The sequence below is a fragment of the Rana temporaria genome, chromosome 1 (assembly GCF_905171775.1).
Source record: "Rana temporaria chromosome 1, aRanTem1.1, whole genome shotgun sequence".
In the NCBI taxonomy this organism is placed as follows: domain Eukaryota; kingdom Metazoa; phylum Chordata; class Amphibia; order Anura; family Ranidae; genus Rana; species Rana temporaria.
The window spans coordinates 659,752,671-659,816,678 of NC_053489.1; the positions used below are offsets into that span (position 1 = coordinate 659,752,671).

The 64,008-nt window shown below is 45.7% G+C and overlaps 1 protein-coding gene and 1 long non-coding RNA gene across 2 annotated transcripts; one reads left to right on the forward strand and one right to left on the reverse strand.

The window, feature by feature from the left end:
* Positions 1-713: 713 nt before the first annotated feature.
* Positions 714-6,265, reverse strand: LOC120924557. The gene is made up of 2 exons (XR_005746381.1): positions 5,964-6,265; positions 714-2,071 (listed from the first exon to the last, which is right to left on the reverse strand). It is a non-coding gene; the product is annotated as an uncharacterized LOC120924557 (long non-coding RNA).
* Positions 6,266-22,400: 16,135 nt separating this feature from the next.
* NAGK (N-acetylglucosamine kinase) lies at positions 22,401-50,747 on the forward strand. The gene is made up of 10 exons (XM_040335528.1): positions 22,401-22,502; positions 24,279-24,363; positions 29,229-29,327; positions 32,731-32,872; positions 36,051-36,161; positions 38,992-39,104; positions 41,918-42,005; positions 45,185-45,282; positions 49,962-50,040; positions 50,434-50,747. The coding sequence occupies exons 1-10, from the start codon at positions 22,474-22,476 to the stop codon at positions 50,622-50,624; spliced, it is 1,035 nt and encodes a 344-aa protein (XP_040191462.1). The 5' UTR covers positions 22,401-22,473; the 3' UTR covers positions 50,625-50,747.
* The last annotated feature ends 13,261 nt before the right edge of the window (positions 50,748-64,008 follow it).

Consider the following 64,008-nt stretch of genomic DNA (forward strand, 5'->3'; position numbering starts at 1 on the left):
CGCTCCTTGTGTACGAGAATCCACTCAAGCGCTTGGGCAAACACATCGAAAAGCCAAGGACTACTTTTGGACCCGAAGGTGAGTCTGGTGGCAAAATAATACAACTCTCTCCACTTGATCCCGTGCCACTGCCAAAGTGACGGCGTGATCGGGAGGAGTTTGAAGGCGTCCGCTATGTCTGCCTTGGACAGCCAGGCGCCCGGCCCTACCTCGATGACTCGCTGTAAGAATGTAAAATTAATAACTAATATTCTTATAGCTTCAAGGGCGTATCTGAATGAAGATCATTCGTAGTCAGGTTGATTTGAAAATAACGTGTGAGTTTATTGTCTCACAGGTGGCATCAGAAACACAATGAAAAATAGTATAAAGTTCAGTTTAGCGTAAATGAAAATATCTGGAATTGGATCGATAGTATTGTAGCAAGCTTATGAAAGCATGTGAGCTGCCTTCAAGCCATTTTGTCTCAGAGATTTTCCAAAGTGAAGCAGGAAATGACGTTCTTAGACTTCTGGCTTCAGCTGTTCTCCTTGTCAATATGTCAGTATGTCAGTGTTGTCTTTCAAAGAGGGTGTGAATGAGTGTGTCTTAGTTTAAGTGTGTATCAGTGTGTCATGTAAGTGTGTGGTGCAAAAATGTCCAGCCTTCTTTAAAGCAAAGCTTAAATATATGTTACAAGTGAATGTCATGACCTCATACGGCCCAGGCTTAGACCCTTGTATGGCAAATATTAATATCTGCTAGGTTCAGCAATATGAAGATCTTAGCACAGAGTCGTATGGAGTTTGATTGACAGGCACACATGTGACACTCTATACTTAGAGTAGTGTGCTTGATGATGCAATGTCATAGAACATATATTATCAGCTATAAAGCTATAACTTCATTAAGTAACTATATACCAATACATACTAGTATAAATACGATTTTACTAAACTAGCTTAACAATAGATATGAACTAGTATATTATTGATATCACTACGTAAATACAGATCTATTCTGAATCTATTTTTGTCAACCTACACCAGGATTCCTTATATGTCATTCTCAAATTGGCTATCCGTAATGCTCAGTTTTGGATAGAAGAATTATGTCATATCAATTGATCAAGGTCATTCATTCATACCTAATTATTATGATTAATCATAAATCAAAATATGTTTTGCAAGCTTGCCATGAATTGCCGAATTATGAATTTGGAATAATATTCTAACAATCCCCCCTGAATTATGATTAATCATACTAAATCATTTAATACACACATACATACATTCATATCTCATTTTCTCCACCTTGTATCAAACGATTGGACACGATATTCCTCAGAACTGAAGCAACTAGAAATTTTCCTTTTCCTAAATGCTTTACTCTTTACTTTTAACTCTTCTTAGATCTATCTAATCAAAATCTTACCAGAAATAATGGTATAGATTTTAAAAATGTATAACATAATGATGACTAATATCAATAATTATTAATATTAATAATAATAATAATAATGAAAATTATTATTATTAAAATAAGTAAATAATGCAATAATATATTTCCATATATGTGCTCAAATAATATTTTAGCTCTTTGGAAATATACTTTATACTCTAAAACTTTCATAACTTTCCATTGTTCTATTAATGATATGTTTCTTAAGTTATGAACACAAAATGTTCTATTAACTAGAATGAGTGTGCTAACATTCAATATGTGAATAAATAAAAATAAATAAAAATAATAATCCTAACTTCATGTGAACATTAATATCATAATAATTGGATAATCAAAAAATGTATATGTATATGTGAACAAATGTTTCAGTCCTAAATTGTTTATCTATAGTAGATAGATAAAGTTCCTTCCGATTAATGTTTCTTCATGAAATGTCTTTAAAATTTCTTCAAGTTCCATTAGGTTAGAAAAACCTTGATGAATAAGATAAAATAGTTCATAAATATGAAATATAAATCTTTTGTCAAATATTCTTCCAAAAAGGATCTCTTCTTTAACTTTGAATTTCTCTTTGCTCTTTATAGGAGCTTGTTATCCTCCATATTTGTTTGATTTTTAGATGCCATATCTGTAAAAGAGAGGCAGTATCATTACTCAGGAATAAAATATTTATATTAATTCTTATACATTTTCCTATTTTTCTCAACAAATATTAAAACATTATGAGACAATAACTTTGTGAATTTGTTAAAACTATATGTGAAATACTATCTCATATTTTCCTTCAAAGAGATTTTCTGTGTGACTATGTAATTCTATGTACTTCTGTGTATTGTCCTTATTCTGTCTAAAAATAACCTAAATTATAAAATATATGTACTGTGAGGTTTAGGTATGTCAGGACGCAATATTTCATTTTTCGGTCATGATACAAATTCTATTTCTAACGAACAAAGTTAGATTTCATATCACCCCAGAGATGACAATGGACTATGCCTTTGTTCTCACCTCTAAACGATAAGAAATATGCGTAACTGTATTCTGTGTTGGAGTTCTTACTTTAGTGTCAGAGTGTTCTGCAAGTACTTCAATGCATTTCTCAGCTCTTACGCTGGAAATCTGAGATAAAGACTTCTCAGCTACAGCTGTATAAACATGTGCTGGTGTAAATTTCAGTAGATGTCTTTCGTTCCCATCTATCTGAATGTGTATGGGTAATAAAGCTCTGAACCATAAAGGATATATTTTCTTAATTTCACTAAAATTACCTTCCTCAAAAATACCTTTTAATGAACAGTCAGGTGTCCGTACAATGGTTTTGTTTGATTTTACTATGCTCTCTGTAACTTTAATTGCATAGTAAACACTTAGAAGTTGCTTCACACCTGGCTCAAAAGTTTTTTCCAAAAATGATAAAACTCTGGAGAAATAGGCAATTATTTTCTCCTTACCTTCCTGTAACTGAAACAATGTTACTGAGATGGCATTCTCAGATACATGAGTTTTCAAAACAAACGATGTTTCAGGACAAACCTCTATTGTACTTAATGCTGGAGCATTCTGCAAATCTTTTTTCAACACTTCAAAAGCATTTTTCTCATTTGGACCCCACTGGTCAACTATATTACCTTTATTCCTTAAAAGATTATATAGTGGATTAACTTTTTCTGCGAAACAATGTACAAACTCTTTGCAATAATTTATTTTATGCAAAAATTTATGCAATGCCTTGTAAGTTGTTGGAGTTGGGATAACAGTAATATCCCTAACTGTTTCTTGCAACAATTGTCTCTTTCCTTGACTAATTTGCATGTGAAGGAATTTCACTTGACTTTTCATCAGCTGAACTTTTGTTGTGTTTAATTTTAAACCTTCAGCTTGTAACATCATAAACAATTCAGACAAAAGAGCCATATGTTCATCGATATTCTGAGTACTCAGCAAAATCGTATCCACGTGCTGACAAATGCAATCTGGCCTAGAAAATTTAGAAAGTATTGTTGCTATAGTTTCATGAACTATACCATCACCAATACCTAGATCAGGTATTAATCGAGTGAACGTATAAGTCTCTTTTCTGAATGTGAACGCAAGTTTGTATTGACAACTTTTAGTTAAAGGAATGGAAAAATGGCTACCAGCGATTTCTAGTACAGAAAACACTTTGTTCTCAACATTCAAATGTAATTTTATGTTAGATTTATCAGGAAGAACTGGGCTATTTGTGATTTGTTTATCCAATGTTCTTACGTCAACTGATAAAGAATATGAATTATCAATATTTTTGATAGGCCAAATACAGTTATTTACCACTGATTTAGCTTTCTTTACAATTCCAAGTTGTACAAATTCTTGAATAATATCAGAAAGTGGACCAATTGATTCTGGTGGTAACTCACTCTGATCAAGAGGTTCTGGATCCTTTCCTTCAATATTTAATTCGGCACTTTTCAAAGTTCCAAAGTCATTTTTGAACTTTGACCACAAACTTGGAAAAGATTGTACCACTTCCTTTAAAGCACAATTTTCATCAATATCAGGCCACTTTTGTTCTGTAGACATATTGGTAACGGAACCAACATTACTGTATACAGAGGGATCAATCAGCACTGATTTGGGCCTAGATGGATCTTTCCAAATACTTCTATTAGCCAAATCAATCACCCACTTTTGTTTATTGATTACATCAATGCCAAGTATATTCTCTGCTTCGTGACAGACCCAAATGTTAATATTAGTTTTCACTAATCCAGGTACTTCAAATGTTACATTGGATACCTGTCTAGCAGTGGAATTACCTGTATTATTAAAACCCACTATATTACACATAGGAGAATTTGGTTTCACAGGTATGTTTTCTTTGATAAGGGTAATCTCAGATCCACTGTCTAAGAGACAATTAATATGTTTACCATTTATCAAACATTGTAAATATGGTCTCCCATTCTCGTCCAAAATAATTGGTGCTACATATTGTAATGGCAGAGAAATTGAATCCGGGTGTGATTCTATTTTTGGCAATGGCAATAAACCTTCTTTTTCAGTGACAGCTCCTTTTGCCATATTGTCTGAACTACTGTGAACAGTCAAATTACTGATCTGTTTGACTTCAGTGTCATAAGGCAATTCAGTCAAAATGTTATCTTGACATGAAAAATCAGGCTGTACAAAAACTGATTTTTCATACTCCATATCTTTAGTTCTTATTTGCAAGTCACTCTTAAACTTCAAGCAATGTTTTTTCATATGGCCAAATCCATGACAGTAAAAACACATCATGGGGTCGTCTCCTTGACTCACTTGACTGCACCTGTCCTTGTCATTCCTGCTAAGACCTGTCGTTTCTGACACGTCTGTAGCCTGACTATTTTTGTCACATTGAATAATAGAAACCTCGTGTGCGAGACTGCTTTGATTCAATTGTCTCCTAATTTTGTCAATGAAACTTACTATAGCATTTAAATTTTGACGTTCCTGTGCTATAGCCACTGAAGTTGGGTCAAGGTATTTAAATTTTTTTATGAAAGCCATTTTTAATCCTGGGTCAGTTTCATCATCTACTCCAAATATCATTTCATAAACCTTGCAAAATCTTGTTTTAAACCAAAATGGATCTTCTTCTGCAGTAGTCTGTAATAGGTCTAGCATTTCTATGGTCGGTTTTTGTTCACCGGTCATACATAGCAATAATAGTCGCAATCTATCTGTGGCGTCATTTTGACCTTCATCATCACTAACAAGTGAATGGATTCGTTTAGCAAAATTAACAGGAATCCACAACTGAAAAATGTAATTGCGTTGATCGTTTGAAAGATTAAAACGATCTGCAAACATTTCAAATAAATCCCAATTAGAAAATACAGTAGCCTCAACGTCATAAATAGGAAAGTCTTTTAGAACCTTCATCAGCTGATCATGAATTTGCAATTTAAGTTTTGCAGTCCTACATAATAAGTTTTTATGCTTCATTTCCATTTCATCAGTAGCATCAACATTCTCTATTTCCGAACTTTCCGGAAAATAAGATTGTAGCTTTGACTTGGTTTCAACCTTTTTGTCATCTGTATTTATTACAGCAATCTGTCTACTGTCATTTTGCAACTCTGGCAAAATATTTTTTTTAGATTTCTCTATTTGTTCCTCAAGATTATCTATGTAATTACACAAAATCTCACAGTTAGAACAACTGAGAGCATCCTGGGACACATTTTTATGTATTCCTGTGTTCTGTACATTATTTGTCTCTGTCTGGTTTAGTGTACACACATTTTTGGCAGGTAAAATATCAATAATCATCTTATTAAATATTCTTACCAATTTCAATACATTACTTATTTTCTTACGTAATTTATTCACAGTAAACCTGGATTTGTCTATCTGGACATTGGAATTTAAGCATTCTTGGTACATATACAACCACAAGTGACTGTCATTTGGATAAAAACACACATCTTTAAATTCTAGCTTACTATCTCTAGCTATTTCATCTATAAAATTCATAATTTTTTTTTTTTACTCACCGTTATTAGAAGGATTTCTCGTCATCAACCGGCTGTTACTGGACTGTTGTCCACATCTGACGCGACACAAACGCCTCTTGCTTGATAGGTTCTGAACCGTCTTTTTTCTCGAGACTTGAATATTCGCAAAGACTGCGCCAATCTCTCCCCCCCTCATCAAGGGTCGAGATTTCCGTAAAAATAGAGATAAGACAGTACTTTCTTTGGCTCGCCACTGTAAGAATGTAAAATTAATAACTAATATTCTTATAGCTTCAAGGGCGTATCTGAATGAAGATCATTCGTAGTCAGGTTGATTTGAAAATAACGTGTGAGTTTATTGTCTCACAGGTGGCATCAGAAACACAATGAAAAATAGTATAAAGTTCAGTTTAGCGTAAATGAAAATATCTGGAATTGGATCGATAGTATTGTAGCAAGCTTATGAAAGCATGTGAGCTGCCTTCAAGCCATTTTGTCTCAGAGATTTTCCAAAGTGAAGCAGGAAATGACGTTCTTAGACTTCTGGCTTCAGCTGTTCTCCTTGTCAATATGTCAGTATGTCAGTGTTGTCTTTCAAAGAGGGTGTGAATGAGTGTGTCTTAGTTTAAGTGTGTATCAGTGTGTCATGTAAGTGTGTGGTGCAAAAATGTCCAGCCTTCTTTAAAGCAAAGCTTAAATATATGTTACAAGTGAACGTCATGACCTCATACGGCCCAGGCTTAGACCCTTGTATGGCAAATATTAATATCTGCTAGGTTCAGCAATATGAAGATCTTAGCACAGAGTCGTATGGAGTTTGATTGACAGGCACACATGTGACACTCTATACTTAGAGTAGTGTGCTTGATGATGCAATGTCATAGAACATATATTATCAGCTATAAAGCTATAACTTCATTAAGTAACTATATACCAATACATACTAGTATAAATACGATTTTACTAAACTAGCTTAACAATAGATATGAACTAGTATATTATTGATATCACTACGTAAATACAGATCTATTCTGAATCTATTTTTGTCAACCTACACCAGGATTCCTTATATGTCATTCTCAAATTGGCTATCCGTAATGCTCAGTTTTGGATAGAAGAATTATGTCATATCAATTGATCAAGGTCATTCATTCATACCTAATTATTATGATTAATCATAAATCAAAATATGTTTTGCAAGCTTGCCATGAATTGCCGAATTATGAATTTGGAATAATATTCTAACACTCGCTGGATGGCCTGATCTATCGACGCATACCTAAGGTAAAACTCCTCTGATGGAATTAAAGAATTGAGGCTGGGAACAGCGGAGCAATGAGGGGCGGACAAGTCATAAATTAATCTTTGTTTATTTGAGAATTTCCCCTTGACCAGACCCAACGGGTTGACCCTCCAAGCCTGGAAAGGAGACACAGCGAAAGGGCCGATGACAAAACCCTTGTCCAGTTCGGACTGCAGTAAGGTGTCCACCGCCCTCAAGTCCTCGCAACATGACCTGAGATTGGGACATTCGAAGGTCTGCAGTGGCAATGTAATGAACCCGGTGTGAAAGCCCTGAGTAAAACCCTTCACCAAAAAGGGGCCTAGCTCTGCGGATGGGTGGGAGGACAGCCAGTCCTGCAGCAACCCAACGTTGATGTGGCTTAGTCAGCTATTTTTAGTCAACCTCAGAGAACAGGTAGACTTCGGATGGGCCCTGAAGCATCCTGAACAGATGTGTAGCAACCGGCACTGACCGTAGTTACAGACCCCGTGGTTAAAGTTGTTGCAAATAGGGGATTTCCCCAAATATTGAATAGGCCGGCCCAATTTGTCAACAGTGGGTGCCTGTGCCGGTGCTGGGAGAGACCCGGGGAAAGCTCTGGAAGTACCCGGAAGGGCCGAAGCTTCCGAGTTGGAGCACCAATAGGCCGTGTGGGAAGACGACTGGCAGGTGGCGCAAACTGGTAACCTCAACCCCGCAAAATGGCGGCAGAACAGTTCCGTATCTACACGGCTCCAAACTGCCACCACCTGGTGCTGGGCCCACAAAGCGGCCGCTTTGGCGGAAAATGAACGGTGGTAGTCATAGAACGCCGAGCCTCCGAATTTGTGACCCAACTCCACAACAGCGTAAAGATAGTGGTCCAACTCTTCTCTTCTGAGGGGGTTCGCAGAGCAGACTACATCCCTAAACAAGCTGAACGCCAGCACGAACTCGGGGATGGAAAGCTTCCGGTTCAGTCTATGATCCCTGGCTTTGATGATCACAGAAACGTCCCCACAGGCGTAGGACTTGTTGTCAGCCAAGTCATGGGTGGCTATCAACAAGGACGCCAGGTTGACGTCCTTCCCATCAAGGATGTCCTTCCTGATGCCTGTCGGGATGAAATGCGCTGGGGTGACAGAAGGGACACCGGGACTGGTACCTGATAGCGGAGGCCCAGGAATCATGGGAGCCTCAGGGACTACCAAGACCTCCGGAACAGCCGGGACCACTGGGGCAGGAACTGGGCTGGCCTCCAGCACTTCCACCCTGGCCCTCAGGTCCTGAAACGAGCCCGCTAGGGAGTTGAGGGTGGAATGGATTTGCGTCAGGGATGCGGCCATGGCCCGCAGAGTGACCTGTTCCGCGCTGTCTGTACTGGCCGGGGAGGGGAACAAAAGTCTGAACAGCTCAGCTTTGCGTGCCGAAGCCGGGTGGGAAATGCCCCTGCGCCGTAACTCTGCAATCAATCTTGGCACGGTCCAAGCTCTCAAGGTAGGCGTGGCGCCCCGATCTGACCCCCTCGCCGACCCCCTAGCTGAAGCAGGGGAACCCGAGACGAACTCCTCGATATCCGCCGCTTGCGACATGCCCTGAAAATTGATGGAAAACAAAACACTGTGATAGAGCCTTTCACAGTTCAATAAAGGAAAAACACCGCCTAATCCCCCCCCCCCCCACTCTTGAACCCACCTAACCTGGATCGGAACAAACCTAAACCCCCCCCCCACTGGGAAGGCCGAGCCATCTGCCGATGCAGACAAATTAAAAACTAACCACTCAGGCCCCCCCCCCCCCCCCCTAGGACCTTGAAACGAGACAGGTCCCAACGCTTTAGGAGCTGCTGAGTAACTATATGGGTGATGAAAAAGGATCCGAACGGGTGAGTAGACTTGCCACTGCTCAAGTCAATTAAAAACGAAACAACTCAACCCGTTACAACCTAAACGATTTAGGCGACCCTCAGTGGCAGGCAAACCCTTGATGACCGGGGACAGATCAGGTTAGGTTCCCGGAACCCGGCTTACCTTTACCGGAAGTCCTACACCTAACAGGAACCTTGCGTCTGGTACCTGTAACAAAAGACGTAAAGGACTGAAGTGCGTCAGTCCCCCCTGGACGAACCAGGTACAACGAGTGTACAACGAAGTGCCACGTGAAGCATGAAAAACGGAGAAGGTGACCCATACCAGCCGGTTGAGGAGAACTTGCCACCGACCAAGTCAATTAAGAACGAAAACATCTCAAACCGTACCAGCCCACCGTTGTGGAAAATGACCCCCCAGTGGAACCACGACCCCCCCCCCCTTTGCAGAAAAAGGTCCGTGCGACTCCACCCCCCCCCCCCAAACCTGCGGAAACCCACCCCACCTTCTGCTGGTGACACCTGCGACTGCTGAGTGACGTGGAACCCGCACCCTGCGTGTGAACAATTGCAAAAAACGAAACGATATGCCTGACACTCACTGCAACAGTTTGACACGAACCCTGTACTTTACGTGAAACGAGACTGCACGAAACAGTCCTTGACTATGGTATAAATACATAAACCCTTATCTGCTAAGACCCACATTTTACTCAACTTTTACCTTAATAAATAACTGAGACCACTACTGTAATCTTTGGAGTAAAAACTGTCCGTAGCAGCCTCCATTTATTTTTTAAATAACCTTTTTTAAATATTAAAGCACATTAAATAACATTTCCACACATAAACATAAGTAAACCTGAAACACAATATTAACACTACTGGTGCTGGACTTTGCAGGCACATTAAACCATTTTAACCATGCTAACCTTTTATGAGCACTGCGATACCTAAATCTGGTCTTAGGCCTCAAGCCGACAAGCTGACTCAGAGACGACCTTACCTGACCGCAGTGCCCCCATTAACCCCTTCCCAGCTACACCTTGGTAGACTGGACTACCAGCCCCTTCAGAACCCATACCACCTCTGGGTAATGGCATCCACTTTAGGGTACTTTCTTCTCCTGCAAAGTCCAAAACACCCGCCGCCGCCACGACATCATAACCTCGCACCTGTGTGGAGAGACAGAAAAAGAAAAACAGGAAAGCACCCCAGACCACAAACACCATATCACCTCCCCGTTTCTACCCCCCATAAACCAAACGCCCCCTCAAAACCAACCAGCAAAAAAGGGAGGGTGGGTGGGAAACTTCGCCCCTCGTGCTGTTAGCCCGGGAAGCGTGGGAGGGGTGATTTATAACCTCCCCTCCCACCGCTCTCCTTCACTGCAACCCCTCCCACTGACCATGGCAGGGCTTTCCTTTAACCCCGTCATGGCCGGCCCTGCGCCTATGCTGTAGGTTTTTTGCTCCAGGCCTCTCTTGACTATGGTATAAATACATAAACCCTTATCTGCTAAGACCCACATTTTACTCAACTTTTACCTTAATAAATAACTGAGACCACTACTGTAATCTTTGGAGTAAAAACTGGCCGTAGCAGCCTCCATTTATTTTTTAAATAACCTTTTTTAAATATTAAAGCACATTAAATAACATTTCCACACATAAACATAAGTAAACCTGAAACACAATATTAACACTACTGGTGCTGGACTTTGCAGGCACATTAAACCATTTTAACCATGCTAACCTTTTATGAGCACTGCGATACCTAAATCTGGTCTTAGGCCTCAAGCCGACAAGCTGACTCAGAGACGACCTTACCTGACCGCAGTGCCCCCATTAACCCCTTCCCAGCTACACCTTGGTAGACTGGACTACCAGCCCCTTCAGAACCCATACCACCTCTGGGTAATGGCATCCACTTTAGGGTACTTTCTTCTCCTGCAAAGTCCAAAACACCCGCCACCAGCACCCAAAGGTAACTCCTTACCTTTGGGCGCCCCTCCACACCCTCAATGCTCGCTGGATCCCGTCTTGCAGGCCCAACACCCACATGTCAATCCCCACGTCGGTCAAATGTACTCCATCTTTCAGCTGATACCTCCACATATCCACCTCCAGCTCAGGGTGTCTAACCACCAATCCACCATTCCTGATCACAAACTTAGCCACGTCCCGATTGATCTTTCTCCTGGCCCTGTTCACTCCTTCCCACGATCTGGCCATCCGCCATGATGACCTGCCCACAATGTCGGACCATATCACTACCGTATCCGGGTAGGACATGCGAATTCGCAGAAAATCGAATTTGATGTCGCGTGCGACATCCAACATAGTACGAATCCCAAGGTCGTTGCCCCCCGCATGTATCAACAAAACATCCGGCGGGCGATCCAACCGTGCAAACTTGTGCACTTCCGGCACCACCCTGCTCCACAACATCCCCGGGAACCCCAACCACCGCACCATCGCTTCCTGTCTTGGGATCCCCAGCTGGCGACCGTCCGGTCGCCTATCTGCTCTTGCCGCCCCCCTATGAACGAAGGAGTGGCCCATTATCCAGACCAGCCCTTGTCCCGCACCTGAAAGACAGCAAGTAAGAAAACCATCACAAATAAGCCCCATCGGGAGACGACCCCCATCCCCGACCCCAACATGTTCCCTTAACCAAAAAACCCCCGTTCCACTCCCACCAACATTGGAAGTGGCCCCTTAACTTTCTTGGGACGTATGTTAACCTGCACCCCCACTCACCCCTAATTCTACCATGAGCTGGGGCCTAACATATAGTCGAAACCTCCTAGACTCCCATCTGCCAATCCTCTTCACCAATTCCTCATCCAAGCCACAACGGGCCGCTTCCGTCGCAGCCCCAATCCGAAAAGAATGCGCCGAGAACTCCTGAGCCACAAGGCCCAAAGCCCCCAGGCACCGTCTAAACACTGTCACGAATTGATACCGCGACAACGCCATACCATCCTCATGCAGCAAAAAAGACCCGCCCAACTCCGGCCGTACGTCCAAAAATTCCTGCACCACCCTAACAGGGCATAATTCCGACCCCTCAATAGGGAAAACTCGCACCACTTTGCCCTTCCCTTTCTGGTCCGTCTTGGACCGACGTAGTAACATTTTCACCCCTTCTCGCGTCCATGCCACATCACCGGCCAACATGCCACCCTGTACCGTCTTCGAGGGGCTAACCAATTCCCCTATTCGAAAAGCTCCAAAAAACGCCAACGCGAACGCCACCCTAAACAATAACACCTCAAACTGGGACGAACAAACTGTCCCCAACTCTCCCATAATACCCTTCAATATTTCAAACGACACCGGGCGCCGGGAATCCGCCCGACGCCCCTGTTTCCTGTAACCTTTAAGGGCCTGCCGGACACAAAAGTCCTTAGTAAAGTCCGGACACCCTTGCCACTTAAACAGGAAAGCCAAGCCGGCCAATTTTTTGTCCAACATGGACTGAGACACCCCGGCCTCCATGTTCCTGGCCAAGAAATAAATCACCAATCCCTTGACCTCGGGACCGGCCGGGTCCACCTCGGCCTCCCTAACCAGAGCCTGCCATTCTGCCCAAACCTTCTCATAAGCCCTCCAAGTGGTCACACTTACCGACTTTTTGATCCAACTGGAGACGATTCCAACGGAATCCTCCAAAGCCACTCCGGACAGGGTACCCCTTGCTCCTCTGCCTCCGGCACCAGCTCCCGAAACCGGTCCCACTGAAAGCGAGACAGAGCGTCAGCCACTACATTCTCCACCCCCGGTAGATGCACCGCATACACAAATATGTTCATCTGCAAACAGCGCAGCACCAGGTGCCGTAATAGCCGAATAACTGGAGGAGAGGACGCCGTAACTCTGTTGATCACCTGGACCACCCCCAGATTGTCCCCATGGAACCGCACCTTCCGGTCCCGGAAGGCCGCACCCCACAACTCTACTGCCAGCACCACCGGAAACAATTCCAACAGCACCAAGTTCTTTGTGAACCCCGCCTCCAACCAGGCCTGAGGCCAAGGGCCCGCACTCCATTGCCCCTGAAAGTATGCCCCAAAACCTGCGCCTCCGGCTGCATCCGTGAACAACTCCATGTCAAAGTTACTAACCGGACCGGACATCCACAATGCCCTGCCGTTGAAGGATTCCAAAAAGGAGTGCCACACCAACAAATCCTCCCTATGTTCTTTCCCCAGGCGCACATAGTGCCTGGGTGACCTGACCCCCGCTGTGGCCGCCGAAAGGCGCCTGCAAAAAACCCTCCCCATGGGGAGAATGCAGCACGCAAAGTTTAGCTTCCCCAGGAGCGACTGCAGCGCTCGGAGTTGCACTTTCCGCAAACCCACCATCTCCTGTATCTCAGCCTTGAGGCCTTCCAGCTTGTCCAGTGGCAACCTACATTCCATCACCTCCGAATCAATTACAATGCCCAAGAATTGGATGACCGATCTCGGTCCCTCCGTTTTCTCGGGCGCCAGCGGCACACCAAAACGCTCCGCAATGTGTTCCAGCGTGGCCAACAACACTGCGCAAATCCGTGACCCCGCCGGTCCAACGCAGAGAAAGTCGTCCAGATAGTGGATCACGGAGCTCACTCCGGACACATCCCGAACCACCCACTCCAGGAAAGAACTAAACCGTTCAAACAGCGCGCAGGAAATGGAGCAGCCCATCGGTAGGCACTTGTCTACGTAGAACTCCCCACCCCAATGGCAACCCAAAAGCCGAAAACTATCCGGGTGGACCGGCAGGAGCCGAAACGCCGCCTCAATGTCCGACTTGGCCATCAAGGCCCCCCGGCCATACCGCCTAACCCAGCCCACCGCAGCGTCAAAGGAGGTGTAGCTCACCGTACACTCCTCCATGCTGATAGCGTCGTTAACCGACCCCCCCCTTGGAAACGACAAATGATGAATGAGCCGGAATTTGTTCGGCTCCTTCTTAGGCACCACCCCCAAAGGTGAAACCACCAAATCGTCCAAGGGAGGCGAAACAAATGGGCCCCCCATCCTGCCCAACGCCACTTCCTTCAGCAGTTTCTCCGAAACCACCTCCGGATGTTGTAACGCGGAACGCAAATTCTTTGCCACCGGGGGGACCACCGCCAACTTGCACGGAATGCTGAAACCCACGGAGAATCCCCTTTCCAACAACAGGGCGGCCGCCCTGTCAGGATATCTACCGAGAAACGGTCGCATCCTTTCCACCATCACCGGAGTCCTCCCTCTTACTTGAAGCATCTCCGGAACGGCCCTTGCCTTGTTTAAAACACCGGGAAGAGGGGTGATTGCCACCACAGCCGGAGCACTCGTGCTTGAACCGGCAAGACCCTCCGAACTTGCAGTTTCCTTCGTTGAACTGCCAGCAGACCCCCTTTTTCTTTCCGGCCGACTGTCCTGGGGAAGAGGTTCCACCGGCCCCCCCCTGAAAAAACGGCGTGGACGTCCGTGGGGCCGACATAAGCCGCATCCAAAGGCCGATGTCTTTAGTGTCCCACCTAATATCCGGCCTGATAGCCCGGCGTTGCCGGAACTGCTCATCATACCGGAGCCACCCAGTGCCCCCGTAGCACCGGTAGGCCTCGCTAATCGCCTCCTGGTAACTAAAAAGCGCCGAACAGTGTTCGGGGTTTTTCTCGCCGATCACGCTCGCCATGATCGAGTATGCCTGCGACCAGTTCGCAAAAGTTCTAGGTATAAGCCTATACCTCCTCTTCTCCTCGTCCTCTTTCTTGGACTCCTCCGGCTTAACCCTATCAAGGTTAAACTTTTCCAGCGGTAACAACGCAAATATCTCTACATATTCACTCTTCCAAATCTTTTCCCGCACCTCCGGCTTCAAATGTGAACCCAGCGGTGCCTCATAACATGTATACACCTCCCCTTTAGCTGCGTCCGCCAACCGGACCAAATCCCTCTTCTTTGCGGAATCGACCCCCGCATCTCCTTTCTCCGCAGGCGGCACCCCATTACCCGCTGCCACCGCCCCTACCTCTTGCCCCTTGTCCACAGGCACCACTGGCCCCGACACGGCGACCGCCACTGCAGGTGACGTGACCCCGGACCCCCCCCGCCGGACCCCATGCTGCCGCGGGGCTAACGGCGGGGCTGCTCCCCCCCTTCAGCTGGCTCACCAATGCTTCTAGACCCACCAAAAACCGGTGCAAACCCCCATCCTCTCCCGACTGTTCCCCCAGGGCACCCGAACCCCCACTACTCGCCCCTGCGGGCACCCCTAAACGACTACGGGGACCCCCCCGTCCCCCCACTGACACCCCCACATTTTGTACAGTAGAAGACAAAGCCAAAAACGACTCACCGGGCTGTCTGGAAGCAATCCCACCAGCCGTCCGGCTTGGCTCCCGCGCTGCGACCTCCGTCCTGGGCACAACTTCCTCCTCCGACAGCTCCCCTTCCGATCGATCTCCAGGGTGACCCTCCTCACCCGATGAAAGCCCACCAGGCGACTCGGGCCTGGGAGCCGTGGGCCCAGAGCTGGACTCGCTCTCGCTGCGCACCCTGGACCCGTGAACCGACTTCCTCGTTGCTTTCCTTGGTGCCTCGTACACTCTGCCGTCTTCCCCTCCCCCACGCTCCCTCACCACGGGGCTGGATTGGAGGTGGCTAGCCGCGGATGCTGGGGAGCTAGCCACCGCAGGGACCGATGTGCGTTGCTGAGGCTCTCGGCCCTCCGGTGCAAAACCGGGGTTGGAGCCCGCATCCCTCCGATAGTCTCGCCGAGCGGACCTGGCCGCCGCAGAAGAGCCCCCTGGCCGCCCCCTCCCTGCCCCACGCTGCCGCTCAATGGCCTTCTCCTGGCGCCCCCCCCGCCGCTGTACGTTTCGCTGGGGGGCCCGAGGGGGCCCGGGTGGGGCTGCCCTCCCTCCTATGGGACCGGGTGGACGGACCTGGTGAATAACGCACAGGGGGCCAGGACACCCGTGATCGCGGGGTGTCCCCCCCCGGCCCGGTGAACTAGTCACATTGCCCCGCTCCGCAGGCCGAGGCCCATGCGTTCCTATGGTGACCCCCTCCCCCCCCCGGACAGGTGAAACAGACCTGGCATCCCCCTGAGGCAGGAGCGACCCCAGCATGGACTGGAGCCACCCCTCTCCGCGGCGATCCGCCTCCTCCCTGAGCTGGGCGAGCATCGCCTCAACCCCAGACATGGTACCAGGCGGCTGGGTAAGAAAAAAATCAAGTCCCCGGCTGCGGCCTATCGGCGCTCGTTTTTTTTTTTTTTTTTTTTTTTTTAGGCAGCGCTTGTACCTGTAGCCCGGAAATATAGCCCCCCGGTCGCGGCCTGCCTCTCAGCAGCGGTATAGTTAGTAGGCAGAAAAAACGGGCCCCCGCCGGCGCCCCTGGGAAAATCCGGTCGCCAGCAAATTTAGTACCCGGTCGCGGCCTGCCCCTCCCTGGAAGTTCTGGCAGAGCAAAGATCCCCCAGCAGCTCTATGTACCGCCGATCCCGAAAATAAAGCCCCCGGTCGCGGCCTACCTCTCCCCGGATGGTTCTGGCAGAGCAGCAGAGTCCCCGCAGAAACTTCGCCCCTCGTGCTGTTAGCCCGGGAAGCGTGGGAGGGGTGATTTATAACCTCCCCTCCCACCGCTCTCCTTCACTGCAACCCCTCCCACTGACCATGGCAGGGCTTTCCTTTAACCCCGTCATGGCCGGCCCTGCGCCTATGCTGTAGGTTTTTTGCTCCGGGCCTCTCTGGAACAGAGAAAAAGAAAAAACAAAAAACAAACGAAAGCCATGAAGGAAAACGATAGACATGTATCAACATGACAATATTGCTGAGAGAGATAACAAACGACAATGGAGATTGTGCCACGACTGGCGTAACAAAAGCGTACGAACGCATGCGCTCGGCTGGCTTACCTGGAAAGGTACTTCGTTCACCTGGAGTGGTTCACCCCAGGGAGACCAGGACCTCAGAGTGACACCCTATAGGGTTCTGTCCCAGCAAAACACTTTCACCAGCTGCCGCTTGGAGGGATGCGGAGGATCAAGAGATATCTCCTAACTGGGACACATGTATGACATAAATTTAACCACATGGAGTACTTTAACAGAAACATCCTACGCAGGGAATGAAAGGCATGAATTTATGGATGAAAAAGGTCTCCGCCGTAAAGTAAAAAACACTGCAGAAACCCCTGGTTGCCCTGAGCACAGCAGCGCCCCCCCCCCCCAGGTCTCCTCACCAACCATGCAGAGAGCCACAGAAACCCCCCCCCCCTCCCACCCAAGGTCCCCTCACCTTCATGCAGCCAGGGCCAGAGAGCCACAGAACCCCCCCCCCTCCCTCCCACCCCAAGGTCTCCTCACCTGCCATACCGCTGGAGAGCCACAGAACCCCCCCCCCCTTTCCGATTGATGTGACAACTGCTGCCAGAAAAGCACCTCCCCTCGATACCTGACTGTAGCGGCCGAGCGAGGAGAAGGAATCAGCCCTGCGAACCTGCCGTTGGAGTCGATGGGGCCGTGGGGCCGTGGGCGCCGAAATGCCGAGGAGCTGTGAAGCCGAGGAGCCGTGAAGCCGAGGAGCCGTGAAGCCGAACGAGCCGCCTCTCCGCCGCGTGGAGCCGATGCGTCGCTTGCTGATGACGTCACGCCGACGTCACGTCGAAAACGAGAAGGTCTGGCCGTGGGGAAGGAGAAAGGAGGGCAGGTTTATGAACCCCCCGACTCCTCCTACAAATTCAGGCCCGCCTACGGCCGGCCTTCCCATTTGTTCTGTTTCCACTTAAGGACTTTGCCTTAAGTGGAGACAGAACAAATAGAGAGCTCGTTGGGACGGGGCGCTTTAAAAAAATATTTTTTTTGTTTTCTTATTTTATTAATTTTTACACACAAAAAAAAAAAAACGGTCACTTTTATTCCTATTACAAGGAATGTAAACATCCCTTGTAATAGAAAAAAAGCATGACAGGTCCTCTTGAATATGAGATCTGGGGTCAAAAAGACCTCACATCTCATATTTAGACTAGACTAAAGTCTAGACATAGACTAAAATGCAAAAAAAAAAAATGTTGTCATTTAAAAATTGACAACAAGAAAATATTGCTTTAAGAAACATGGACGGAAGTGACATTTTGACGTCGCTTCCGCCCTGCTATGCTATGGGGACTGATGGGGGCCATCTTGCCCTCACTCGTATCCCAGCCAAGCAAAGGACAGGACCCGATCGCCTCCACCGCTGCCGATGGCTCCGGTAAGAGGAGACCACCGTTATCGTTTACAGGACCGCTCAAAGAAAAGATGGATATCTCGGTTGTGCCAGCAGCTGCTGCCGTTACTGAGATACTCACCTTTAAAATATCGACGTATATGTACATGAACGAGTCCTTAAAGCGGGAGTTCACCTGAAAAACAATTTTTAACATTAGATTGAGGCTCATTTTGTGAAGGGGAATCGGGTGTTTTTTTTTTTTTTTAAATCGAAGCAGTACTTACCGTTTTAGAGATAGATCTTCTCCGCCGCTTCCGGGTATGGGTCTTCAGGACTGGGCGTTCCTATTTGATTGACAGGCTTCCGACAGGCTTCCGACGGTCGCATACATCGCGTCACGAGTAGCCGAAAGAAGCCGAACGTTGGTGCGGCTCTATACGGCGCCTGCGCACCGACGTTCGGCTACTTTTGGAAAATCGTGACGCGATGTATGCGATTGACGGAAGCCTGTCAATCAAATAGGAATGCCCAGTCCCGCAGCCCATACCCGGAAGCGGCGGAGAAGATCGCTCTCTACAACGGTAACTACGGCTTTGATTTAAAAAAAAACACCCGATTCCCCTAGACAAAATAAGCATCAATCTAATGTTAAAAATTTAGTTTTTGGGTGAACCTCCACTTTAAGTGGTTAAAAAATTCAACAATTTTGGGTTGTCCCCAGAAAAGTAATAGAGGGAAATCTTCCAATGGGGCCACTAGTTCTGGTGACCTGGGGGGAGGGAGGGCAAGGAACTCTCTTAACCTCCCTGGCGGTATGATTCTTTCAGAAAAAACATGCTAAAAGCGGTACCATTATTTGCAAGGAAATTTGGCGTTTTATATTGTAGGTCTGTAATTTTTAGAAATAACTCACTTAAATCTGACCAAACAAGATTCTAATAGGCATCCCGTGTATTACATTTTTTTAAAAACAAAATTATAAATTATAATATAATAAATAATTATAAATAATTATAACAAATAATAATATAATTATAATAAAAATTATTCAATAATGTAATCAAATCAAAATCACTGAAATTTGCTCAGTTGCAGAATTGTCGCTGTCATTACTTTTATTTTTTTATGACGAATTTCCCCACAAATCGCTATCGCACAATTCTGCAAGTGATTATAATTTATTATCGCTGTTTTTTAGCTGATCTAAAACTATTTTTGACATAAAGGGACACTTTTGGTTGCTATGGACAATCTACAGTTTGCAGGGAGAAAAAAAGGTTTTTATTATATAAAATGACATGCAGGACACTGGGCAGACCACTAGGGACAGGGGGGGTGTGTTTTTTTTACATACAGTACTGTAATCTATAAGATTACAGTATACTGTGTGTATAGTGTTTGTTTACGTTTTTGAATTTGGCGCCGTTCTCCGTCCCCGTGCGTCGTAACGTCGCAGGGAACGGAGATCGGCGTCACACGGAGGCACTATGTGAATCGAGCGAGGTCCCGCTCGCTCACACAGCGCGGTGGCATCGCTGGATCCGGGGACAAGGTAAGTAAAAAGTGCCTGTGGATCTAGCGAGGCAAGCCCGTGACTGACACGGGGTTACCGATAGTAGCAAGAAAATCTAACCCCGTGTCAGTCTCGGGAAGACCGCCAGGGAGGTTAAAGCGGAGTTCCACCCAAAAGTGGAGGCTCCGCTTATCTGTCTGCCCCCCCCCCCATCTGGTGCCACATTTGGCACCTTTCGGGATGAGGGGAGTGGGTACCTGTTTTTGTCAGACCCCGCTGCAAAGTACGCCAGAAGTTCAGCCCTCCCACCTCCTTCCCAGCCGCCAGTCCATTTTAGAAAGCGCAGCGCTCTTTGGTTTCACTTACAGGCTTTGGCGGCAGCAGCAACCGAGAGCTGGTGAAAACATCAACTGGGGTGCCGACTGGATTCCTGGACAGGACAGGTTTAGTGTCCTAAATTTTTTCCATGGGGGAGGGGGGGTCTGGAACTCCACTTTAATTTTCTGGGATTTCCTCTCACTTCCTGTTTGGCTATGGGACAGGAAGTAAAGGTAAATCTCAGCAATGGGACGCAGATAGTGAAAACAAAATCTGACAGCGGTCCCTTTCTCCATCCAAAATTGTTTTTAAAAACTTTTGCCTTAAATAAACTTAAATTGTTACAAATTAAATTAAATGAACTTAAAGCGGGATTCCACCCGCAATTTTTTTTATTTAACCCACTTAAGGACCACCCACTGTATATATACGTCCTCTTTTTAAACATGGATATCTCAGTAACGGCAGCAGCTGCTGCCACAACTGAGATATCCATGTTTTCAGTGGGCAGTCCGGTAAACGATAACGGCGGTCTCCGCGGCGGATTCGCCGCGAGATCGCCGTTATCGGTGGCGGGAGAGGGGCCCCCCCCCCCTCCCGCCGCTTTTCCGCGCCCTCCGCCGCTTACCGGAGCCGTCGGTAGCGGCGGAGGAGATCCGATGCTGCCGCCTTGTGTGTGAGGACTTGAGTGAGGGCAAGATGGCCCCCACCCGTCCTCATAGCTCTGCTGGGCGGAAGTGACGTCAAAACGTCAGTCCCGCCCAGCCTCTTAAAGAGACAATTTTTTTTCTGTCATTTTTTTAAATGACAAATTTTCCTTTTTTTTTTTTTTTTTTTGCATTTAAGCCTAAATATGAGATCTGAGGTCTTTTTGACCCCAGATCTCATATTTAAGAGGACCTGTCATGCTTTTTTCTATTACAAGGGATGTTTACATTCCTTGTAATAGGAATAAAAGTGATCATTTTTTTTTTTTTTTATATTTTAGTGTAAAAAATAATAAAATCAATAAAATTAAATGAGAAAACAAAAAAAAAATTTTTTTAAAGCGCCCCGTCCTGACGAGCTCGCGCGCAGAAGCGAACGCATACGCAAGTAGCGCCCGCATATGAAAACGGTGTTCAAATCATACAAGTGAGGTATCGCCGCGATCGTTAGAGCGAGAGCAATAATTATAGCCCTAGAGCTACTCTGTAGCTCAAAAAATGCAACTTATAGAATTTTTTAAACGTCGCCTATCTAGATTTTTAAGGGTAAAAGTTTGACGCCATGCCACGAGCGGGCGCAATTTTAAAGCGTGACATGTTGGGTATCATTTTACTCGGCGTAACATTATCTTTCACAATATATAAAAAAATTGGGCCAAATTTATTGTTGTCTTATTTTTTAATTCAAAAAAGTGAATTTTTTCCAAAAAAAGTGCGCTTGTAAGACTGCTGCGCAAATACGGTGTGACAAAAAGTATTGCAATGACCGCCATTTTATTCTCTAGGGTGTTAGAAAAAAAAAATATATAATGTTTGGGGGTTTTAAGTAATTTTCTAGCAGAAAAAAATGTTTTAGTCTTGCAAACACCAAATCTGAAAAACACCTGTGGTCTTTAAGTGGTTAAAAGTCAGCAGCTACTAACAGTGTAGCTGCTGACTTTTAATAAGGACACTTACCTGTCCTACTTGCCCGCGCTGATGGCCCCCCCGATGCCAATCCCACGATCGATGCAGGTCCCGCGCCGCCATTCACCTTACGGCTTTACTGCCCATTTCCTACTGCACATGCACGAGTCTCGCGCTGACTTGTGAATGGGCGGCTGCTCTCTGAGAACACACACAGTTCCCAGAAAGCAGCGCGCCCCATTCACTAGGAGAAGATGAAGAAGAAGACGGACCGCGGCTACAGAAGAGGCAGATTACAAACTTCCACATAGCAACAGGTATTTTGGGTGAGTGAAAAAAAAAAATTCACATTTTTTTTTATGATTTTTGGGCAAATGTAAATTCAAATAAAATGTTTACAATTTCAATTTGTGATCATTGTTTGATGGTTTCCGATCCTCCTCTACTCATAGCTCACATGTTATTAGCTTAAGAACAATTGGGAGTGTCAGTGCGGAGTTCTATACGTGGACATACGTCTATGCGAAGCGCATGAAATCTGCATACATGTATTTGGGGCGAATGGATATTTGCGCGTCATCGTATCGTATATTATAAGTAGAATATTTATGGGCTGAATTTGTACAAAAACTGTATAGAAGTGTCATGATTTGTAGAGCAGTGAGAGGTGACAGGTCCACTTTAAGTGAGTGTTTTACATCACAGCCATTACTTCCTGCTTCTCCGCAGAGTCAGCTGACACGAGAGTCACATGACCAGGCAGGGCTGGGAGAAGCACCATGCCGGCAGTGTATGGAGGAGTGGAGGGGTGAGATCTTCTTCTATTTCCTGATCTATATATGACTTTTCTATTGATTATTATTACTTTGTATGAGAAACATTGGAGGAGGGAATCTGCTTCCTTCTCCTATCTGGGAATATCAATGAATCTAAAATCGGATCATTTCCTTGTGCTCCGCATTCCTCCCGTGTAATAATAGAACACGAGCGCCTTCCTTCTCCTCTCTCCTTCTATAAGTCACATCCTTCAACAGCTTTCCTTATTACTAATAATGTTAAAGCAGAGCTCCACTCGGGCTTTCACATTGGGATTGCAGATGAGGCTTCTTTCAGGCTTTTTTATTTTTTAACGCTAAAGCGACTGAAAAACGCCCCAGTGTGAAAGGGGTCTTAAAGCCAGCAGCTACAAATACTGCAACTGCTGACTTTCAATAATTGGACACTTACCTATCCCAGGGTCCAGCGATGTCAGGGGGACAAAGCCCCGCACCTCTTCCCCCCTCCTCTCCACGACACCGGAATTGTCACTGTAGGCGCCCGGCTGTGCATGCGCGAGCCACACTGCGCACCATGACTGGCCAAGCAATCATCTGGGACCTGTGACGTGTCCCAGATGATTGCCGAGAGGGAGGGGGTGGAGAGGTGAACTTCCTTCCGGCGCCCCCCCCCCCCCAAAAGAAATGACATGCCAAATGTGGCATGTAAGGGGGTTGTCTTCCCCTAAAGCGGAAGTTCAATTTTTGGGTGAAAATCTGCTTTAATTAATACTACTTTATTATTATTATTATTATTATTATTATTATCTTTTTCATGTCTAAGCCTTTTTCTGACATGTATTGCATCAACAATGCACTGAAACACACTGGAATGCATCAAAAACGCACTGAACCCTAGTAAAGTGAAAAAAGGACCTGGAATGCATCGGGAAACGCATCAAAAACATGCTAAAAACACGCAGGAATGGATCTGGAGTGCATTTTTGTGGTGTGAACCAGCCTGAAGGTTAAGAAAAGTGCACTTGACTGCATCAAAAATGTACCAAAAACGCATAAAAAAACACACATGCAGAAAAGCATTTGAAACGCATCCGAACTGCCTATTTATGGTGTGAACTGGCCCTAAATAAGGACATGTGTGTTCCAGTGCGTTTTTGATGCGTTTTACAGCTATGACATTGAAAATCGTATAACCTACTTTCCATGCGTTTTTGATGCAGCAAAAAAACGCACTGGACTGCATGTGGGGTGAACTGGCCCTCAATGGAACATTTTGAAGGATTACTCTGGCCTTCACTGACCTGGGGGAAAAAAGAGGGGCCAGTAAATTCCCTTTATGTTTATGTTTTGTTTATGATTGGTCCGTGATGAGCAGGATGGCCCCCGGTCAGCCGTGTTAGATATTAGATTTCACCTGTCATACAAAAATAATCTCCCCGGGAACAATAATCCCCGGGAACGGGCACCATACATTTCCGGCACATACAATTAGATGTGAGACAATGCATAGCTGCCACCTAGGTGGACCCACAATGCATAGTGCCAGAGCTCTGACTTGGAGCTGGAGTCACAGACTGCCGGCTGATTGCACCTTAGGGACCCCCGGGGACACAAAGAAGACAATCTCCTCCCAGGGGCGGGTACATCATGGGAAGCGGTGTTATTTGGAAGCTCCCCTGTTTCTGGAGGTCTGACAACTGCTGCAGGTTGGCAGTTGAGAGTATGGAGGTCCATGTGTCGGGGGATGGGGTGTGAGTGTTACGGAACGCCTCCTTCATTCTGTGATGTCATTGTCTTCTTCTGTGCAGTGGTGGGACTCACTCCAAAGCCGTGCTGATCGCAGAGGATGGGCGGATCATGTGTGAGACGGAAGGCCCCTGCACCAATCACTGGGTAACCGTTCACCACTTACTTTCCATATATGTTACAGGGAGAGACAGGTCCTCTTTCAGACTTATGTTGAGCTTGTATTAAGCCCGTGTGCCATCAATCATTATAAAGGAGGCTGTAGGGGGTACACCGGTAACCAGTTCTCCCGTCTACGACTGTCTCTGGAAGCATGTCTCCACTCTCTGACCACCTCCTGTATTGTGTCTGCGCTCTCTGACCACCTCCTGTATCGTGTCTGCGCTCTCTGACCACCTCCTGTATCGTGTCTGCGCTCTCTGACCACCTCCTGTATCGTGTCTGCGCTCTCTGACCACCTCCTGTATCGTGTCTGCGCTCTCTGACCACCTCCTGTATCGTGTCTGCGCTCTCTGACCACCTCCTGTATCGTGTCTGCGCTCTCTGACCACCTCCTGTATCGTGTCTGCGCTCTCTGACCACCTCCTGTATCGTGTCTGCGCTCTCTGACCACCTCCTGTATCGTGTCTGCGCTCTCTGACCACCTCTTGTAGAATGCCAACACTCTCCAATAACTCTTATAGCTGGTCTACACTCTCTGACCATCTCCTGTTACATGTCAACACTATCTACTCCTTCTCTTGTAGCATGCCTACACATCTGTAACCATCTGCTATAGCATGCCTATACTCTCAGGCCATCAAATGTAACATGTCTACCCTCTCTAACCATCTAATATAGCATGTGTACATTCTCTGACCATCTCCTGTAGAATGCCTACCTTCTCTGACCATCTCTCACAGCATGTCTACACTCTCTAACCATCTCCCATAGCTTGTCTACACTCTCTGACCATTCTCCCATAGCTTGTCTACACTCTCTGACCATTCTCCCATAGCTTGTCTACTCTCTCTGACCATTCTCCCATAGCTTGTCTACACTCTCTGACCATTCTCCCATAGCTTGTCTACACTCTCTGACCATTCTCCCATAGCTTGTCTACACTCTCTGACCATTCTCCCATAGCTTGTCTACACTCTCTGACCATTCTCCCATAGCTTGTCTACACTCTCTGACCATTCTCCCATAGCTTGTCTACACTCTCTGACCATTCTCCCATAGCTTGTCTACACTCTCTGACCATTCTCCCATAGCTTGTCTACACTCTCTGACCATTCTCCCATAGCTTGTCTACACTCTCTGACCATTCTCCCATAGCTTGTCTACACTCTCTGACCATTCTCCCATAGCTTGTCTACACTCTCTGACCATTCTCCCATAGCTTGTCTACACTCTCTGACCATTCTCCCATAGCTTGTCTACACTCTCTGACCATCTCACATAGCATGTCTGCACGCTCTGACCATCTCCCATAGCATGTGTGTGTACCCTCCCTGCCCATCTCCCATTGCATGTCTACACTCTCTGACCATTCTCCCAATTCCTGTTTTGTCTACAAGACAGGAGTTATAGAAAAATCTCTCCCATCACGCACATAATGTAAACCCCCCCACACTAAAAGGCCCAACAAAAAAAAATGACATGCGAATGTGTAGAGCTGTTCGTTTATAATCTGCTCAAGAATAGATTTATTGAAAATCCTTTAAACCTGTACAGTACATGTAGGTGGCCAGACAGACATAGGACAGCTCCCCCTTGTGGCGCATTCCTCAGCAATATAAAGTAAAACCTTGGTTTGAGAGTAACTTGGTTTGAGAGCGTTTTGCAAGACAAGCAAAATGTTTTAATACATTTTGCCTTGATATACAAGCGATGTCTTGATATAAGAGTAGCGTCATGTCACAACTGAGTATAAAACAGAAGAGAGGAGCCTCTAAGTGTAGCAATATGGTTACATTTAATGAAGGTAAAACATTTAGCAACTTATTGCTACACTTAGAGGCGCCTCTCTTCTCTTTTATACCCTGTAAAAAAAAAATGCTTTGATATACAAGTGCTTTGGATTACAAGCATGTTTCTGGAACAAATTATCCTCGCAAACCAAGGTTTTACTGTATGTGTTTTCGTTTTTTAAATGGCAATGACTTTCTCTGCTAAAAAAATAAATGTCAATTCACAAAATACCCACAAGATGGCGCCGGATAATATCAAAACCAATGTCTCAATGTATATTTACAGTGTATCTAAAGCAATTTTTTAAGACTGTGCTAGCCATAGGTGCCAGAAGATCCCCCCCCCCCCCCCCCCCAAATACTGGTATGCACAGCAATATACTGGGATATAGGCAGACATGTTTAATAGCAGCAGCAGGTGCAACGGGCTTATTAACCACTTAACCCCCGGACCATATTGCTGCCCAAAGACCAGAGTACTTTTTGCGATTCGGGACTGCGTCGCTTTAACGGACAATTGCGCGGTCGTGCGACGTGGCTCCCAAACAAAATTGGCGTCCTTTTTTCCCCACAAATAGAGCTTTCTTTTGGTGGTATTTGATCACCTTTGCGGTTTTTAGTTTTTGCGCTATAAACAAAAATAGAGCGACAATTTTGAAAAAAAATTATATTTTTTACATTTTGCTGTAATAAATATCCCCCAAAAATATATAAAAAAAACATTTTTTTTCCTCAGTTTAGGCCGATACGTTTTCTTCTACATATTTTTCGTAAAAAAAAATCGCAATAAGCGTTTATTGATTGGTTTGCGCAAAAGTTATAGCGTTTACAAAATAGGGGGTATTTTTATGTCATTTTTATTAATATTTTTTACTAGTAATGGCGGTGATCAGCGATTTTTTTTTTTTCGGCATTGCGACATTATGGCGGACACTTCGGACACATTTTTGGGACCATTGGCATTTTTATAGCGATCAGTGCTATAAAAATGCATTGGATTACTATAAAAATGCCACTGGCAGTGAAGGGGTTAACACTAGGGGGCGGGGAAGGGGTTAAGTATGCCTGGGTGTGTTCTTACTGTGGGGGGGGGGGGGGGGGGTGGCCTCACTAGGGGAAACACTGATCCTCTGTTCATACATTGTATGAACAGAAGATCAGCATTTCCCCCGCTGACAGGACCGGGAGCTGTGTGTTTACACACACAGCTCCCGTTCCCCGCTCTGTACCGAGCGATCGCGTGTGCCCGGCGGCGATCGCGCCCGCCGGGCACACGCACGGGAGTCGGGGGCGAGCGGCTGGGAGAGAGGACGTTATACTACGTGCTCTCGCCCAGCCGAGCCAACTTGCCGACGTAGAACGGTGGTGGGCGGTCGGCTAGTGGTTAACCACTTGCTTACTGGGTACATATACCCCCTTCCTGCCCAGGCAAAATGTCAGCTTTCGGCACTGCGTCACTTTAACTGACATTTGCGTGGTTGTGCGACGTGGCTCCCAAACAAAATTGACCTTCTTTTTTTCACAAATAGAGCTTTCTTTTGGTGGTATTTTATCTCCTCTGCGGTTTTTATTTTTTGCGCTATAAACAAAAAAAAAAACGTCAATTTTGGAAAAAACACAATGGGGTAGATTCAGGTAGGGAGCGCGTATTTTTGTGCGGGTGTAACGTATCCTATTTACGTTACGCCTCCACAACTTTGACAGGCAAGTGCAGTATTCTCAAAGCAAAGTTGCGACGGCGTAGCGTAAATAGGCCGGCGTAAGCCCGCCTAATTCAAATGTGGAAGATGTGGGCGTGTATTATGTAAATGTATTGTGACCCAACGTAAATGACGCTTTTTCCGAACGGCGCATGCGCCGTCCGTGAAAGTATCCCAGTGCGCATGCTCCAAATTAACCCGCAAAAAGCCAATGCTTTCGACGTGAACGTAAATGACGCCCAGCCCTATTCCCGAACAACTTGCGCAAACGACGTAATCGACGAAAAATTTGACGCTGGCCCGACGTCCATACTTAACATTGGCTTTGCCTCATATAGCAGGGGTAGCTTTACGCCGGAAAAAGCCTTACGTAAACGGCGTATCTGTACTCCGACGGCCGGGCGTACGTTCGTGAATAGGCGTATCTAGCTGATTTACATATTCTAGGCGTAAATCGGCGTACACGCCCCTAGCTGCCAGCGTAAATATGCAGTTAAGATATGACGGCATTGGAGACTTACGCCGGTCGTATCTTAGCAACATTTAAGCGTATCTCAGTTTGAGCATACGCTTAAAGTTGCGACGGCGCGGATTCGGACTTTCTTTCTGAATCCGGGCCAATATTTTTTACTTTTTGCTATAATAAATATCCCAATTTGAAAAAAATAAAAATATTTTTTTTTCTCAGTTTAGGCCGATTATGTATTCTTCTACATATTTTTGGTAAAAAAAAAAAAAAATCGCAATAAGCGTATAGTGATTGGTTTGCACAAAATAGGGGATATAATTCTGATTTTTTTTTTTTTTTTACTAGTAATGGCGGCGAGCTGCGATTTTTTTGGGACTGCGACATTATGGCGGACACATCGGACACTTTTGACACATTTTTGGGACCATTCACATTTATACAGCGGCCAGTGCTATAAATATGCACCGATTACTGTATAAATGTGACTGGCAGGGAAGGGGTTAACACTAGGGGGCGAGGAAGGGGTTAAATGTGTGCCCTGCATAGTGTTTCTAACTGTGGGGGGAGGGGACTGACTGGGGGAGGTGACCAATCTGTGTCCCTATGTACAGGGGACAGAGCATCGGTCTCCTCTCCATGACAGGACGTGGATCTTTGTGTTTACACACAGAGATTCACGGTCCTGCTCAGTTACTGGGCAATCGCGGCTGCCGGGCATGCGCATCGGGTTCCCAGTAATGCGGCGCGTGCGCCCCCTAGTGGCTCTGAAAGACTAGGGCGTCATATGACGTCTCAGAACAAGAGAGCTATCGTGCCGCCGTCAATTGACGACGGCCGGTAGTGAGGAGGTTAAATAAGGCTGATTTTTTATTTATTTTTCTTTCCTTGCAGCTGATTGGCACAGACCAGTGCGTGGAAGCAATCTATACCATGGTCACCGAGGCGAAGGAGAAAGCGGGGCTGGACTCCCAGGTCCCCATCCGATGTCTGGTAAGGATCCTCAGAGGCCACTAGAGGGCGCTCAGCATTGTCCAGGAAAAGGATTTGCTGTATGTCAGTACATGTCTGGGATCAGCAGATATTGGGGCAGATTCAGGTACCTGCGCGCCTAGTTACGGCGGCGCAGCGTATTGTATTTACGCTACGCCGACGCAACTTACAGGAGCAAGTGCAGTATTCACAAAGCACTTGCTCCGTAAGTTGCGGCGGCGTAGCGTAAATGGGGCCGGCGTAAGCCCGCGTAATTCAAATGTGGAAGGGGGGGCGTGTTTTATGCTAATGTGATTTATGCTAACCTGCCGTGATCGACGTGTTTTTTAACGAACGGAGAATGCGCCGTCCGTGTACATATCCCAGTGTGCATTGCTCCCAAGTACGCCGCAACGACGTATTGGTTTCGACGTGAGCGTAAATTACGTCCAGCCCTATTCGCGAACGACTTGCGCAAACGACGTAAAAAAAATTAAAATTTCGAAGCGGGAACGACGTCCATACTTAACATTGGCTGCGCCTCCTAATAGCAGGAGCAACGTTGCGCTGAAAAAGCCTTACGCAAACGACGTAAAAAACTACCGCCGTGCGCACGTACCTTTGTGAATCGACGTAACTAGGTAATTTGCATATTCTACGCCGAAAACAACGGAAGCGCCCCTAGCGGTCAACGTAATATTGCACACAATTATACGCCGCCGCATTCAAGTTACGTCGGCGGAGGAAGCCTATTTTTTTTTTTTTGCGTATCTGCCTTTGAGAATCGGCGTAACGATACGCCGGCGCAGATTTCAAATTACGGCGGCGTATCTGGAGATACGCCGCCGTAAAAGCTACCTGAATCTGCCCCGTTGTATAAATACGTTTGTGTATTTTTTCAAGATCTGTGCAGTGGTCCAGTGTGAGACTTCCTGTAATAAAGACCGCTCACTGCTGCTCTTTCCCTTTGTGCAGGAGGACTGGTCTGGTCTCCACCCCCTTCTGTAGTTTTCTACAGGCAGCCTGTAATGGGTGGGGCCTGCTGGGTCCCTCCCATGGTTCTGTTGGCTGCAAAGGCCAGTGATGTCATTGCTACCCTTTTATAAGCCAACACCTGGGATTGCAAAGAAATTTGATGCAGAGGGTGGTGCTGACCAGGAAATCTAAAGGTACAATATGGCACCATGCAAGATGAGCCTTAATCCGTCATATAAACAGTACACAGAAAAAAGGGGCAAGCGATGGGGTATAGGTTAAACAGATGTATTAAAGCAATGCAATTAAACAATGCATAATCAACTAGCAGGCAACCAAAAAAGTTTTAGGTTGGTGTTCTAAATAAAAGAGCACTGGCCTATAGTCTAGCGATACATTTTCCTGTAGCAATACTAAACCAAACTATATACGGTATCTGGTGCAAACAGGTTAAAGTATTGGCATCAACTAATCCAAGAAATTATAGGTCCTCTTGTGCACACTATACATAGGCAGGTGGGCATATGCCATGGGTACTCAACCTTTGGCCCTCCAGCTGTTGCGGAACTACAAGTCCCATCATGACTCTGCCTTTGGGAGTCATGCTTTTAACTGTCAGCCTTGCAATGTACTTCCTCATAGTACTTGTAGTTCTGCAAAAGCTGGAGGGCCACAGGTTGAAAACCCATGCCGTATGCATTCCTGACTAAGGGGTACCCCTGGGGGTTATTGGCAAGCGGTGGCGTATCTAGGGTATGGCAGCCATGACAAGTGCCATGGGCGCCATATGAAGGGGGCGCTGTTGAGTGGCTGGGCAGCAAGGCACTTACCAGGGTCTGAGGGTCTCTTCTTCCCTCCTCCTGAGCATAGGCAGGATCTCCTTTTCAGCACCTTTGCTAATGGACAATGCCAGCGCAATCCCTGCTGCGTTCAGCCACAGCCCTCCCCTGTTCTCCCAGGCTCTCCCATTCCATCTGGTCGGATTGTCAGCGCACAAAGAAGGAAGAACATCAGTTTTTCCCTCTCCTCTGTGAAAACTGAGGCCTTAAGTGATGAAGATTTCATCACTTCCAGTATTGGTTCTGCATTTACCTGGCCTTGGAGGGTAGAGGAGGGATCATGGGTCTAATAAACCCAAGATTTCTCCATAAAGAGGATATGTCACTAACCAAGATATCACAAGGGATGATAAATATCACTAGTTTTGTTAGCTGTTTTTTTTGTTAAGGTTATCTGAAAGATGGGTTTCAAATCATTCGACAGGGGCGCAGTTTCAGTGCTTGCCATAGGCGCTATTTTCACTAAATATGCCTTTGTTGGCAAGTACCTTGCACCTAACTGTCAGTGTTGGCCGGTCTTAATTGGGGCCCTTCTGTAGGTGATGCACATGTAATTGTCCCTTTTACGTGTGTGCAGCAGGTGGCTAGTGTGGGCTGCTAATCAAGATTGGGGGGGGTGGCCTTTCTTGAATTAACTGTGTCAGTGATAAGATATACACAGATTTTTCAGCTCACCCATCTTGGTACACAGGGATCCAATCCAGATCCCTTTGTGGTCTGCGGTCCTCTGAAGTCAGGTCCCAGAAGGCTCAGTCTTTCTGCTTGGATCCTCACAAGGCTCACAGGTCTTAGCCCCCTGGTCCATTTCTCTTGGATGTAGGCAGGCGGCACATGCAGAAGGTCCTCCCCCCTCTTCTCTGCGACTGTCCGTTTGGTGTGGCTGCAGAAGGTGCGCCCCCCCATCTTTCAATAAGATCATTGTGCCTCAGGAACCTATAGGGAGGTATGCAATGCTGGGGCATGTGGGTGCTCTGGGGTCTCCGCTGAGGTGGATGGACTCCTGTCAACACCAGGTTGGTGATTTAAGGTCACACCTGTCACCTGTTCAGGTACAGTGGAACCTCGGATTGCGAGTAACGCGGTTAACGAGCGTTTCGCAATACGAGTACTGTATTTTGGAAGTTTCGTCCCGCAAAACTAGCAACATTCAAGCCAAAGCGGTGTGCAGTACTGCGTTTGGCCTGAGGTGGGGGGCGCTAGAGCCGAGTGGAGCCGAACAGCGCTGTTCGGAAATGCCCAGAAAGACTCAGAAATACTATGTTTCCAAGGCTTGCTGAGGTGTCCTCGGCCCATTCTGAGGCTCTCCGGCGCCCCCCCCGCCCGTATGCGGTATTGCATGCCATTGAAGTCAATGCGAAACCAATTATTTTCGTTTCCATTGACTTCAATGGGGAAACTCGCTTTGATATGCGAGTACTTTGGATTACGAGCATTCTCCTGGAATGGATTATGCTCGTAATCCAAGGTTCCACTGTATATTGGCTGGCATGTACACTGCGGGGGGGGGCGCTATTTGTTCGCTGCACCCCATCAATGAGGAGAGCAGCTGTTTGCTTATTGTCCATTTTTTACCAGTATTAGTGTTATTCCTGTCCTCTGATTCTCCGCAGGGTATGTCTCTGAGTGGCGGGGAGCAGAAAGAAGCCATTGGGAAACTCATTGAAGAGCTGAATCAACGCTACCCTCAGCTCAGCGAGAATTTCCACATCTGCAACGACAGCTTTGGTGCCATCGCGACCGCGACAAAACTGGGTAACGTCTCTCTGATACATATAAATACCGTGGCCTGGATTCAGAAAAGACCTACGCCGACGTATGTTCTGATACGCCGCGTAAGTCCACGAATGCGCTGTCGTATCTATGCGCCTTATTCAGGAAACAAGATACGCCTGCATTTTGACTTGATCCGACCGATGTAAGTCTCCTACGCCGCCGTATCTTGGGCGCATATTTACGCTGGCCACAAGGTGTGCTTCCATTGCTTTACGCGTCGAATATGTAAATGACCGAGATACACCGATTCACGAACGTACTTGCACCGTCGATGTAATCTACGCCGTTTACGTAAGGCGTACGTTCGGCGTAAAGTTAAGCCTCATAAAGCAGGGGTAAGTCATGTTAGGGTATGGACGTCGGAACAGCCGTCGTATTTTACGTTGTTTACGTAAGTCGTACGTGAATGGGGCTGGGCGTAGGTTACGTTCACGTCGTAGGCAGTGATTCAACGTATCTTATGGAGTATTTTAGACGCGATTCTGAGCATGTGCACTGGGATGCGTCCACGGTACGGCGCATGCGCCGTTCGTTCGGACCATCATTTGCATGGGGTCACGCTTCATTTTAATAGATCACGCCCACTACCTTTCTATTTTGAATTAGGCGGGCTTACGCCGGCCAATTTACGTTACGCCGGCGCAAGTTTGGGAGCGAGTGCTTTGTGAATACTGCTCTTGCCTCTCAGAGTTACGTCGGCGTAGCGCATATGAGATGCGCTATGCCGACACAAAGATGGACCGAGCTACCTGAATCTGTACACACGACTGTTTTTAATGTCATGGAAAAAACGATGTTCTCCTCGACGTGATTCTGAGCCTGCCTTGCCTGCACACGATCATGAAAAAAAAATGCTGGAGCAAAGCGCGGTGACGTACAACACATACGGCGGCACTATAAAGGGGAAGTTCCATTCGGATGGCGCCACCCTTGGGGCGGCTTTTGCTGATTTCGTGTTAGTAAAAGTTTGGTGAGAGACGATTCGTGCTTTTCAGTCTGTTACAGCGTGATGAATGTGCTATCTCCATTACAAACGCTAGTTTTACCAGAATGAGCGCTCCCGTCTCATAACTTGCTTCTGAGCATGTGCGTTTTTTCCCCCCCGTCGTTAAAGCCCACACACGACCGTCTTTCACGACGTGAACAACGACGAGAAAAATTAGAGCATGTTCTAAATTTTTAATGCCCATTTTTCAAGTCGAGAAAAATGCTCTGGAGCCCACACACGATTGTTTTTAATGACCAATTAACCACTTCCGGACCGCCGCATGTACATTTACGTCGGCAGAATGGCACGGACAGGCACATTGGCGTACCTATACGTCCTTGCCTATATGTGGGTCGGGGGTCCGATCGGGACCCCCCCCCCCCCCCCCCGGTACATGCGGCGGTTCCCGTGGCTTCAGGAGCGATCCGGGACAAGGGCGCGGCTATTCGTTTCTAGCCGCCCCCTAGCGATCGCCCCCCGGAGCTGAAGAACGGGGAGAGCCGTATGTAAACACGGCTTCCCCGTGCTTCACTGTGGCTATTTTTTACCAACAATAGGTAGAAGAATACATATCGGCATAAACTGAGGAAAAAAATAAATTTTATATATGTTTTTGGGGGATATTTATTATAGCAAAAAGTATTGCATTTTTTTCAAAATTGTCGCTCTATTTTTGTTTATTGCGCAAAAAATAAAAACCGCAGAGGTGATCAAATACCACCAAAAGAAAGCTCTATTTGTGGGGAAAAAAGGACGCCAATTTTGTTTGGGAGCCACGTCACATGACCGCGCAATTGTCTGTTAAAGCGACGCAGTGCCGAATTGTAAAAACCCCTTGGGTCATTTAGCAGCATATTGGTCCGGTCCTTAAGTGGTTAAAAAAAATTGAATTTTTCACGTCATGAGAAACGGTCGTGTGTACGCGGCATAACACCTCTGCTGTGCGTTTTTACTGCCTTATTGTTCCTGGTAAACTGCAGGTCATGCACAGCGTAGCTTACAGCAGGCTCAGGAGAGAGGTGCTGTTTGTTGAAAACCTTGTGGGACTGCGCCACGACCGCGCACCAAGCGATTTGGCTTGTGGTTGCCGTGCGGCCCCATTGGCTAACATAGGGAGAGTTTTACAGGCGATGCCTTCCATCAAACTCTGCATGTCGTCCTAAAATTGCCACAATGCAAATCATGGCCTTGACAATGTGTACTGCTCCGGGCGGGGCTGTCTTCACTGGTAGGTGGGTGGTCAAGGGGGCGGTAAAAATGCAAATCAATCACTTTTTTTTTTTTTTTTTTTTTTTTTTTCTTCCCCTGGCCCCTGTGTGAAAGGAGCCTAAAACATGGAACCCACTGTTGCTGATTTTTGCCTTCTGAAAACGTTGGCGGTTGTCTTTGTGAACGATGTCTCCTCTGACCTGGGACCAATATTCCAATCGTTTCTGATTCTCACTTATGCCTCGTTTCCACTGAGCTGATCGGATCGGTTCGGTACGCTATTTTGGGTGTTAACATTATGAAAGCGTGCCATAAAACCGAACCGTACCGCGCCATTCTGGGTCCTGCTTCAGATGTGGGGCCATAGAAAAATGGAACGGTTCGGTTAAGGCGGAGCTACAATACATTCCACTGATTGGTGGACACGCTAGGCCTTTTTTCTAAACCCTGTATGGCCCCTGGCAGTCCGACTTGCAGTAGAAACGCTCGCCAGAATAGACCGGACCATTCTAACCGTTCCAAACTGTACTGACCCGAACCGCTCCGCTCAGTGGAAACGAGGCATTAGTCGCTTAAGTCATGAGTAAGCGCGAGTGATTCATATGAAACGCGTCAACCTTTCTTTGGCGACCAAAGGGGGCCTGGGACCTTGCTACATACCAAAGAGGGGACATTGTTTACTTCCAGTGACACCAGGCCCCCCCAAAGTCTGAAGGACAGTAAATTGGCCCTTTGTTTAGAAAGGTTTGAGGCCCCTGCTGCACACCTTCCCCAAGTCTTTTTTGTGTTTGAAAGTTGCCTATCCTAAGTTACTCTAGTACAAAACAGAAACTTGGCCCTCCACTGTCAGATCTAACCTATTTGGCATTCAAAGCCTTTAAGCCACAGCCTCTAAAACTGCACATCACTTCTATTTCTTTAAGGCATCCTTACTAACTCCTCCTTCTTTCATTCCTCCAGGTGGAGTGGTCCTGATCTCCGGCACTGGTTCTAATTGCAAACTGGTGAACCCTGATGGCACTGTAGCTGGCTGTGGTGGATGGGGGCACCTAATGGGTGACGAAGGGTCAGGTAAGTACTTCTGTGTCAGTAAAAGGCCAGTAATCCAAAGTTTTAATAACACTATATGGCCAAAGGGTTGTGGACCACCATATTTACATGGCATTTAATCAGTGTACGGTGCATCCTTCGATTACGTTTTCAGGCCTTCTCCCAAGATACCAGCCTCTTGCATGGTCCTCTCCGGGACAGGTCCTCCCCTGGCTTCATTCATCAAGTGGCCTCCTCCCGCAGGACAGACAGCACAGGATCACCTTGAAAGGGCAGTCCGACTACTGGGCCTACCAGTGAAGCCACGACCCCGGACCAACGTGGTCCCGGAGTCAGGATTCAGGAACACGCACCCGTGGGCCACAAGGCGCGTGGGACGACAGACCGCCGACCACCGTTTTCCATTAATGGCGTCTGTGCCTTAAGTACCCCCCCCCCCAGCATGCACAGCGGGACGATCACCCCCACTGATTGGCTGCCGAGGGGGACACCCAATACACCCTGACTCTGCTGCTACCCCTGGCCTGGGATAGTAATAGCACCCCCAGGCGAACAATGGTGGTTACTCCCAGCACAGCCATGTCTGGAACAGTGGCTAAATTGCCCATAATTACACATGGCTGAGTCAAGTAACAACTTGGGCCCCCTCTAAATTTACAGCAGCGCCTGATCAACAGGAGCAGGGCGCTACACACACACACACACACACACACACACACATATATATATATATATATATATATATATATATATATATATATATATATATGAGAGAGCGTGAATATATTCCGCCGCTTTTGCTTTTGAAGGTAGAAGAAGAGATTTGGGATTTTTTTATTAATTATGCACATATCTCTGCATAAAGAGGACCTGTCATCCTTATTTCTATTACAAGGAATGTTTACATTACTTGTAATAGAGATAAGTGATAAAAAAATGTATTAAGGGACAATAAAAAAAATAAGCACTCCAATCCCTCCGTGCTCATGCACAGAAGTGAACGCATATGTAACTCACGCACACATAAATAAACGATGTTTACACAAGTGAGATATCGCTATGAACATTAGGATGAGAGGAATAATTCCAGCACTCCTATAACTCTGAACAGGTTACATGTAAACATTTCTAAAGCGTTGCCTATGAAGATTTTTAAAGGGGTTGTAAAGGTTCGTGTTTTTTCACCTTAATGCATCCTATCACATACTTTCAGGCATTTTATTTGTTTTGATGGTCAGCTGTTCACAATCTTTGGGCCATATAATATATATTAACCCCTTCCCCCCCCCCCCCCCCCCCCCCGATCCCTCCATAAAGAGTACCCGTCACCACTTATTACATTCCTTGTGACAGCAATAAAAGTGATCAACCCTTTTATTTTTTTTTAGAAACACAATTTTATATTATAAAAATCAATAAAATAAATAAGATTTTTTTTTTAAAGCGCCTCCGTCCCTGCGAGCTCGCGCAGCAAGGAAAATGCATACGGAAGTTGCGCCCGCATATGTAAACAGTGTTGAAATCACACATGTGAGGTATCGCCGCGATCGTCGGAGCGAGAGCAATAATTCTAGCCGTAGACCTCCTCTGTAACTCTAACCTGGTAACCGTAAAAAAATGTAAAGCGTCGCCTATGGAGATTTTTAGGTACCGTAGTTTGTCGCCATTCCACGTGTGTGTGCAATTATAAAGCGTGACATGTTTGGTATCTATTTACTCTGCGTGACATCATCTTTTACATTATATAAACAAAAATAGGCTAACTTTACTTTAAAAAAAAAATTTAATTCATGAAAGTAAATTTTTCCCAAAAAGTTGTGTTTAAAACACTGCTGCACAAATACCGTGTGACATAAAATATTGCAACAATCGCCATTTTATTCTCTAGATTCTCTGCTAAAAAAAATATATACAATGTTTGGGGGTTCTAAGTAATTTACGGATTTTAACTTGTAAACACAAAGACCCAGATTCACAACAGAGATACGCCGTCGTATCTCAGCGTTGTGCCGTCGTATCTATGCGACTGATTCTTAGAATCAGTTACGCATAGATATCCATTAGATCCGACAGGCGTAAATCTCTTAAACCGTCGGATGTTAACTGCAATTTTTTTTTGCCCGCTAGGTGGCGCTTCCGTCGATTTCCCCGTTGAGTATGCAAATTAGCTAGATACGCGAATTCCCGAACGTACGCACGGCCGACGCAGTAAAGTTACGACGTTTACGTTAGGCTTTTCCCGGCGTAAAGTTGCCCCTGGGTCTATGAGGCGCAGTCAATGTTAAGTATGGCCGTCGTTCCCGCGTCGAAAATTTTAAAAATTACGTAGTTTGCGTAAGTCGTCCGTGAATGGTGCTGGACGTAATTTACGTCCACGTCAAAACCAATCACGTCCTTGCGACATCATTTAGAGCAATGCACGCTGGGATATTTTAGGGACGGCGCATGCGCAGTTCGTTCGGCGCGGGGACGAATGATACACGCCCTCTACCCCGCCGAATTTGAATTCCGCCGGGTGATTTACGTTACGCCGCCGCAACTTTACACACAAGTGCTTTGTGAATAAAGCACTTGCCTGAAAAACTTGCTGAGGCGTAACGTAAATCAGATACGTTACGCCCGCCAAAATTTACGCCCATCTACGTGAATCTGCCCCCAAATGTCAGAAATAGGCTTAGTCATGAAAGGGTTAAATATATATCTATATAGACCATTGGAAGGAAATAATAGCCCAAGCTATGTGATATGTCACATCATCCTATCCCCCGTCTGCATTGAGGATTATTCATGTTATGTTTGGCCATTGTTCATCATGCATTGCTACATTAATGCTATTGTTGTCTTCTTGCAGCTTACTGGATTTCCCACCGAGCAATGAAAGTTGTGTTTGACGCCATTGACAATCTGGTGCCACCACCTTGTGACATCAGTTATGTGCAGGAAGCCATGTTTACTTACTTCCAGGTAGCATTTTTTTTTCTAATGGCTCACTATACAATCTGAATGTACAGTGCCTGGAAAAAGTATTCATACCCCTTGAAATTTTCCACGTTTTGTCATTGTGACGGGAGGGCCCGTGGAACGCAGAATAACTTGGAGAGGTTGGGAAACCCTTGTTTCAGCTTCCTATGCACCTCCTATGTATAAGTCACCCTGTGTTCATTAGGGCAGTGGTCATCAACCCTGTCCTTAGGGCCCACTAACAGGCCAGGTTTTATGTATTACCTTGGGGGGGATGCAGACTAGAATACTGCAATCACTGAGCAGCAGTGGCGTAGCGTGGGGGGTGCCACCGGCCCGGGCGCAAAATTTAGAGGGGCACTGTCACAAGTGTGGAGAGGAGGGAGCACCAACAACAGATGGAACATATGCATAATGTCACCACACCACTCCAGGATATACCAGCCATTATCAAGCGCACTTTCCTCTTCTCTACAGCCATCGCTGTCTCACACAGTGGATCATGTGACCAGATTGGAGCTAGCTGAAAATAGGTAAGTCCATGGGTCAAGGAGGTGCAAATTACTTGCCTCGCCCCAGGCACTGACAACCCACGCTACGCCACTGCTGAGGAGCAAATGATATCACCTGTGACATATTTCAGTTATCTTGCAAACCTGGCCTGTTAGTGGGCCCTGAGGACAGGATTGATGACCACTGGATTAGGGGATCCGTTACAGTCATGTTACAACTAAAAACGTAAATGTATTTTATTGGGATTTTATGTGATGGACCAACACAAAGTGGCACATCATTGTGAGAAAATTAAAAAATGGTTTAGGGTACATTTGTATGGCGCCCCCGGAGTCAATACTTTGTAGAACCTTCTTTCACTGCAATTACAGCTGCAAGTCTTTTTGGGGATGTCTCTACCAGCTTTGCACATCTAGAGAGTGACATTGTTGCCCATTCTTCTTTGCAAAATATCAGATTGGATGGAGAACGTCTGTGAACAGCAATTTTCAAGTCTCCCCACAGATTCTCAATTGGATTTAGGTCTGGACTGTGACTGGGCCATTCCAACACATGAATATGCTTTGATCTAAACCATTCCATTGTAGCTCTGGCTGTATGTTTGGACTCCATTCACACAGGGGGCAACACGACTTCCAGCACAACTCCGGGAGGCAACTTGGACACGACTTGAGTATGAATCACAGCGCGACATGAGGCATCTTACAAGGCAGGAGGCTTTCCAGTGGCCAATCAAACAACAATCGGCTCTGTGGGAGGGAGGGGTTTGCCTGAGAAATGTATGTTCTCTTCCTGTATTGTTGCTTCTGTTAAGACAGTGATCCGACTTCTGAGGCGACTTCCATTGAAATCAATGGGTACAAGATGCCTAGAAGTCGGATTGAAGTAGAACAGGAACCTTTTTTGAGGTCGGAGCGACTGCAGTAGTGTACATTAAGATGGCTCCCATTCACTTACATTGATTATCTCATGCAGTGCGACTTGAGGCGACTTGGGGCGACTTAAAGCCGGATCCAAAGTCGTCCCTAAGTGAATGGGCTCTTAGGGTCATTGTCCTGCTGGAAGGTCAAGTCTCAAGTCTTTTGCAGGTTTTCTTCTAAGATTTCCCTGTATTTGGCTCCATCCATCTTCCCATCAACTCTGCAGAGGTTGTCTGCGTTTCGCATTATCCATAATTTCCCAGAACTCCATACACATGGACAAGATATTTTTCATAAATACAGTCTATATAAAGTTTACACACCCCTGTTAAAATATCAGGTTTCTGTGATGTAAAAAAATGAGACAAAGCTAAATTATTTCAGAACTTTTTCCACCTTTTTAATGTGACCTATAAATTGTACAACTCAGTTGGAAAAAAAAAATGAAATCTTTTAGGTGGAGGGAAGTAAAAATAAAATTAATATGGGTGCATAAGTCTGCACACCCTTACACTAATACTTTGTTGAAGCACCTTTTGATTTTTTTACAGCACTCCGTCTTTTTGGGTACGAGTCTATCAGCATGGCACATCTTTACTTGGCAATATTTGCCCTCTCTTCTTTGCAAAAACACTCCAAATCTGTCAGATTGCGAGGGCATCCCCTGTGCGCAGCCCTCTTCAGATCACCCCACAGATCTTCAATGGGATTCGGATCTGAACTCTCGCTGAGCCATTCCAAAACTTTAATCTTCTTCTGGTGAAGCCATTTCTTTGTTGATTTGGATCGATGTTTTGGGTCGTTGTCTTGCTGAAAGATGAAGTTCCTCTTCGTGTTCAGCTTTCTAGCAGAAGCTTGAAGGTTTTGTGCCAATATTGACCGGTATTTGGAACTGTTGATAATTACCTCTACTTTCACTAAGGCCCCTGTTCCAGCTGAAGAAAAACAGCCCCAAAGCATGATACTGCCACCACCATGCTTCACAGTGGGTATGATGTTCTTTTGGTGATATGTAGTGTTGTGTTTGCACCAAACATATCTTTTGGAATTATGGCCAAAAAGTTCATTCTTGGTTTCATCAGACCAGAACACATTTCCCCTCATGCTTTTGGGAGACTTCAGATGTGTATTTGCAAAATTTAGCCACGGTGCTGCACATGTGATCAGTTATGACACCAGCCATTAGATGACTTAACTGTTAACTGTCACAGCTGATTCTGCATTCAACTGTTATCATTCATGGGATGCCTTATACTGTATGTAGCCGTTTTGAGAAATTAATACAATGGGTTTAGTTCCACTTTAATTAGGGACACTTCAGCTGTTCATGTTAATATTATAGTGTAATAATCCAGTGATATTTGTTCATCTCTCTAATTACAGGTGTCTAATCGGTTTGGTATTCTCACCCACCTGTACCGGGACTTTGAGAAGTCCAACATAGCTGGATTCTGCACGAAGTTGGCAGAAGGTATCAAAATGATTAAAGTGATTGTAAAGGCTCTGTGTAATGGTTTTGCACAGAACAGCTCTGATCGTCCTTGTCCCCCTGGCTCCTTGCTCCTCCTCCTCCTCATCCCCCTGGCTCCTTGCTCCTCCTCATCCCCCTGGCTCCTTGCTCCTCCTCCTCATCCCCCTGGCTCCTTGCTCGTCCCCCTGGCTGCTCCTCCTCCTCGTCCCCATGGCGGCTGCACCTCCTAGTCTCCCTGGCTCCTTGCTCCTCCTCCTCCTAGTCTCCCTGGCTCCTTGCTGCTCCTCCTCCTCCTCGTCTCCCTGGCTCCTTGCTCCTCCTCCTCCTCGTCCCCCTGGCTCCTTGCTCCTCCTCCTCCTCGTCCCCCTGGCTCCTTGCTCCTCCTCGTCCCCCGACTCCTTGCTCCTCCTCGTCCCCCGACTCCTTGCTCTTCCTCGTCCCCCGACTCCTTGCTCTTCCTCGTCGTCCCCCTGGCTCCTTGCTCCTCCTCGTCGTCCCCCTGGCTCCTTGCTCCTCCTCGTCGTCCCCCTGGCTCCTTGCTCCTCCTCGTCGTCCCCCTGGCTCCTTGCTCCTCCTCGTCGTCCCCCTGGCTCCTTGCTCCTCCTCGTCGTCCCCCTGGCTCCTTGCTCCTCCTCGTCGTCCCCCTGGCTCCTTGCTCCTCGTCGTCCCCCTGGCTCCTTGCTCCTCCTCGTCCCCCTGGCTCCTCCTCCTCCCCCTGGCTCCTTGCTCCTCCTCCTCCCCCTGGCTCCTTGCTCCTCCCCCTGGCTCCTTGCTCCTCCCCCTGGCTCCTTGCTCCTCCTCGTCCCCCTGGCTCCTGGCTCCTCCTCGTCCCCCTGGCTCCTTGCTCCTCCTCGTCCCCCTGGCTCCTTGCTCCTCCTCCTCCTCCTCGTCCCCCTGGCTCCTTGCTCCTCCTCCTCGTCCCCCTGGCTCCTTGCTCCTCCTCCTCGTCCCCCTGGCTCCTTGCTCCTCCTCCTCGTCCCCCTGGCTCCTTGCTCCTCCTCCTCCCCCTGGCTCCTGGCTCCTTGCTCCTCCTCGTCCCCCTGGCTCCTTGCTCCTCCTCCTCCTCGTCCCCCTGGCTCCTTGCTCCTCCTCCTCGTCCCCCTGGCTCCTTGCTCCTCCTCGTCCCCCTGGCTCCTTGCTCCTCCTTCCCTGCTGAGTGGCCACCATAGCAAGCCACTTAACATGGGGGCACTCATGCATGCTCGCTCCCAAGCCAGTTCTGTGTGTCCATAAGTTGCGCAGAGCCAGAGTTCTCGTACACCTCGCTGTATCGAGATCAGGCTCAGGTAAGTATTAGAGGGGCTGGGGGGGTTTTGAGCAGCACACTGAAGGCTTTTTACCTTCATGCATAAAATCCTTCAGGCTTTAGAACCACTTTAACCGATTGCTTACCGGGCACTTTCACCCCCTTCCTGCCCAGGACAATTTTCAGCTTTCAGCGCTGTCACACTTTGAATGACAGTTGCACGGTCGTGCAACATTGTACCCATATGAAATTTTTATATTTTTTACAAAAATAGAGCTTTCTTTTGGTGGTATTTAATCTCCATTTGGGAGAAGGCAGAATATTTTGAATAAAACATTTTTTTTTCATAGTTTGTTATAAAATTTTGCAAACAGGTAATTTTTCTCCTTCACTGAGGCTGCAATAATGAGGCTGCACTGATAGGTGACACTGAGGAGGAGGCACTAGATGGCAGCACTGATGGGCACTGTTGGGACTGCACTGATAATCAGGACACTAATCGGTGCCCTGATTATCAGTGTAGATGTCCCTTTAACACAGGCTGGTAATCAACTCTCTTCTCCCCTCTTCATGCTGTCAGAATGAGGAAAGAAAAGCTGATAACCAACTTGTGCTAACATTGTGATCAGCTGTCGCTGGACACAGCTGATCAAGTGGTAAAGGGCAACTGTGATTGGTCCTCTACCTTGATCTGTGATCAGCAGAATCCAAAAGACTCAGCGACCACAGAGCGCGCCGCCTGTGTGCAGCAGAGGGGGCGCGATCATGGGAGGACATTATACATGTGCACTGCCGAAAAATTTGTTTTAGTTTTATTTCTTTTTTTGCTTTTTTCGGAAATTCGGAATAAAAAAAAAAGAATTTTTGGAATTTCCGAAATTTGACTTTCCGAATTTATCTAAATTTTGAATTTTCAAATTTCTGAAATTCCGAATTTCCTAACCAAATTTTTGAATTTCCGAAATTTCAAATTTTCAGTTTTCCGACATATCGGAAATTGAAAAATTCCGAAGTTTTGGAATTAACGAATTTGTCATAATTCGTTAAAAACGAATTCGGAACTAAACGAATTGCACATATCTAGAGGACAGCATATGATGCCCTCCCGGCAAACTAAGCCCGCGCTTTGCCTGTCTTTCGGGAAGTGGTTAAAATGTTATTTGGTCTCTATTAAAAGATAAGTTAACCTTTTAAAACATGTTCATGTAGGCCAATATGTATTCTGCTACATATTTTTGGTAAAAAATCCCAATAAGCGTATATTGATTGGTTTGCGCAAAAGTTATAGCGTCTACAAACTATGGGATAGATTTATTGAATTAATTTTTACTAGTAAAGGCAGCGGCCAGCGTGATTATTTTTTTTTTTTTCGGGACTGCAACATTACAATGGACAAATCTGACACTAAGTGACACTTTTTGGAAACCAGTGACATGAATACAGTGATCAGTGCTAAAAAAAAAAAAAAAAAAAAAATGCGCTGACACTGGCAGGGAAGGGGTTGGCATCAGGGGCGGTCAAAGGCTTAAATGACAGGATCTTCATCTCCCCCTCTCACAGAACATCAGTCTGTCTTGTTTACATAGGCAGACCGCCGTTCTGCCTGTCCTGACCCACTGATTGGCTCCCACTGTGTCCAATCGGAGCGGGTCGCTGGCAGTGCGCACGCGTCCCAAACCCAGTGCACGAAATCACGTACCTGTACATGATTTCGCGCAGGAGGGCCGCCCTGTTACAGTATATCTGCGTGGGGCGGTCTGTAACCGATCAAAAAATATATATTTTTTTCTATCACAAATGATATTTGTCATTATTGGCATGTGCCCTTTGCGGTGTGATTTTTTTTTTTTTTAAATGACAGGTTCACTTTGAAGTGAAGCAGAATTTATAGTAAGTAGTGCTGGACATGTAACCATTACTTCTTTCGTTCCAGGAGCCAATAAGGGGGATGCTCTGTGCCGCTGGGTTTTTCGGAGCGCTGGTGAGATCCTAGCCCGTCATGTTGTTGCTGTACTTCCCAAAGTTGATAAGGTGACTCTTATTCTGTTATTTGTTAAACTTTCATTTAAAAAAAAAGGGCAGTTTTGATTTAAAAATGATTTGTTCTTCAGATCTTAACCAGTTAACAACCGCCCTATAGACGAAATACGTCTACAAGGCGGTTGCTTAACTCTGGGAGGACGTCCTCTGGGGCGTGCACACGGGAATGTCCGTAACGCGGTTTACCACGTGATCGCTCCGTCCAATGACGGAGCGATCACTTGTAAACAAACCGGCGTCATGTGATGACCCCGGTTCCTCCCTCCCCTCTCTGTACCGAACGGTACAGTGTGAGAGGAGAGGGGAGAGAGCGGATGCAGCAGCTGCTGTGGGCTGGATCTGTGACAAATGCAGTCACAGATCCAGCCATCCATCCCTGCCCCAACTCTGCAATACCCCCAATACTCTGCAATACCCCACACTACTCTGCAATACCCCACACTACTCTGCAATACCCCACACTACTCTGCAATACCCCACAATACTCTGCAATACCCCCAATACTCTGCAATACCCCAAAATACTCTGCAATACCCCACAATACCCTGCAACGTCGCCTATGGGGATTTTTAAGTAGCGATGTTTGGCGCCATTCCACGAGCGTGTGCAATTTTGAAGGGTGACATGTTGGGTATCTATTTACTTGGTGTAAGTTCATCTTTCACATTTATGCAAAAGAATGAAGAAAAAATACAAAATTTGCTAAATTTTATAACAGAAACAAAGAAAAATTCATTTTTTTTACAGAATTTTCAGTCTTTTTTCTCTTATAGCGCAAAAAAATAAAAAACCCAACAGTGATTAAATACCACCAAAAGAACGCTCTATTTGTGTGAAAAAAAAGGACAAAAATTTCATTTGGGTACAATGTTGTATGACTGAGTAATTGTCATTCAAATTGTGAGAGCACCGAAAGCTGAACATTGGTCTGGTTATTACGTGGGTTTACGTGCCCAGTGGTCAAGTGGTTAAAGGAGAACTTCAAGCACTAAAGTTTTCATAGAAATATATTCCTCAAAAGTCACAAGGGATATAAATCCACTTTGTGTTCCCCAAATACCTTTTGAGAACCCAGATATTACCCGTTACAAGCCATCACTGTGCTGTACATAGACTGTGCAGAGAGTAGAACTGTGGAAGGGGCCCAGAAGGCTTCACCCACTACAGACTACCTGCAGAAAACTACAGGAGGGGACGGAGCCCAGACCACTCACCCTTCACAATCAAAGAGCAGAGGTCTGGGAAGGGCCCAGCAGGCTCCACCCACTACAGGCTCCACCCACTACAGGCTGCCTGCAGAAAAGTACAGTATTTCCCCCCCTTAATGACCAGGCCATTTTTTGCAATACGGCACTGCGTTGCTTTAACCACTTGCCTACTGGGCACATATACCCCCTCCCTGCCCAGGCGAAATTTCAACTTTCGGCACTGTCACGCTTTGAATGAAAATCCCAAACAAAATTGACGTCCTTTTTTTTCCCACAAATAGAGCTTTCTTTTGGTGGTATTTAATCACCTCTGCGGTTTTTATTTTTTGCGCTATAAACAAAAATAGAGCGACTATTTTGATAAAAACACAATATTTTTTTACTTATTGCTATAATAAATATCCCAATTTTATTTTTAATTTTTTTTCTCATTTTAGGCCGATACGTATTCTTCTACATATTTTTGGTAAAAAAAACGCAATAAACATATAGTGATTGGTTTGCGCAAGTTATAGCAGCTACAAAATGGGGGATAGAATTTTGACTTTTTTTTTTTTTTTTTTATTATTATTTTTACTAGTATTGGCGGTTATCTGCGTGTTTTTTTTTTTTGTCAGGACTGTGATATTATGGCGGACACTTTTGACACATTTTTGGGACCATTCACATTTATACAGCTACCAGTGCTATAAATATGCAGATTACTGTATAAATGTTACTGGCAGGGAAGGGGTTAACACTAGGGGGCGAGGAAGGGGTTAAATGTGTTCCCTAGGAGTAATTCTTACTGTGGGGGGAGGGGACTGACTGGGGGAGGTGACCGATCTGTGTCCCTATGTACAAGGGACACAGCATTGGTCTCCTCTCCCTGACGGGGACGAGCCGGGCACGCGCGCCCCCCAGTGGCCGGAGGACCCGAGGCCGTAAAAAAGACGGCCTCCCAGACCTGTAGAGCCACCTTGTGCCCGTCTTTTTACAATGGCCGGGTCTCAAGAAATTAACTGACAAACAAAATGTATGTCCTTTTTTTTTTGCAGTACAACTGCAGTGGGGTTGTAAAGGTAATTTATTTATTTTTTCCCCTAAATAGCTTTCTTTACCTCAGTGCAGTCGTCCTTCACTTACATCATCCTTCCATTTTGCTTTTAAATGTCCTTATTTCTTCTGAGAAATCCTCACTTCCTGTTCTTCTGTCTGTAACTACACACAGTAATGCAAGGCTTTCTTCCTGGTGTGGAGTGTCATGCTCGCCCCCTCCCTTGGACTACAGGAGAGTCAAGATGCTCTCTACGTTGCAGATAGAGAAAGGAGCTGTGTGTTAGTGGGCGTCCTGACTCTCCTGTAGTCCAAGGGAGGGGGGCGAGCACGACACTCCACACCAGGGAGAAAGCCTTGCATTACTGTGTGGAGTTACAGACAGAAGAACAGGAAGTGAGGATTTCTCGGAAGAAATAAGGACATTTAAAAGCAAAATGGAAGGATGAGGTAAGTGAAGGAGGACTGCACTAAGGTAAAGGAAGCTATTTAGGGCAAAAAAATTGTACCTTTACAACCCCTTTAAGGCAAAACTTCTTTTTTTTTTTTTTCATTTTAGATAGAGTAATGGTTGGAATTTCCGATGGGAGCTTTTCATCGGATATTCCGACCGTGTGTATGCCCCGGACTTTTTCATCTGAATTTCCGACGGACTAAGATAGAGAGCAGGTTCTCAATTTATTGGAAAATCCGATCGTCTTTATGGAATTCCGACTGAAAAAAACACACATGGTCGGAAGCATTGAGCTTCATTTTTCCCGGCTCGTCGTAGTGTTGTACGTCACAGTGTTCTTGACGGTCGGAATTTAGTGTGACCCTGTGTATGCAACACAAGTTTGAGCGGAGTTCTGTCGGAAAAAACACCCAACTTTTTTCTGATGGAAATTCCGCTCGTGTGTGTATAGGGCATTAGGCTCGGTTTCACACTGATGTGACATAGGATTCAACTTGTGAGACCCCAAGTCGGATGACATGTGAAATTCAATGTTACCCTATGAGAGCTGTCTTAACTGATACTACACAAGTCTATACGACTTTAGAAAAGGTTCCTGCACTACTTTGGTCCAACTTTAATGCCACAAAGTGTAAAAAGTCACAACAAAGTCAGATTCCAAAGATGCACTGAAAGGCGCATGACTTTGGAGTTGGGCTAGTGTGAACCGAGCTTAAAGCGGGAGTTCAACCAATTCCTTTTTTTTTTTCCTTAGCTTCCTGCTCGTTCGGTCTAGGGGAATCGGCTATTTGTATTAAAATATGATCCGTACTTACCCGTTTTCGAGATGCATCTTCTTCCGTCGCTTCCGGGTATGGGTCTTCGGGAACCGAGCGTTCCTTCTTGATTGACAGTCTTCCGAGAGGCTTCCGACGGTCGCATCCATCGCGTCACTCGTAGCCGAAAGAAGCCGAACGTCGGTGCGGCTCTATACTGCGCACCGACGTTTCGGCTTCTTTCGGAAAATCGTGACGCGATGGATGCGACCGTCGGAAGCCTCTCGGAAGACTGTCAATCAAGAAGGAACGCCCATTCCCGCAGCCCATACCCGGAAGTGGCGGAAGAAGATGCATCTCGAAAACGGGTAAGTACGGCTCATATTTTAATACAAATAGCCGATTCCCCTAGACAAAACGAGCATGAAGCGAAGGGGAAAATGTGTAAGGTATGGGTGAACCCCCGCTTTTTTACTTTCATATCCCATTGTGGTGATTTTTCCTTCACTTCCTGTCCCATAGTCAAAACAGTAAGTGAACTTCAAAGTGAGGGAATCCCTGGTTGTCACCAGAACTAGTACCCCCATTGGAGTATTTCCCCTCTATTGTTCTGGTGACAACCCAAAATTTTCTTTTACTCTCATTGAAAACGGTAAACCAGACAAATGAAGAAGGTAAATCTCCCTCACGTGGTCACAGACAGTATTAAAAGCCTCTCAACTCTATTCAACGCACATAAAAAAAAGTTCCCCCTTTGTTTCTTTGTTGCGATCTTGACAAAGTATTTCCCGATCTTTCTATGCAGAAAATTCTCTCTGCTCTGCTGAAGCCGACAACCATCAAATGAAAGGGGGACAAAAAAAAATCCAGGCAGTCTGCCAAGTATCGCACTGTATTTGCGCAGCGGTCTTTCAAATGCAATTTTTTGAGTAAAAAGTTAGCCCAAATTTTTTTTGTACAATGTGAAAGATTTTACGCCGTGAGAATCGGGATCTTTATTCTAAGCAAAATAATTGTGATTGTCATTTTGGCCAGAATCGTGCAGCTCTACTTTATCCCTTGTTTCTAAGTGCCCCACAATTGTCTAGATCTGGTCCAAGTGTAAGATCTTGTTCATGATGGGTATTAGGATGGGTAGATCTCTCCGGTGGCCCATTTTCTTTTTAGATGATCATTCTCCTCTGTGGCCCTGGGCTGATTGTGTCTTTTTCCTTGTAGGTCTTATTCCAAGGAGAACTGGGTCTACCTGTGCTTGCTGAGGGCTCTGTGTGGAACAGTTGGGACCTCCTGAAGGATGGTGAGATTCTAATTTTAAATCCAAAATCTAAATTGGTTTTCTATGACCACTCGCCATATCCTTAGAAAAATCAACCTACGAGATGTTCTAACCCTACGAGATGTTCTAACCCTACTCTCCAAACAAAACTTGGAGTTGGGATTCATGTCTTGCATTCTTTCTCCAGCACCTGTCTATACCCCCACGGGTAGATGCAGTGGAAATGATTAGAGTTGCATAGCTAAACTTGGCCAACCACTGCTGTCTGTTTTCATTTTCATGGAGCACTGTGCTGGATATAATTTTTTCTGCAGTTCTTGTGGGTCCCCGAATCAAAGGACAAGCCTCCGCATGCTGATCAATCATTATGATGTACAGGTCTTGGGTGTACTAACTCGTTTTCCTTCTGCACAGGTTTTATTCAGGTCCTGGACAAAGCCTGGAGCAGCCAACATGGCAACGATCTGCAGCGGTTCAGCCTCTTGAGGCTCAAGCACTCATCGGCTGTGGGAGGAGCCTATCTGGGAGCCAAGAACATCGGGCAAGATCTGCCTCTTAACTACCAAGATAACGTGGATATCTTCTATACCCATTCCTTCACATAGACTGCGGGGACGTGCTCTACATTGTAATCCTGGTTCTCATGTACTCTAGTACTACACATAATGGAAGGGGTAGGTAGAGGAGAGATATGGTCTACCTCAATCTTCCAGTGCTAAAGACTCTTTTACTAAAGCTAGAGTGCAAAATCTGGTGCAGCTGCACATGGTAGCCAATTATCTTATAAATTCAGCTTATTCAAAGTCGATGTAAACCCTCTCCTATACTCAGTGAAGTGAACAGCCTCCGATGATGCATAGAGCTGAAACAAATCTCCTTACATAAGTTTTACTTGTATAGCTGCTGTCTTCCCCTTTCTACACTCTTTAGAAAGTGCACATCATGTTGGAAATCTTTCGTCCTGCTTCAGCAGTGGGTGGGGAGTCTGGGCTTACACTGTGTGGGAGCTGATTGGAGGAAAGGCACACCCCACCCTCTTCCACATAGCAACAAAGGAGCCTGCAGAGCTGTGAATAAGCTCTCTGTTATTCCCTCTAAATTCTCTCCCGACACAAATTTTCAGCTGCTGTTATCTTCTGTGTCAGAGAACTTGTCAGAAGCGGCTCTCCTGATAACAAAGGAACAGAGCAAAAAGACACAGCACTTAAAGCTTTGGAGAGAGATAAGTAAACACTACAGATATATGTGCTTAGGTCAAATTTCATAAATGGGGGTTTACAACCACTTTAATGTTTTGAGAAAAAAAAAATCTGTAAGCTGATTGGTTTTTGTGAAGAGCTGCAGCAGATTTTGCACCCTCCAATTTTAGTAAATCTGCCCTTGTGCATTAGGGAGACGTCATGGTAAAAGTAAACTTATCTGTGCTCTGTAATTGTGGTGCCTTTATCAGCTGTTTCAAACACTCCTCCTTTCCAAAGAATGGGCAACCAAGGCAGACTAAAGCCTCATACACACGGTACGATTGTTGGCAGGGGATTGTTGGTTGACAGGCTGTTGTCCTAAAATCTTACTGTTTGTACGCTCCTTTTGTCCAATTTTTGGCCAACAAATGTTGGATGATAGGCTAATACATTTTCAGCCTACAGCGGCTTGAAGTCAGATTTTCGTATGGTCAGTACAAAAATCTGTCACACAAAAGTTTAAAGTACAAACAGGCACGCTCGGAATCAATGCTCACCAAACAAGAAATTGGCAGAAGGGGCCCCAAAGGGTGGCGCTCAAGAGCTGAAATTCCTTGTAGTACGTCACTACGTTTGTGTTTGTGGCACGACAATTGTGTAACGTTGGTATGCAAGACAAGATCCTGGCACACACCCTTTTGACAAAAATCAGACGCTCGGTTGGCCAACAATCGTACTGTGTGTATGAGGCTTTAGGCTCCATTCACACTTGTACGGCTCCAAAACCTTGGATGGGTGCAACTTTGACGTGACTTGTTGTCCCTCTGCAAAGTCTGACCCACTATTGCATGTAAAACGATTACAGTACGACTTTAATGCAACTTTTGAGGCATAACATTGAAGTCTATGGCCCTCCAATTTGAATGAAAGTAGTGCATGAACTACTTTGATGTTGCTACGACTTTACCTCGCACATATATGAATGGTTATCATTGGAAAACATGGAGCATGACTTGTCATGCAACTTTGATATCATGACAAGTGTGAATGGGGTGTAAACAGCCGTGTTGGGCTCGGTTCACACTTCAGCGACTTGGGATCCAACTTTGAGACCCAAAAGTGCAGAATATGTAAAATGCCATGTATCTTTATGAGAGCCGTTCCAATTGACACTACTGAAGTTGCTGCGACTTCAGAAAAGGTTCCTGCACTATTTTTATTCAACATGGCTTAAATGCCAGAGAGTGTAAAGTCTAATCAAAGTCTGACTCCAAAGTTGACTGAAAGTCACGCAACTTTGGAACCAAGCCTGACATATACGTTTTGACTTTTAGCCAAAATTAGGCAACTTGGCACCATTGCTTTACCATTCTCCCCCACCTGTAGACCTATGCAGAAGGAAGCAACACATGACTGTCCTAGGAAGATGAAACAATCCATTAGATCAGCCTTATTCAATTTTTTTTTTAAATAGTTTTCTGGATGCCTTTGCTAAAATACATATTTTAGATGGCAGAAGGCCTCTACTATTGGTGGGCCATGGAATGGCTGCGATCCTTACAGTGGTGGTCAGAATGCGACCCTAACAGACAGCTAAAAAAAAAATTGTAGATCAGCCACAGCCTGAGGAATCCTAAGAGTCGGTTCACACTAGGGCGACACGACTTCCAGCGCGACTTTCAGAGGCGACTCCGACACGACTTGAGCATGAACCACAGGGCGATCTGGGGCGATTTACAACATGACTTGAAGTCGTCTCCAGGACAGGAGACTTTCCAGTGGCCAATCAAACAATCATCGGCTCTAGGGGAGGGAGAGGTTTGCCTGAGAAATGTATGTTATCTTCCAGGAACGTCGCTTCAGTTAAGACAGTGATCAGACTTTGGAGGCGACTTCCATTGAAATCAATGGGTACAAATCGCCTACAAGTCGGATTGAAGTAGTACAGGAACCTCTTCTGAAGTCGGAGCGACTTGAGTAGTGTGTATTAACACCGCTCCCATTTACTAACATTGTTTTTCTCTACAGCGCGACTTGGGACGACTTGAGGCGACCTCAAGTCGGATCCCAAGTCGCCCCAGTGTGAACCGGCTCGAAAGGCGCATAAACACGATCTGACTTTTCGACAACATCGGTCCGACGGACGTATTTTATCGGACAATCCGACCGTGTCTATGCTCCATTGGACAATTGTTTTCGTTTTTTCCACGACAAATGTTTTCTGTGCATGCTCTCAAACGTTCCGACAACAAATGTCCGATGGAGGATAATCTGATCGTGTGTGCACAAGTCCATAGGAAACTGTATGCACAGAACCAATAATAAACATCAGACAACAATAGCAGAAGTTGCCCAAAGAGCTAAAAAAACAAAAATGATTTGGTGAATGTTGGCTGAAAAAGTTCTGCCGTGTGTATGCATATCAAGTTCACGGCCAATGCCCTTTCGGACAAAAAGCCACGGAAAAGTGAGATGGAAGTCTGAACATGGGTATGAGGCTTAAGATTCCACAGAATCTTGGTTGAAAATGGCTGCATTAGATTGAAAAATGGGACTAGAACCAAGTTTTTGTGCACCAGAGATCAATACCAGTCACCATGCACAACGAGAGAGAGAGAGAGAGAGATCTGTTTATAAACTGAACCGTTCCCATATAATAGAATTTCTGTAGACATTGACTACTCCTAGGTCCTATGTCCCAATCTGTTGCTTTCTTGCTATGGCAGCTTTGGGAGGCTGGGTTGTCGGAGGGTTGGGTGCAATGAGCTCAGCTGTCAATCAGAACCTCAGAGCAGCTTTGTAAACTCAGCCTAGGCTAACTTGCCAAAATTGCAATGACCACAAATGGAAGCACACAGGCCTGAAGCAAATATGACCCTTCCGAAATGCACCAAGACCTTCATCCGTTAAAAGCACAAAATTCTTCTCACCCTTCACATTCTTTGGCTTTTTTTTATGGCCGTACTGGAGATCCTTAAAGTGAAAATCCACCTTTTGCTGCGTTTGTTACTGTGAAGCTACCTGGCAGGGCAGCCAGCTAACCAGAAGTTGCGAGACATTGTAGCCCCACAAAGCGCAGAATTATGACATTTATCACTTTTATACATTGGGGGCTATTTTATGAAGGACCAGTTTACTTGTATGTTCACTTGTATGAATCTTTACATTTTGGATCTTGTCCACACATATTTGAAATTGTATAAATTGTTTCCCCTGCGTGGGAACTTTGCATCTGTTCTTTTTCTATTTCAATAAAAAAAACATTGTACCAAAATTTTTGAACATTTTTGGGCTTGAGATATTTGAACATCTCTTTTAATGGCACTATTAAACAGATTTGTATAAGAAATGCTTTATTTGTTAATGCAAACTACATTAACAATCTAATATAAAGTATAACCAGTAACAGAGGCCCAGATTCAGATACAATTGTGTATCTTTCGGCGGGCGTAACGTATCTCAGATACATTATGCCGCCGTAACTTAGGGCGCAAGTTCCGTATTCAGAAAGAACTTGCGCCCTAAGTTACGGTGGCGTAGTGTAAATATGTCGGCGTAAGCCCGCCTAATTCAAATGTGGATGATGTGGGCGTGTTTTATTTAAATTCCTTGTGACCCCACGTATTTGACGTTTTTTTACGAACGGCGCATGCGCCGTCCGTGAACGTTTCCAAGTGCGCATGCTCCAAATTACGCCGCAAAATGTCGATGCTTTCGACGTGAACATAACGTACGTATAAGCCCTATTCGCGAACGACTTACGCAAATGACGTAAAATACGACGCTGTTCGGTCGTTTCCGACGTCCATACTTAACATGACTTACCCCTGCTTTATGAGGGGTAACTTTACGCCGGAAAAAGCCTTACGTAAACAACGTAAAAAAATGCGCCGGGCGGACGTACGTTTCTGAATAGGCGTATCGACCTAATTTGCATATTCCTCACATAAATCTACGGAAGCGCCACCTAGCGGCCAGCGTAAATATGCAGCCTAAGATACAACAGTGTAAGAGACATACGCCGGTCGGATCTTAGGGAAATCTATGCGTAACTGATTCTACGAATCAGTCACATAGATACGACCCTGCACACTCAGAGTTACGACGGCGTATCCGGAGATACGCCGTCGTAACTCCTATCTGAATCCGGGCCAGAAAGTTTTATTTTTTCAAGCAACACAGGGGCTTTCTAGAAGAGCCAGAATAGAGTCCGGGTCTTTCTTTCTTTTACAATAAGTCATGTTCAGTAACCAGGATGAAAGCCTGAACTTGAGGGTGTTGTACTAGCCCCTGGTGGGCTAAAATGTTTACTGCTGGTAAGATCCAAGGAAGAATCTTGCTCAACTTTCATAGACGTGTGAAAATAGGCCTTCCAAAAGCAGCCTTTTTCTAGTTGGGATGTATGCCATTAAGGTTTAGTGGAGGTGTACTAATGTAAAAAAAAAAAAAGGGGGTGCGCTTCAGCCCATGACAACACTTTTGATGCTAGGTTCCAGCGGTTGTAGGGATCTGGTACTTCCTTATCGGTGAATGTATGATGAAGCTCAAATATTCTCTCGAACTCTGAGTCCTTGAACATTGGAAGAAGCTTGATTCTGATAGCTGGCCTAGACTCTTTGAGTTATTGCATTGTTGAGAAGAGCTCCTTATCCCCCGACACTGGCCTTCATGTTTTTTTCTTAGTCTTGGTGAGTGCCAAGATTCTGATTATTCTTCTAGCCCAGGCTACACCGATTGTGGATACTTGACTTTTGTCCCAGTTTGTGCAGAGGAAATTCTAGAGTGGCCTTATGTGTACAGTGTAACCTTGGATTACGAGCATAATCCGTTCCAGGAGAATGCTCGTAATCCAAAGTACTTGCATATCAAAGAGTTTCAAAAATAATTATTCCGCATTGACTTGGATGGCATGCAATTCCGCATGTGGCCAGAGGCGGGGGCGGAGAGGCCCAAGGACATTTAGGCTGACCTTGGCAAGACTCTGTTCACGAGCCTTTCCAAGGTTTGCCAAGGTCAGCCGAACTATCCTCTGGCCTTTCCGGCCGTTTCCGAATGGCGCAGTTCAGCTCTGGCACCCCCCACCTCAGGCCAAATGCGGTACTGCATCGCTTTGGCCTGAATCCTGCTCGTTTTGCGAGACAACACTCGCAAACCGAGTTAGGATTTTAGGAAATACAGTGCTCGTATTGCGAAACGCTCCTTAACCGCGTGATTCGCAATCCGAGGTTCCACTGTAAATGGCCTGCTGAGCTGCTGGGATTGATGCTGACATAAGCCCATCCCATGCATGTATATTCTAGAAGGGTTAATTTACTAAAACTGGGGAGTGCAAAATCTGTTGAAGCTGTGCATGGTAGCCAATCTGCTTCAGGTTGTTCAATTAAGCTGTGAAAAAAAATGGAAGCTGAAGTTCTGGCACAATCCACTGGACCTTCAGAGCATATGCAACGCTGACATCAGCAGGGTGAATATTGTAGCAAAGTGTCATTTCTTCAGTGTTGTCACATGAAAAGATAGAATAAAATATTTACAAAATGTGAGGGGTGTACTTACTTTTGTGAGATACTGTATAATCCAGAAAGGTCATATGGTATTTTTCTTCTTACTGAAGTCCTACTTTAAATCCTTTGGCAGCATCTATTTTGTGAACATACAGCTTTCTGATGTCAATTTATGTGATGACATCTCAAAATCGGGAGGTTCCCACACCACTGGATAATGTGGTCTGTTATTAACCACTTCCTACCCCGCCCATTGTCAAATGACTTCCACAGGAGGTATCTCCCATCCTGGGCGGGCGTCATATGACATCCTGGGCTTTCCGGCTGTCCTGGGGTGGGGCGCATGCCCGCCACATCACTCGGGTGCCGGTGCGCATGCCCGGCAGCCGTGATGTCCACCAAGCACCCGCGATTGCCTCAAACAGAGCAGGACCATGGATCTGTGTGTGTGTGTGTGTGTGTGTAAATAGGGAGGAGACCGATCCGCGTGTTCCCAGTACAGAGGAACACAGATCGGTCTTCTCCCCTTGTGCGTCCCCTCCCCCTACAGTTAGAATCACTCCTTAGGACACACATTTAACCCCTTGATTGCCCCCCCCCCCCCCTGGTGTTGACCCCTTCCCTCCCAGTGACATTTATACAGTAATCGGTGCATTTTTATAGCACTACTCGCTGTATATATGTGGTGTCAAAAGTGTCCGATATGTCCACCGCAATGTCACAGTCCCAATAAAAATTGCAGATCACTACCATTGGTAGTAAAAAAAAAAAAAAAATGCAATAAATCTATCCTCTGTTTTGTAGACACTATGGGCCAGATTCACGTAGAATTGCCTATCATTAGGTGGGCGTAGCGTATCTCATATACGCTACGCCGCCGTAACTTTGAGAGGCAAGTCCCGTATTCAGAAAGAACTTGCGCCCGAAGTTACGGCGGCGTAGCGTATATGGGCCGGCGTAAGGCCGCCTAATTCAAAATAGGCTGGTAGGGGGCGTGTTGTATGCAAATTAATCGTGACCCCACGTAATTGACGCTCCTAACGAACGGCGCATGCGCCGTTCGTGAAAGTATCCAAGTGCGCATGCTCAAAATCACGTCGCAAATAGTCAATGCTTTCGACGTGAACGGAACTTACGCACAGCCCTATTCGCGTACGACTTGCGCAAACGACGGAAAAATCGATGCTGTCCTGACGTCCATACTTAACATTGGCTACACCTCATATAGCAGGGGTAACTTTAGGCCAAAAAAAGCCTTACGTAAATGACGTAAATCAATGCGCGGGGCGGACGTACGTTTCTGAATCGGCGTATCTAGCTCATTTGCATATTCTACGCGTAAATCGACGGAAGCGCCCCTAGCGTCCAGCGTAAATATGCACCCTAAGATACAACGGCGTAGGAGACTCGTATCTAGGCCAAATCTATGCGTAACTGATTCTATGAATCGGGCGCATAGATACGACCGCGCTCATTCGGACATACGACGGCGTATCTGGAGATATGCCGTCGTATGTCCTTTATGAATCTGGCCCTCTAACTTTTTTTTTTTTTCACCAAAAATATGTAGAAGAATGTATATCAGCCTAAACTGAGGGGAAAAAAATTTGGATATTTACTACAGCAAAAAGTTAACTATATTGTGATATTTTCAAACTCACTCTATTTTTGTTTATAGCGCAAACAATAAAAAACGCAGAGGTGTTCAAATACCACCAAAATAAAGCTCTATTTGTGGGGGGAAAAAAAGATACAATTTTATTTGGTTACAGCGTCGCATAAACATGCAATTGTCATTCAAAGTGCGACAGCGCTGAAAATTGGCCTGGGCAGGAAGGGGGTGAAAATGCCAGTTATTGAAGTGGTTAACAAACATCCGGCATTTAGTCTCTATATAGACAACGGGGAATCATTTGTGGGCCTTCCACTCTCCTTTCTGGCACTGCGATGAGCAAATCTCACGTGGCACTCACACCCAGCTCCAGCAAAGAGATGAGGACCGGCCAAACTCCACAGATCACAGTTCTAATGTCAGCCAAACAATGATGAAATCTCTCCACCCTGTAGTGACATTACTAGTGAGGGAGGGCAAGTTGTGTTGGGAGGACAGCAATGTCTGGGCACAAAGAACACGTCTGAATTTTAAATGACACGGCTGGTGCTGTGTGATGGCGCAGCTTGTAATACCCAGAATTGCTGGGAAGACATCCAGTTTGGCAGCCTATATAGTCCTTGGACGGGAGCTGCTGCTGAGACGGCTAGCAGCTGTTGCATCAGGTTCTGTTTATTAAATCAGAGATAAAAAAGAGATCGGTTTATACGTTTCCAGCAAAAACTGCTTATCACATACGTTCTGGATTTATTGCAAATTAAAAAAAAGTTAGGGCTGGCACTAAGGTCGTGTTGGCTTCAGCTAGTAAAGGGGCAGTAAGTACGAGCTTGTGCAAAGCATTTGGCAGGCTTTGTTGAAGGATTACAAGGCCAAGTCCACGTTTTGCAAGCAAAATAAATAAATGCATATATATAATTTGCAGAAAAATAAATATATGAGAATTTATTATGTCTCAGCAAGTGAAACTTCAAAGCATTGCAACCGCAATCAATGTATCGTCAATGCAATGGCAGGCTCCTACAAGACTCTTCCTCCAGCTACCTGTCCATACCGAGGTACGGACTTTCACTTACTGGGCTTATGGAAGTGTCAATGGACCACTAGTGCGGTGATCAGCTGGATGGCATTTGGGACCTGAACTTAATTTGCAGACAAGGCTGTGCCAATTGCATATCCGACATCTGCTGCAGGGGAGAAGAAGCCCAGAATGCTGTCAGAGCGGAAGGCTGTTTTGGGGGTTGGAAGGATCTGCTTGGCATACCTCAGATATGGGTGTAACATGTAAAAATAAGATTATTGCAGAATTAAAGCCTGGAAATAAAATAAAAATCGCTAGGAGGTAGAATTTTTTTTCTAAAGTACAAGAGCCATGTAAAGTCTCTTTTCAAAAAGCAAAACGTCCTCTCCTGGCTCCTACCGTGTTTCCCCAAAAGTAAGACCTACCCCGACCTTCCAGGAGGGCTGCAATATAAGCCCTACACCAAAAATAAGCCCTAGTTTAGGCTGGTTGTGGGCTGCTGGAGTCCTCCCCCTACCCCCAGCTGTCCGCAGGGGACTTCAGCCCCCCCCCCCCCCCCCAGGCTCAGATGGGTCATGGAAGCGCAGAGCTTGGCTCAGCTGATCCCCACTGCTCTCCTCTTTTGCCAGCTGTCATCGGGGGATCTCGGCCCTCCTCCCTCTGCAAAGCTCAGAGCGGGTAAGAGAGCTCAGGTGGGTCACGGAAGTACGGAGCTGCGCTCACCTGATCCCCGCCTCCCTCTGAAGTGCTTGTGCCAGGGAAGAATTATCAGGCGGGTCACGTAAGTGCTGAGGGAAGGTATGTGACATGGTTAGATTGCAGAGACGCATACCCTTTGCATTATATTCATCTGTGGTGGCGAGGATTCTGGCAGTTTGGCAGAATGGAGTAGTGACAGCAAGCATAGACCTGCCAGTGCTGGAGAAAAGTAGGTAATCGTAGATTTTCATGATATGGCAAGAGCCCTTCCACCCTGCAGTTCTATTTTAAAGCATCATTCAGTTCCAATAAGGGGAGGTTAAACACGGGTCCTACTGGGAGTGCTGGCTTAGCGTGGGTTGCCAGCTCCTGGGGCAGACTTTTAGCACTCCTGAGTCCCTTCCACTAGTACCGACCAGCCCGATTCCTACACTGAGCACTACACTAACCTAACCAGTGCAACTTCTAACATCCAAGTGACAGATATAACACCAACATGTCAGAAAAAAAATAATAATAATCAAAAACAGAATCACCAAGTTGGAAAAGGGATCACCCCCTTACGTCAGTATATTGTTGGCCCGCCTTTTGCTTTAAATACAGACTTTATGCTCGGTTCACACTGGATGCCGATGCGGTTCCCAGCAGGGGTCCTGTGCGTCCTCATTCACCATTTCAGGTCCGATTTCAGCCCGAATTTTGGGCTGAATTGAGACTTGAAATGGACCAAAAGACGCACAGGGCTCCTGTGCAAATTTGCACCGGAGCCGCATCGGAGATATGTGAGCCGGCTCCATAGAGAGCCATTCACATTCTCCTGCTATTGCGAATTGGATGCAGAGATGCTGCATCCAATTCGCAAAAGTGTGAACCCGGCCTCAGTCTGTTGGCATTTGTCTCTACTAACGTTGAACATCTAGACTTTGATATATTTGCCCACTCTTCTGTGCAGAACTACTCAAGTTCAGGTCAATTTGATGGTGACCGTTTGTGGACTGAAGTCTTAAAGCCATTTCAGATTGTCAATGGGGTTTAAGTCTGGGCTCTGACTAGGCCATGCAAGGACATCCACCTTTTTCTCCTTCAACCACTGTGTGCTCATTTTTCCTGTATGATTTGGGTCATTGTCATGTTCGGAGGTAAACCTTCTTCCCATTGACAACTTTCTGGCAGAGGGCAACAAATTTTCCCTCAAGAATTTGACAGTATTTTTGCCCCATCCATTTTTCCTTCTATCCTGACAAGTGCTCCAGAGATACACCCCCATAACAGAATATTACCACCTCCTTTTGCTTTACTGTAGGAATGGCATTATTTGGAGGGTGAGCTGTATTGGATTTCCATCAGACATATCTTTCGGTTTTTAGGCCAAATAGTTGAATTTTAGGTTCATCTGACCATAACACCCTTTTCTATTGGGCTTAGAATCTTCAAGGTGCATTTTGGAAAAGCGCAGCCATGACTGCACGTGGTCTTTTTTGAGGAGTGGCTTTTTTTTTTAATCTTGCAACCCTCCCATACATGCCATATTTATGGAAAATGTGTGATATTGTCACATGCACACAATTACCTCTTTGTCATAAATTCCTGCAACTGCTTCAGAGTTGCTGTAGGTCTCTTTGTAGCCTCCTGGCTCGATCATCTAGTCATCCATCCACCATCCTGGATCAGGAGCGACATCCTGATCCAGGGAGGGTCTGTGTTGTACCAAATACCTTACACTTCTTAATAACATACTTCATTGTGCTTCTAGGCATTAATAAAGATTTCGATTTTTTTTGTATCCATCTCCTTACTTGTGCCTGTCCACAACTTTATCCCGGGGACAGTGCCTTGCCACCCACAGTTGATTGTTTGCTTCAGTTGCACTACCAGGAACAGAAATGCTCCAGAAAAGCTCTTTTCACGCTGAGCTAATCAAAATTATCACAGCTGGTCCCAGTTGAAAGTCAAATGGCTTTGTGTGCCACCGAAAAAGTGATTAGCTACACCCGATTGAGTTTTCAAGTAATTTTTAGGAAATGGTGATCCTTTTCCCAACTCAGTGATTCTGTTTTTGATACATTTTTTATGACAGGTTGGTGTTATATCTTTCACTTGGATGTTATAAGTTGTACTGAGTAAAGACAGATGGATAAAACAAACACTGTCTGCCTTGTTTTAGGCTGCAAAGCAACAAAACGTGATTATTTATTTGAAAAGGAGGCGATTCTTTTCTATACCCACTGTACATCCATCACTCCATAGAGAAGAATGGAGGGTCTGATTAGGCCTGGTAGGGGGAAAAAAAAAAAAAAACAGCAGACAGCTGCACCAGATGAGATCTCACATGTAAAAGGGCCCTTAGGTTGGCCATACATGGCTCTAAATTTGGCTGTTCCCTGCAGTGGCAGTATACTCTCAACAGAATTTGATCGTTCTTTTAATCAGCATGCTCTGCAGGTGCCACTGTCTGAATAGAACCTCCTGGTGGGGTGTGTGGAAAGGAATCATACTTCCATCCAATGCATGGCCAGCTTTCGGCAGTTATGTGTGCCCACAGAAATAGCGGAGCAGATACTAATTTAATGTTTGGGGGGGGGGGGGGGCCTTTAAAATTTGAGAGCAATTAGACTGCAGTACTTTGTTTTGGCAGAGCCACACAATTATCGTATTTAGATTTATAAAAACAAAAACATGCAAACGTTTGAATAAGGCGATTATTATCACCGCTTCATGACGGAGTGGAAATAAACAGCAAGCACTCTTGACACACTTGCAGAGGTATCACGTCCATGAAAATATTAGGCAAGACTCGAGCCACTATGCAAATATTTGTATCCACATGGCTCTGTGGGTGACTATAGAACCACACAGGGCTGTAACTGAACTCCAAAACAGATACTCAATGTTCTCTAGGTCGTTGAATCTTTATTAGGCACATTTCACGAGAAGTGATTTTTCTTTTCCGCCTAGCCATTTACTACATGGGTGATTTCCTGACCTTGTCCCAACACTGTGACTGATTGCTGGTTTTGCAGTCTTTGACTATCCAGATTCACACAGGACAATGTAGTTAAAGTAGTATGGCCAAAGCTGCTTTTTCAGTCACAATAGTGCACGTACTTTTTCTCACTCGTAACCCAGATTCATCCGAAATATTATAGCCCCACAATTGGCTGGCCTGGCAAAGCCACTACAGGCTCTGGAAGAGTCCTGAACATATTGCTAGGATCAACCCAGGTACCCGCTTGACAGCTGGCTTCACCTGAGCGCTGCCCTATATGCTAAGAAAACCAAGAACGGAGCAGGCAGGTGATGGTTCAGTTCTAAAGCATCATACACCTGATCAGATTTTCCGGTGGGGAAAAGTGTGATGGCAGGCTGTTGTCAAAAAATCCGAACGTTTGCATGCTCCATCGGACAATTGTTGTCGGAATTTAGTGACAGTACATTTTTATAGCACCCATCAATGTAAAAATGTCACTGATCCCCAAAAAAGTGTCATTTGGGGGTCAGATTGGTCTGCCGCAATCCCCCTAAAAAGCGCAGTTCACTGCCATTACTAGTAATAAAAAAACTTTATATATATATATATATATATATATATATATAAACGTCCCTAATCTCCTAGTTTGTAGATGTGATACTTTTGCACAAACCAATCAATATACACCTATTGCAATTTTTGTTGGCAAAAATATGTAGAATATTTTTGGGGGGCTATGTATTATAGCAGAAAGTATTTATACCCCAAACAAAACACAGAGGGGATCAACCACCACCAAAAGAGAGCTCTTATTTGTGGGTTAAGAAAAAATAAATTTTGTTTGGGTACAACTTTGCATGACCGTGTAATGGTCAGTTAAAGTGACACAGTGCCATATCGCAAAAAAAAAAAATAGCCCGATCATTAAAAGGGGCAAATCCTTCCGAGGCTGAAGTGGTGCAAGTTGAAGTTTAGTTATGGCAATTTTTACACAGTTACATTGGTCCAAA

Bases quoted from the DNA above. Each gene is read 5' to 3' on its own strand.
- NAGK (XM_040335528.1), top strand. From the start codon at position 22,474: ATGCCGGCAGTGTATGGAGGAGTGGAGGG. The intron at 22,503-24,278 runs GTGAGATCTTCT...TCTTCTGTGCAG, and splicing joins GTGTATGGAGGAGTGGAGGG to TGGTGGGACTCACTCCAAAG. The intron at 39,105-41,917 runs GTAGCATTTTTT...CTCTAATTACAG, and splicing joins CCATGTTTACTTACTTCCAG to GTGTCTAATCGGTTTGGTAT.